General features: G+C 31.2%; 5 protein-coding genes and 1 pseudogene across 6 annotated transcripts; 4 read left to right on the top strand and 2 right to left on the bottom strand.

The window, feature by feature from the left end:
• Positions 1-330: 330 nt before the first annotated feature.
• Positions 331-3,928, bottom strand: LOC108458371 (ATP-dependent Clp protease proteolytic subunit 6, chloroplastic-like). 2 transcript variants are annotated; one of them, XM_017757733.2, is made up of 9 exons: positions 3,671-3,928; positions 3,535-3,596; positions 3,265-3,334; positions 2,481-2,682; positions 2,293-2,358; positions 1,997-2,137; positions 1,158-1,211; positions 905-997; positions 331-640 (listed from the first exon to the last, which is right to left on the bottom strand). In XM_017757733.2, the coding sequence occupies exons 1-9, from the start codon at positions 3,796-3,798 to the stop codon at positions 593-595; spliced, it is 864 nt and encodes a 287-aa protein (XP_017613222.1). In that variant the 5' UTR covers positions 3,799-3,928; the 3' UTR covers positions 331-592. The 2 variants fall into 2 exon arrangements, with proteins under 2 accessions (XP_017613222.1, XP_017613224.1); XM_017757735.2 differs by having other exon boundaries at positions 3,713-3,928.
• A 4,169-nt stretch (positions 3,929-8,097) lies between these two features.
• LOC108458544 (dirigent protein 2-like) lies at positions 8,098-8,848 on the top strand. The gene has a single exon (XM_017757964.2). The coding sequence runs from the start codon at positions 8,139-8,141 to the stop codon at positions 8,727-8,729; it is 591 nt and encodes a 196-aa protein (XP_017613453.1). The 5' UTR covers positions 8,098-8,138; the 3' UTR covers positions 8,730-8,848.
• Positions 8,849-14,147: 5,299 nt separating this feature from the next.
• Positions 14,148-14,642, top strand: LOC108458543 (pterocarpan synthase 1-like; annotated as a pseudogene).
• A 3,748-nt stretch (positions 14,643-18,390) lies between these two features.
• On the top strand, positions 18,391-19,142 carry LOC108458542 (dirigent protein 22-like). Its single transcript, XM_017757963.2, has one exon. The coding sequence runs from the start codon at positions 18,438-18,440 to the stop codon at positions 19,044-19,046; it is 609 nt and encodes a 202-aa protein (XP_017613452.1). The 5' UTR covers positions 18,391-18,437; the 3' UTR covers positions 19,047-19,142.
• A 22,719-nt stretch (positions 19,143-41,861) lies between these two features.
• On the top strand, positions 41,862-43,740 carry LOC108460877 (uncharacterized). Its single transcript, XM_017760567.2, has one exon. It carries the CDS (start codon positions 42,104-42,106, stop codon positions 43,592-43,594), a length of 1,491 nt encoding a protein of 496 aa, XP_017616056.1. The 5' UTR covers positions 41,862-42,103; the 3' UTR covers positions 43,595-43,740.
• Positions 43,741-48,683: 4,943 nt separating this feature from the next.
• LOC108459645 (uncharacterized) lies at positions 48,684-51,136 on the bottom strand. Its single transcript, XM_017759048.2, has 4 exons — positions 50,100-51,136; positions 49,870-49,949; positions 49,365-49,629; positions 48,684-49,249 (listed from the first exon to the last, which is right to left on the bottom strand). The coding sequence occupies exons 1-4, from the start codon at positions 50,836-50,838 to the stop codon at positions 48,984-48,986; spliced, it is 1,350 nt and encodes a 449-aa protein (XP_017614537.1). The 5' UTR covers positions 50,839-51,136; the 3' UTR covers positions 48,684-48,983.
• Positions 51,137-60,948: the final 9,812 nt, after the last annotated feature.

Genomic DNA, 60,948 nt, shown 5'->3' with positions numbered 1-60,948 from the left:
TAGCTTTTAGAAAAAATAAATAGTTTTCTTTAATGAAAATTTTGACTAAAATATTAATTTTTAATGATGTTAGTCTGGTAATCCAAATGAATGGCAGTATATGGGTACTTTATTTTATTTTTCTTACATACCATGTTAGTAAATAATTTAAAATTATAAATAAAAAACATGTTTAAAAATTTAATATTTTAGTCCATATTTCCGTTTAGAAAACAACAATTCAACCTTTTATAAAAGTTGACGGTCAAATTTGATTTCCTTTAAAAGACTGAGAACAAAATTTAACTAAAGAAAGATAATTCATAAAAGATATAAAAGTTTAAGGCTAAATTTTACATTATCCCAAAATTTATCAAAAATCCTTTACTATCAAAATTTGATTCTGTTATCATAGTAGTTCTTTTAGACATACAGAATCATAATTTCAAATAATTAGCATGTAAATTTATAAACACCAATTCACAACATGATTACAATTTGCCAATATAAATGTATATAATTATGAAAGTTAAGTTCTGGAATTCAAGGTTGGCAATGAATTGCAGCATTGCAAGGAGGGGACTTTGTAAAATCGAAATATCGAATTTGAGTTTCAATATTCTGTTTCCAAGACACCATCTATGAGCCCAAATTCCATAGCCTGTGAAAGAACCAGAGGAAGAGAACAGAATGGTTAATCATTTTCTTCAATTTGTTGAAATGGTTTTTAATGTCAATGCCATTTTAAACACAAAGGTAATCACTATTAGGCCTCCCCGAGGGAAACGCAAATTCGGAACTCCCACTCATATGGACCAAGAAGAAAACGAAAGGGGATGGGCATCGGGACAGATGTTTTCAACAAGCATTGATGCCGAGCTCCCGTTACCTCGTGTTTCTAACAAAACAAGAAGGCAAACATTACCTCGGAAACAGATAAGAAGCGGTCCCTCTCTGTATATTGTTGCACTTTTTCAAGAGGTTGGCCGGTGAAAGCCGCGTACATTTTGTCAATTTTCTGCAACAAACGTAGGGGAAAAAAGGCCAAATTAGAAAGCATACGATAGCAAAAGCTGTTATATGAATAGGATTTAGAAAGCACGACAGGGAAATCTATCATTCTTTATTCATTGCTAGCTTACTCGGAAAATTGCAAAATACAAGAAAGAGGAAATTACATGACGAGATTGAACGGCTTCATTTACTTGACGTCTGACATCTTCAACATGACCCTTCAAAACAATGCATGATGAACTGAGTTCGATTAGTACATGAGACAATATTTCATGTTTGTCACACAGAGTTGAAGAACTTAAATGTAATTTCAAGGCGTCTCAAATTTTTACAAAGGTGAATGCATCTTCTACAACAAAACATGCAAATAAATGTCAACAGGTGACAAGCAAAATCAAAGAGGAATCTGGATGTCAAATATGTCTAACTATAAGTGGTTGTCAAATTAGGATGCAATGCTGCAGTTGTCAGTCAAATGTCTCATTGACACAAGAGTACAAGAGAACTCCACAAGAGAAAACAGTCAGATATCCACACGATTTTCATTTTAAGTTGTATAAAGACATCGCAACTACATACTTGTCTAAACATATAAGGACAAGTATTTTTGCTAGTATACAGATTCCTATTTGAAGCTTATATTCATACCCTATTCAAAACCTCAATTGTATTTTTTAAAATATAAACTATAACAAGCACAATTCGATATTTCAATCCGTATCCAACTGGTGCCAGAAGATCCAGATGGGATTTCTCCGCATCCCATCAGTTTTCAAATGCTAACATGTGATTGAATCAAAATCATAGAACCTAAACAAAATTAAATGCTTAAAGTAGATTTTGTCCACAAACATTAAAAACTTCAGTCACAATAGTAACCGTGCCTCTCGAACAAGATAACCAAGATGTGTACTAGCTATTATAAAATTTCTCATCACCCTTTAAAAACTCTTCTTTTCTATATCCAGCCACTAACATTGCAAACCAAGAAGTTAAATCATACCCCACATCCACTTTGCGGTTGGTGTATCATAATACGTGCATTTGGCATCGCATAACGCATTCCCTTCTCTCCACCGGCAAGAAGAAGTGCTCCCTGGCTTGCAGCTACTCCGAAACAAACTGTGCCAACCTTTGGCTTTATCTGAAATAATGACAAATTGATGCTTGCAAAATAAGAAGCTCGAATAAAGCACGCAGCATAGTATTCATCAAAATACGTACTATGATGCCATAACATGCAGTAATAAGGGCAGAAAAAATACAAAACAATGGACCCCAAAATGTTTAAAATCTTACCCAAGACATGCAATCGTAAATTGCCAAGACAGAATATGTACTTCCACCGGGGCAGTTCAAATACACCTGACAAAATATTGGTTAAAGTTATAAACTATACCAGGATCCAAAATTCTCGATTTAAAACCCTACATCCCAAAAGGAAAAACAAAGAATGCAGAGAGAAATAGTAAAAAATATGATCGCACCAGAATATCTGCATTCTCATCAATGGCTGCCAGGGTCACAAGCTGTGTTATAACTCTTTGAGCAACCTGTGAATTGACTGGTTGCCCGATGAATATGATACGATTCCTGAATAACACCGTTGAAAGGTCCAATGGTCCTCCTGGTGTCATTACTGCCGGCATTACAGGTGGGTTACCCTTTCTGGCTTCTATTGCACTATAGCTGTACATTAAAAGTATTATAATGTATATATATCAAATAAAACGGAATTTATGGTATGATTGTCTCGTTCGATAAGTAATGTATGATATCAGTTACGAGGTAGCAAAACCTAAACATTCAATCAAAGGATTTTCCTTCAACATTCAACCTTTCCATCCTAACAACGCAGTAAACATGACACATTCAAACTTAATAACTAAACCGTCAACAAATTTATCCTTTCAAAACCGATGAGTACAAGTCAACAACTAAAAGCTATTATGATGCTGTCTAGTACAATAAGTAATGTATGATATCAATTAGGAGGTAGCAAAACGAAACCTAAGTATTCGATCAAAGGATTTTCCTACAACATTCAACGTTTCCATCCTAGCAACAAGGTATATACGAACACATTCGAACTTCATAACTAAACTGTCAACGAATTTATCCTTTTAAAACCAATGAGTACGAGTCAAAAACTAAGGGTCGTGAGTGGTTAACAGGAGACAAACTTCATACACATCATATGTATATGCATTCATGACATAAGACATAAAGCAGTGATATGAAACTGAAGCAATAAGATAAGAGTAAACAAACCTTAAATCAGAGTCACCGAAACCCTTCTTGTCGATCTTCAAAGGTAGCCCAGAAACTTTACTAGATAACCCTGAATCCACAATTCATTCAATTTATATGTTAACCATACATCACATGTAATTAAAAAAATGAATATAATTAACACAAAATTACATTTATAGCTCGTCAAAACCATTGGCAAAGTTTTAATCGAATCAATGGCGTGAAACTCAAATTAAAAAGTAGCTAAAAAAGGCCAACTAATTGAAATTTCAAGAATCCGAAAGTTACCCATTGTAGAGGAGTCGCCATATGGGGTTGGCAATGCGGAGATTACCAACCTAGTCGAGCTTCTGAAAAATTAAAAGATTTCAAAAGGAAAAAAGAAAGAACAATGAGAGCAAACAACATAAAAACATGTATGTACCTCGAAGAAGGGGACGAAATGGAAGTGGGTCTGGTTATGTACCTCGAAGAAGGGGACGAAATGGAAGTGGGTCTGGTTCGAGAATAGAGTGATAGACTCGAAGAAGATGAAACAGCTGAAGCTACCATTATATAAAAAATTGTATGAACCCAAAGTAGAAAATTTGAGAGCTTTAGAGAAGATTGAGAGAGGAGTTTTTAGGAGGGGATATAGCCAAGGCAAACGAGAACTGCAGGTGACCTTTGTTTTTGGGTTACGTCTAGATCTATGCAGTCCTTCCTTTTATTATTGGGTTGGGCTTGTTATCTTTTGGTTAAAATATGCTGTTAGCCCCTGTACTTTGATAAAATTTTAGATTTAACCTCTATATTAAAAAAGTTAAAAATTAAGTTCTTTTACTCTTTTTTTTATTTATTTAAAAATCTCGGTCAAATGGTTAAAATTGTAAGTATTTTCCATCAAATTTTGTCAATTTAACATATCTGTTAGGTTGCCTTCATGTGACAATGATCGGACTATGAATTTTAAGTTGAATAGTATATTTTCACTTTTTTTTTTATATATGTATTTTTTGTTGAACAATCTCTTTATACGTTTTGATCATGCTTACTCTTTTTTATATAATATTTAGAACTACACATAGCACCTCTCCAACCTATAAATAGGAGGATAATATGTTTCAGCGCACTCGAACTCACATTCTTCTACATTAACAATAATACCCATACCAATTGAGCTAAGACTCAATCGACTTTATATATGTATTTTTAAGTGTTATATTAGTTATCCACAATCACTTATTTGGTCATGGAAAACAATCTTGCAAATTCTATTATAAAATTGTTTCAATGAGATATTGAAACTATATAGTTTTTCAGATTTATTTTGATTTTGTCCTACTTTTAATTTTAAAAACAAATATTGCAAGACTTTGTCTATTAATTTTAATTTAAAAACAAATATTGCAAGACTTTGTCTATTAATTTTACTTGATTAGTATCGATATTATTATCAATACAAAAGTACGTAATTTTTAGTGCGTTGAAATGCATAATACTTCTATTTATAAGCTTTAGAAAAGACAAACGTGATATTTCATAAAGTAATAGCTTAACTTATTCAACATTTTTTCTAGCAAATACTGAACTATTTTAGCATTGATATTATTACAACTATTTTAATACCTAATGTATAAAAATATTGGATTAATATAATCTCTTGTCCTTAGACCTAGCAACTAGGTCCAATTTGATACTTATAATTTTTTTTCACTTTTATATCTGAACTTAATTTGATCCCTAAACTTGAATTATGTTAATATTTGGTGATGTGGCACTTTAAAACTGAGCCACATCATCAAATTTTTACAATTTTCAAGTTCAGGGACCAAAACAGACCTAATTATCAAATTCAAGTACTAAAATGGACCCTAAAAACTATAAGTACCAAAGTGGATCAAGTTGCCAAATTCAAGGGTCAAAGTTTACATTAATTCAAAATTATTTGGTCCATTGCTAGTGTAGTAACGGTAAATATTAAAAATTAATAATGAATTAAAATAGAAAATTGTCAATCATTTAATTTTGTTCATGGAGTTTAAAAAACTCTACTAACAATGAATAATAATGTATTAAATAGGTTTTTTTAACTAGAAAGAAGCTCATTTTTTTTGTATTTTCATATTCGTTTTACGATTCATATTTGGGGTTCGAGACTCCCAACAATGTTTCTTCTAAGAATTTAACCTAAAATTAAATTTTTAATGTCATTTATCCATGAGATAGGTTAAATTACGAATTTATTTAAAGAACCAATGTTGAGAGGAAAAAGATCTCACATTTTTTCAAAGTATAAAATTGTAAATATAAAATTTTTCTTTAGGTACATTTGGATGGCCAAAAATTATATTATGGCTAGTAATATTATGTACATTTTACAATTACATTACATTATTTTAATTTTTAACATTTCACCATCACGTAATTTTACATTCCCTAATAGTGTTAAAATGCTCGATATAAGGTATAATCTCATTACAATTCATTTTTAGAATATCTTAAATTACGAGTATAATTCTATATTTTAAATAAATTTGTTCATTATTTTTATTATTTTAATCAATTTAGTTTTTTGTTCTAAAAAATTAAATTTATTTAAAAACAATTTTTTATTTACGTGAAACAGTAGATGTGATACTTTAAAATTATAATTATTATATTTATTCTAATAATTTATTTTTAGTATATTAATGTGGTTATAATTATAAGCAATAATTGTAACAACTAGATTTTTATCGATGTTGAAAAATATTTAGTTTCAAGTCAAATTTATTAAATCGAATCATCCAAATTTTTTTTATCGAGTAGTTACAAATTGTGAAATTAGAAAATAGAAATTTTAGTAATTAAATTAGAAATAAAAATATTTAGTAATTAATTAAATATAATTAATGTAGTAATTAAATTGATTAAGTTATTATATAAATAGTGCTAGAACTAAATTATGTAGTGATTAAAAACTAGTTGGAGTTAATTTGAATTTGAGCAAATTCTTGAGTGGTAATTGTACCAAGGGCTTATATGCAAATAAACCATGTTTATGTCATAAATAGTGGTTTAAGGAAACAGAAGAAAACCAAAGAAAAAGAACGCAAGAAAAACGTGAAAAAAAAAATCAATAATTTGGGTAAGAAAAATATTGTTGGGCTTGTTGCTGAGATGCCCATAAAGTCATAGTCAATGAGTCAATAAGTGCCACATGGCACCACCATGTCAAGTCATCACTTTTAACGGTATTAGGGTAATGTACCCAAAGGTTGGACCCAACAAAAATATAAGAGACAAATTGAGAGTATATGTATAGTAAAATTTATTAAAGTGGAGGGGTAAAACTTGCCATTATTCCTAATTATAATTATGATTAATGATGCAAAATTTTCATCAATTATTATAATTGTAAAGAATGGACAGTATGAAACTGTAATTTTACAATATCCTTATCTCTTTCAAATAGAAGAGTGACAAATTATATTTTTTTCTCCTGAAAAAAATTTAAATCCAACTAAAAATGCTAAAAGTCAGAATTAAAAATCTGATTTGTAATTTTCTTATTGAAAAGGAATAGGGATGACGTGGAATTGCAATTTCATACAATCCTTTTCATTATTATTTTAGTTGGTTGAGATAATAGTATTTCTATATCTTAAAATTAGAAATGAAGTTAGAAAATTTGTTTAGGACGAAATTAAATTATATATTTTTATGTTAGTAAAATATAATTTCACCATTTTAATAATATATATATTTATAATTTTTAAAGAATTAAATCAAACTTTTATCATTTGAAAAATTAATGTACGACTTTATTATTACTAATTTATAATTTAATGATAGGGCTTGGTCTCTATTTAGAAGGTTACTGTAACGTTATGGATTTTTATACAGTGTTTCACATTTACCATTAAAAACATAATGAAATTTATTAAATAATAATTGAACTTGAGAAATATCATGTTGCAGATTCAGAATTGTTAAAACTACAACATCAAAAGATTATAATCTAATTAAAAGAATTAAATTATGTTTAAAATCATTTTATATTAACTTAACAATTAACCACTTGATTGATTAAAAATTAAATTAAGATTAAGATCAAAAAATTATTTCTTTAAAAATAACACCTAAAGAATTACAAAATATATAATTCCACACTAAATATTATACGAAGGGCGAATAGAAATATGTTTTCGAGGGCTTAAACATTAATTTACCTTATTTGAGAAATGATTGTATAAATAATCCAAAGAAATTTATATAATTTAGGAGGCAATGTCTGGCAGTATTAGAGAGGCAGGTTGGTAGGCTGTAGGCACTAAAAAAAAGGAAAAAAGTTCAAAACGAAACATTAATAATAATTTAAAAATCATAAAAGATTTGGAATAAAAAAATATTTTTATTAAAAATAAAATAATAAAAACCCAAATTTAACAATTTTTATTTTATTTTATTACTGATTCAAAAGAATTTTAATTATTATTTTATAAACTTTTCATAATCTATTTTAACCCTTAAATAAGAAGAAAAACACGCTTTTGTATGCTCGAACTCACATATTCCTATATTGACAATAATATCAATACTAATCGAATTAAGACTCAATTAACAAAAATATTTTTAATTATTAATTATTATATACCATCAATTGAATCACTTAAACCATCTATTTTATGATTCAACGTCAAGTTTAGTTTTAAATTATTTTCTTCTCAAGAATGATGCCAAAATAAAATAATTAATAATCTACACATCAATAACTATATTGAGAAATAAAAGGTGAAAACTCAAATGTCAATGCCTTGGTGGGATACTTTGGGTATTATAAATTGCATCATGTTAAGTGTGCATTTTAAAAATAAATACCGACCCCCTTTGAATTTCAACTCTTGAACTATCATCTATGTGCTAATATCATGGCTTCCTCAATGCTCAAAACCCATAGCTTCATCTTTTTCCTTATTCTCTTCTTCATCAATGTCATCGCCAATCGTTGGTCAGATTATGAGGTTTTCGGCAAGTACATATCTATATCATCATTGGGTCTCAAGCGAGAAAGGTTATCTCACCTTCACTTCTACTTCCACGATGTAGTCTCCGGTAAAAATGCCACTGCAATCCGTGTCACAGCTGAAGCACCCTTGACCAACCGTTCCTCACCATTCATCTTCGGAGATGTATATGTTGTCGATGACCCTTTGATGATCGAGCCCGATATCAACTCAAAAATCGTGGGAAAAGCACAAGGATCTTATGTGGTCGCGTCGCAAGGGGAATTAAGCTTGTTAATGGTACTCAACTTTGCTTTCACGGAAGGTAAATACAATGGTAGCACTCTTAGTGTTTTGGGGCGTAATGAGGTTCTTTCCACAGTGAGAGAGATGCCGATTGTTGGTGGGAACGGTGTTTTCCGATTCGCTCGAGGTTATGCTCAAGTAAGGACTCATTCAATCACTCAAATCCATGCTATTGTGGAGTATAATGTTTTTGTAGTCCATTATTGTTGATGGTTAGCTTAATTTCTCACATATTTTATTGCCTACATTTAGGGTTGAATTTACTATTGTTCATCACATGATTATTTTGTTGTTCATATAATTTTCCTTCACTATTGATAATGGATCTATTAATACCTAATATATCATAGATTTAGACAAAAAAAAGGTATGGGATCAAGTCCAAACAAATACAAACAATTTAGATCAAATGAATTGATTAACCTAAATAACAAGGTCAGTAAAGGGTTATTAGCCTAAACACATAATTGGACTCAAAGGTCACACAAGAAATCTTACCTTATGGAGCACAAACTTTTTTCACAAAGCATTCTCCATTATTTTTGAAGGAGCAAGAAACATTGTTTCCAAAACCGGATTAGTTGGATTGATAAGTGTTTGAGGTACTATTTCAGAATAAGGCGTTGGATTGATTGAACTGATCATTTGAATTGATTTTTATTTTATTTTTAATAATTTATTTAATTAAATTGGTCAAACTAGTCGGATTGATCAAAGCCAAAATCGGTAGTGTAATCAATTTGACCATTTATCCGATTTCAAAATCTTTCCAAGAAGCTTCTCCTTCAACTCAAACTATTAGCACAAAATGAGTGTATAATAATATTTGTTCATCTTTAAAATTGATGATGTGACACTATTTTATTAGTGCCTAAAAATTATATATTTTAGGATCATCCTAATATAAATCATTCCCTTATAATTTTATCTAAATATTTATAAAATAATCTATTATAGGGTAAACTATATTGATAGTCTCCTCAATAGTAATTTTTTCACTTAATTATGAAAAGATAAAAATGATCACCTAACTATTCAACTTTTTATTTTTTGTTCACCAACATTTAAAATATTGAAGAAAAGTTACCTGATAGCTTTTACAATCGGCATACTAGCAACTTTAATTTTCAACATTTATACATTGTGTCAATTTAGTGTTGATTCTAAAAAAATTAACTTTCAACATTTATACATTATGCAATTTGATATTTTTTTGCAGTTTTGCTTTTCTTTGTGACATTAAGGATTAAATTTAAGACAATGAGAAAAAAATAAAATTATTATATTGGATTTTTTGGTGTTTCTATTTTTGGTATATTTTCGATTAAATATAACTAATAAATTTATCTTTATAGCTTTTTCAGTGGAAAGGTCACAGAGAAAAGTAAGACTGCAAAAAAAAAAAAAACAAATTACATGATATGTAAATATTGGAGGTTAAATTTTTTAGAATTAAGACTGAATTGACATAATGTATAAATGTTGAGAGTTAAAATTTCTATTATGCTAATTTTAAAAGTTGTCACATTATCTTTTCATTAGTCCTCTAATAGTTGGTGACCAAAAAAGATGAAATCGACTAGTTGAATGACCATTTTGTAACTTTTTATAATTAGTTGACCAAAAAAGAAAAGTTACTAAAATTAAGTGACTACTAATATATTTACCCTTTATTTTATATAATTTTAACATATTCACCCATTCATACCATGCTCATGTTATTTTTTATATTATTTCCATTGTGATACTTATTATATTTTGTTTGATTTATAACAATGGTTCAAATCATTATATATAGGCTTTATTAGTAAAATGACCCTTAAATTATATTCAATTTTATAGTGGTTCTTAAAGGTTTTTATTTGTCAAAATGACACTAAATTATTAATTCTATCTCATTTTACTCAAAAATATATGGTGTCCGATAAGAATGTACCATGAGTTTCTTATTGGTTGGTATTATTTTGAGTAAACATGAACAAAACTAATAATTTAAATATATTTCTAACAAAAAAATTTGAAGGACCAATGTAAGAATTGAAATATAGTTTAGAGGCTAATTTATTGGTAAAACCTTATATATACAACATAAATACAATGTTAAAAGAATTTGAGATAATGTAACTTTTTGCCCTTAAACTTGATAACTAGGTCTACTTCATACTTGTACTTTTCTTATCCACTTCAGTACTTGAATTTGACAACTAAATTTATTTTGGTCCCTAAACTTGGAAAATATAAAAGCTTGATGATGTGACACTTTGAAATTATGCTACAACATCACTTGAAAATTAAAAGACTTATATAAAATTTAGGTGATGATTTGGTACTATATTAGAGCGTCACATATAGTGTTCTAATAATTAACCCATTCAAATCACTAGTTTTTTATTCAATTAATTTGATCAATTCAACTTCTAGACCAATACTAATTAAATAAATAATTAAAAATTCATAAAAAAATTTAAAAAATTATTGAACTCGTACAACCTACTTAACTATTAGTTTTTGTCCTAGTTTTTAATTTTTACCCGTTTCGAGCAGTTACCAATTCAATTTGTTTAAACTAGTATACTAATCAGTTCTCGGTTCAATCTAGTCATATTTTAATAACACTGACCACGTCATCAAATCTTGATAGAATCTAAGTTCAGGGACCAAAATGAATCTAATTGTCCAGTTCAAGTACAAGTACCAAAATAGACCTATTTGCCAAGTTCAAGGACCAAAAAATATATTTATTATAAATAATATATTCAAAATTTGAACCTAATTTTTTGAAATGATGGGGAGACGTGCTAATCTATACTACTATTGTAACTCCTCATACTCGACCTGATCATTGAGTTCGAGCAATAAGGTGCCACATTCATTGTCAGAGCAACTACAATCAAATTTAAATAAAATTCATATCGTTGGACATATAAATAAAAATATCATAAGCAAATATTACAATAAAAAACCATTCATGCGTCTTATGTGAGCTTATGAAAGAGATCGAATCAGGACTGAATTGTAAAGAATTCAAAATACAGGTTTGATGTCGCGACATGAGGGAGTTCCTTGTTGCGATGTGACATATTATTTTGGTCTTGTTGGGATGATAGGGTTCCTCGTCTCATCCTGGCATTATAAGCCATTTCTCATTGCAAGGACATACGTTTGACGTTGCAACATTACATACTGTTTTTGCAATTTCCCTTTGTTTAGCAACCTGCAATTTTCTGAACTAGTTCCTTAACATATAACCATTATAATCATCTTATATTAGCAACATATTAACATCAGATTATGCAAACTAATGCCTTTTCTAACATTAGGCCAATACCCTATCGCCTATAACCCATTTGCCTAATGCAAGCCATTTAAATCATTTGCATACTTGCCTATTTCACCAAGTTCATATATATATATATATACTTGCACCATTTCATATACTAAATTTGACTCAACCTAGGTACACTCCTTATAACTTTATATAAAACATTATCGAGTCCGAGATTTTAACTAAATGCTGAAGTTGATGCTCTGGGTCTCATTTGGGACCTAACTTGCGTACAAAAAAAACAAACCGCACGCTAAGTGATAAAATTCAGTGGTATTTCTATAAATCAAATCAATATAACATAAATGTTATTCAAATACAAATAATCAATTCAAGTCTATTATTCAACTAATTTGTATACCAATTTGTAACATAGACTTAGTGATAAATTCATTTGGATATTTCATATCACCATTTATAAGCATATACTCATATATATATATTCATCGATTTACATATTTAATTTCATCTCATCAATTCAATCATTTTTGAGTCTATTGGCTCGTAAATACTCAATTAGACCCTAGGACTCATTTTTAGCTAATTCGCATGGTCTTTCACATGCTATCAAATATCACAATTCATACCAAATCAATTCATATTTCATTTCAATCTACCATACAACCTAGCCAAATCATGTTTGTATAATCCAATTAACCTTAGTCGCATTTCAAGACGAATATATGAATTAACCAACCTATATCCTAATTTGGCACCTCAGTGCATCATCCGATAAACTGAAGGAAATACATTGCACACGTAGTGCATCATCGGAAAAGCCGAAACAATTATATTGGCACACACAATGCATCATCGGACAAGCCAAAGCAATTATACTGGCACATACATTGTATCATCGGATGAACCGAATTATAACATGTACATTTAACAGGCAACCGATTTCCAATGTCATTATATGTTCAATTCACAATCTATCAATCTCAATTCATCAATAGTTCACCATTCTAGTACCATATATAAAATATCTCAACCCAATTTCATATTAATTTTATATATCAAATAAGCCATGCAACTTTATATTTTATTCAATTTAATCTTTTATCTCGATATACCATATCAAACATCTCATCTTAACTCATACAAATATTATATACTTACCTCATAAATAAATCATGTAATTTAACATGAATAAGCAATAATTAAAATGAATCGGATCATAGAAATACAAATCAAAAGCTAATGCCACTCGTCGTCGGTTCTCACCTTTCCTTTACCTTTCGATGATCTTATGTCGTATTTAGCTACGAATAATAATTCAATCATAATACAGTATCAAATTCCATATCAAAACACATTCAATTTCAAAATCATACATATTTTGCAATTGATTCAATTCAATCCCTAAAACCGGGAGAAACATAACTTCCAATTTAAAGCTCTAAATTGAAATTTGATTTCAATATTACCCATTAGGGACGTCCTATTTCTCATTCCTACAGTCAATTTTACATTTTATTTAGTTTGGTTCCTAATGCACGAAACTATTAATTAAGCTTTACAATTTAGTCCTTTTTTTCATATCTAAGCTTAAAATCTATCGATTTAACACCTAAAACTTCAAGAAATCAATAATTAAAACTTTCAAAAACTTTAACATTTTTACAAATTGGTACATGGGCTTGAACTGTAAACTTAAAATCTATCGTTTTAATTGTTATTTGTTGAGTTTGAACTGTAAACTTCATAATACTGTGGTGCAACTTTTGTTTTAAGTTTTCATTCTTACGTTTTATAAAGTTAAACTTACTGACGGAATTTAAATAATTAAACGTTCTAGATTTACTTTGGGATAAATGTTTTCGAAAATAAAATTTTGAACGACTTGATTTGTAAAATTTTCCCACGATCACTTCGGCGATCAATGTAGCATCCCGAATTCTGTTTAAACTTCTAGGTCGGGTTTGGGGTGTTACATTAACAGTGATGTTATAACATTTAGATTTTGACATTTAGTTCAAACAATGACCGAAAATATTTATGTTTGGATAATGTCAAAATAAACTAACTGATGATTTATATATCAATAACTATATTGAGAAATAAAAGGTACTCAAAGACGGTAAAAAATAGATACATCAAATGTCAATGCCGTGGTGGGATACTCTTGGTATTATAAATTGCATCATGTTAAGTGTGTATTTTAAAAATAAATACCCCCATTGTTTTTCAACTCTTGAACTATCACTTATGTGCTAATATGGCGTCCTCAAATGCTCAAAATCCATAGCTTCATCATCTTCCTTCTTCTCTTCTTTATCACTGTCATTGCCAAATATTGATCGAATTCTGAGATTTTCGGCAAATATATATCTCCATCATCATTAGGGCTCAAGCGAGAAAAGTTATCCCACCTTCACTTCTATTTTCGCGATGTAGTTTTTGGTAAAAATGCCACTGTGGTCCGTGTCACAACCTCGACCAATCGTTCCTCATCATTGCTTTTCAGTGATGTGATTTTCATTGATGACCTTTTGACGATCGAGCCTGATGTCAACTTGAGAATGGTGGGAAAAACACAAGGAGCTTATGCATTGGTGTCGCTAAACGAATTAAGCTTATTAATGGTGATCAGCTTTGCTTTCACGAAAGGCAAATACAATAGTAGTACTCTCAGTGTTTTGAGGTGCAACGAGATTTTTTCCGCCGTGCGAGAAATGCCAATTGTCGGGGGGAGTGGCCTTTTCCGATTCGCTTGAGGGTATGCTCTGGCGAGGACTCATTCAATCACCCAAATCCGTGCTATTGTGGAGTATGATGTTTTTGTATTCCATTATTGATGATGATTAACTTAATTTCTCTTATAGTTTATTGCCTACATTTGAAGGGTTGAATTTGCTTCATACGCAATAGCTTATCATTTCAAGCATTGCTATTATTGTTGATATAATTTTCTTTCTCGGGTAATAGCCAATATTTCATAGGTTGATACTTACACCTATTAATGGGTGGGGCTATCTTTCGAAGCCTGAAGACCCGTTCGAAATTTGGGAGGGTTTAGGTAAAAATATTAAGCTCGAAAAAAGGGCTTGAATAAAATAAATTAGACCCATTTAAAATATGGGCCGAGATCAAGCTTGAACATTTAAGGCCTGACCTTGGCCCGTTTTTAAGTTTATAATACTTTATATTATGTTATTTTTATATATTATATAATTTATAACACATTAAAAAATAAATCTATACTAAATATATAATACTACTCTAATGTAAAGATTAAAATAATGTTAAGATGATTATATAAAAATTTCAATAAACAAAAATGTATAAAATTATTAAATATTAAAATAATATAATATAAATATATATTTTTAAAAATTTAAAAAATAATATAGGCATACATAAAATGGGTTTATGTTAGTCTTTTGTAAATATGAGTAGATTTGAACAAAATTTTAAACTCATATTTCGGGTCGGGCTGAGCTTGAGCAAGTTTAAAGTATGTTAATATCATCATTAGGCTCGGCCCAAACTCGACTTGGCCCAACCTATGAACACCTCTATTAATACTCTCTATTCATGAGTAAGTATAAAGTATATTAATATCATTCAATCGATTCAACCAATTCAAACTCTTTATGGATTTTGTTGTTTGGGTTTTGATTTGAATTTGTTGAATCGATTAAATGGATCTATTTAATTATATTTTTTCTTTTTAATAATTTATTCTGTAGAACTAATCAAATCAATCGGATCAATGGAACCGAAAATTGTTAGTGTAACTATTGGACCTTGATGTTGTTCTAAAAACCTTTGCAAGAAGCTTCTATAAGTTTCTCCTTTAGCACGAAATGAGTAAAGGGTTTTGATTATAAATTTTCTTGACATCGAAAAGGAAAGAGGAAAAAAAAATTGATTTTAAATTTCATCTTCAAGTTCAATTTTATTTATGGACTCTCATTTACGTAAGTCTAGTTTAATATTTCTACTATACCTCAAGAAATTGGTACGACCAAAACACAGCCCAAATCATAAGCCACAAAGCTTATTTTTCCGACCTGACCTCATCCTATCGGAAAAATTGGCGGGATTACAGTAATGGGACAAAATCAGGGATGAAACGGTGGTCGGTGGCCAGATGTTCCACGACCAAGAGCTGACCACTAGTTCAACACTTAAACCTAGAGTCTAAGCACACAATGCAACCGCCCTGGATCTCCTAAAAAATATTTGAGCGGACCACCAGAAACGAAGGAGAGACAACTAAGAGAAGTGGTAGTTGGCTAGAATAGCAGTGGCGTAGACGTGGGACGAGCACCGCCCTAATGGATAAACGTTGAAGCTCCTTGGCTGGACTAAAAGATGTTGGAGAAGAAGAGGACAAGGAACCTTACTCGCAGGGGGGCGTTGAGATTTCAACGAACCGATGTGTTAACTGTTAAGGGCCCGACAAAGGAAGGAGAGGAAGAGCTCTAGAAGGAAGTTGACCTTAGCCATAAAAAAAAAACAGCCGCTGGTGGTGGTGGCAAACACTCCTCCTCGAGAGCTCAAAATGAGAGAGAAAAGTAAGATAAATACCTGTTTGTGTTCTTTGTTTATATTAATTTTACTTGTTATTTTTTGTATTTCACTTATTGACAAATACCTCATCCTCCATAATTTCAATAATTATTTAATGAAATTTCAATAAATTTTTAATTTATTAATACATAATTTTAATAATTTTAATTTAAATTTAAAATAATAAATTTAAAACTCTAAAACTTAAACGTGGTAGTCACCTAAATTTGCCCCAATTTATTTAGAGGTTTACCATTAAAAATAAATAAACATAGTATCATTTATTTGTCAACCAATTATTGTATTGGCAGGTTAGTATTTCCATATCCTGGGTAGAACTCTACCAATGATTGTGGAGTCATGAATTTAAAAGTTTAAGTTTTGTCGATGGCTAGTTGATATTTATATAATTATAGTTTTTTAGAAGTTGCGAATTAAAATGGTATAATACGGGTAATAATCCTTTTTCCTTTTTAATTTTACTGATTAATCTCTAAAAATTAAAATTGTGGCTTGCTTATGATAAATTAGGATTTTATGTAAAATTAAATTTTTATTGATGGAATGATTTTGGGATATTAATATTTCATGAGATCACTATTATCTTGATTGATTTATACTTTTAAGGAACATTATACGAATCATTCAAGAAATTGAGATTAATTGTCTGTATAATCTTATATTTCTTGAATATAGATTAAAAATTAGCATTTTCTTTAAAAATTATTGTTGCTGGTGTGATTTTGTGCATCTCATATTTGTATTCATCTTATGTTTTACATATTAAATTCTCATTGCATATGAAAATACTTAAGTAACCTTTAATTTTGTTAAGAGAATTGTATTTTATCTTGTAACTATGAGCGAGAATTGCGAAACGAGATTTTCTTTCAATTCAAGTGATAAAAACCGTATGCATAAATCAAATGATTAGAAAATTCATCTTATATAAGTTGTTATTAGTCTAATACTAATGATATAGTTGATTTTTCGAAAATTTTTGAATTTAGGAATTGAATTTATTTAGTTACTATTTAAACAGTTTTGTAATACTTGAACATTTAATCATGTTATACATTAATCAATTAGCTCAATTGACTGGATAAGAAGATTCAACCACTTAAAAAAAACTAAAAATTAGAAGAAAAAATAGGAAACATATATTTATAGTAAACCGAAGATAAAAATGAATTAAAATATTAGGGGCGGAGTCAAGGGGGCAGGTAGGAGCCCGGCCTCCCCTAAAATGGAATTTTTTTTATTTAGACCTTTTATAATTTATAAAATTTTAAATTAGTAATGGTAAAATTACACTTTGGCCCTTAAAATATAAAAATTTGATTTAATCCTTTAAAAATTATAAAGATATAGACTATTAAAATGGTGAAATTATATTTTTACTATCGTAAAAATGCACAATTTAATTCCACCCCTAAAAGATTTTCTGAGTCTGCCACTGTAAAATATAATGGAAAAATAAAAAGTTGTTAAAAACAAAAGGCTAAAATGTTAAATAAGCCTTTCGAAAATAATTAAAAAATCAATTAAACCCCTTGATGAAAAGTACATCCAATTGAGTCTTCTGCATCATGATTTGTATCTAATTAAGTTTCTTAAATTCATTTTTTTTGCCGAAACCTGTGACAAATCATGATTCAAAAAGTTCAATTGAGTATACTTTTTATCGAGAGATTTAATTGATTTTTTTAATTATTTTTGAAAAACTTATTTAACAATCGATTTTTAACTGGTTCTTTTTAATCTCCCATTTTCCTTGTACTAATTGAAATGATTTGATTATTTTCATTGTCTATCATTAATTCAACCAATTTTCAATTCAATCCCAATTTCTTTTCTTTTTCTTTGCATTTGAATTCAAGGATGATGCCAAAGTACAGTAATTAATAATCCAAACATCAATATCAAAAGGTCAAGTAGAGCCAAAATAGAGCATCAAATGTCAATGGCTTGGTGATTTTTGTATTAAAATTTGCATCATGTTAGGTTTGTATTTTAAAGCATAAATACCCCCCCTTCGTCTTGAACTATCTATCTACTAGTGATCCAATCCGACAATGGTGGCATCAGTGCTGAAAACCCAAAGCTTCATCATCTTCCTCATCCTCTTCTTCATCACCATCATCTCCTCCTTCTCAAGACTCACCGTTGCCTATGGATATTCCGAGCTTTTCGGTAAATACATATCTCCATCATCACTGGGGCTCAAGCGAGAAAAGTTATCCCACCTTCACTTCTACTTACACGACGTACTTTCGGGCAAAAACGTCACTGCGATTCGTGTCGTAGACGGAAAACCATCAACCAATAGTTCCTCACAGTTTATCTTCGGAGATGTATATGTCATCGATGACCCTTTGACAATTGAGCCCGACATCAACTCCAAAACGGTGGGAAAAGCACAGGGAACATATACAGTTGCATCGCAAGGTGAATTAAGCTTGTTAATGGTGACTAATTTTGCTTTCACGGAAGGCAAATACAATGGTAGCACCCTCAGTGTTTTGGGGCGAAATGAGGTTCTTTCCGCCGTGCGAGAGATACCGATTGTCGGTGGGAGCGGCGTTTTCCGATTTGCACGTGGCTATGCTCAGGTGAGGACTCAATCAATCAATCAAGCCCGTGCTATTGTGGAGTATAATGTTTTTGTATTCCATTATAGATAATGATCAACCTTAATTTCTTTGCTTACATTTAATAATTTATGATTTTGAGCTTCGTTATATTAATTTACTATGATAATAAAATGTTTTATTTATATATTAGAGGAGTGTAAAAGTTGGACCAAAATGATTAAAGATTGATTTTGAATTTTTGGATTAAGTTTAATCAATTTGGTTTAAAATTAATTTTGAAATTCAGATTAAATTAAAATATTAATTTAGTTTCAGTTATGAAAAACTAAAATTGAATTAATTAAATTAATCGATTTTGAATTCTATATTTATAATTTTAAAATAGAATAAATTATCTAAATAGTCACTTTTGTTTGCCTCAGTTTATATTTTAGTCACTTACGTTATTGTGTTGTAAAATTTTAGTTACTAAGCCATTAATTGACATTAACGATATAACAGTAAGCTGATGCGGTACATTAAATTATCATTTCAAACAAAATTTTTAGGTTAAGCAATTTTATGTTAAATAGTTGACGGGTCCCTATATTTTTTCATTTTGAGTAATTTAATTTTTTTTCTTTTATGTTCTTTTAACTTTCTTTTTTTGTTTTATTTTCCATTCGTTTCTGCTTCTCTCTCTGTTTTCCTCCCTTCTTCATTTCTTTTAACATAGTTTTTCTATTTTTTCCATTTGTTAAAACTAGTCCATAAGCTCGCCTCACTCGAAAAAAATAATTTGTTCAAAAATATAAATGCATAGGCACTAGCTTTAACAAATGGAAAATATAGAAAAACTAGGTTAAAAGAAATGGAGAAGGGAGGAAAATAGAGGGAGAAGCAGAAGAGAATGAAAAATAATGAAAAAAAGTTAAAAAACATAAAAGAAAAAAATAAATTGCCCAAAATAAAAAAAATATGGGGACTAATTTTATAAATTAACCTAAAATTTTTGTTTGAAATATTGATTTAACGTGTTACATCATCTTACCGTTACATAGTTAGGATAAATTGAAATAGGATTTAGATATTATAAAATTTGAACTCAAAATAAATATGAAATAAAACCCAAAAATTTCAATAATCTATTAGTTTAGTGACAAAAGCATTATGTTGTAGATATACGAGTGTGGGTTCGATCCCAAACAACTCCATTTTCCTCCGCAATTATAAAAAAAAAAAACTCAAAAATAATATTTTCAGCTTTAAAAATTTTATTCTCAAGACTATTTACAAGTTAAACCATGAATTTATTAACAATGATTTTAGTTTTTATTAAATTAATTATAGTCCCTCCCCCAATCCCCAATTCTTTTCTCTTTGCATTTTTATATCCTATAAGTTTTGGACTAGCACAAAATGGTCCATGATTAATAGCCATTGATTGGTCCAAGCTGGGGAGGACTAGCCCATTTCAACTTGCCCAAACAAGTCCTAAATGTTTCAACATTTACGTGACAGCGACAGGGCATGGGAAAGGGAAAAAAAATTATAATATTTTTTTATTTATAAAATCTATGAAAAATTAATGAAAGCTTTGGAAGCACTCGTAACATATTATCTGCTGATTGGTGTCTAATGTTGACATATTAAAAAAGGAATTTGACGTCTTCAAAAGTATGTTAAAGTTTCCATCTTGTTTTGGTGCACTTAAGAATGATGTTCATCAATTTCTTGTTAGATTCTACCAACCCACAAGAAGCAAGATTGTGAGATTTAAGTAAATTTGAAGCTTCAGATAAACAGAAGTCGAAAACCGTTAGAACTTTGAACAATACTAACTCCTTCAATTATGTCATTATGCTGATTCTGAACAATACTTGATATAATAAAGATCAAAACTTCTTTTTCTCGATTAACCCATCACTGACACATATTCAAAGATTTTATAATAACTATGAATAAATTAGTAAATAATTTGGACATCATGGAAAACATAGTAGATTGTAACATTTCTGTGGTTGGTGAGTTGTGACCAGTGACTGAGCCACACTGTCATAACAGTAGTCATCAAAGCTGCCTCCGTTGGCTGGTAGTAGCCGCAATACATCTTTATGGCTTAGTGGTTATCACATGGGTTTGCACCTATAAAACTAAAGAATTGACTTTGACTTTTTCACATTATCATATGTATATATTGCAATGAGTAATTAATCGGATTCAACTTTATTATAAAATATTATTTACATGGTTTATTTATACTTATATATTAATAAATTCCACTAATATTGAATTTCATATATTATTGGGTTACTTCAATCTGTTTATCTTTGTTATAAGATCTGTTTAATCAAATGTGGAGAACGTGCAAGTCTATCATCTTTAACAAATATACTAATTTAGTAAGATAATTATCATTTGTTACCTATATACTTTACGACTTAAGTAATATCATGTTATTTATCTAATAAAAATTGTTGAACAGACTAATAAACCAACCAAAGATGGCTATGTGTCGCATTAGATACACCGATATGAACTTTCTCTCACCCATGAGAGGAGGGAATTCACCCTTTCTCAACCAATTCATCTTACTCTTTCAACCCTAATTTCATAACGACATATAATTTTTCGGCTTATAAAGTGAACCGTCTCCAAAATTTAAGATATTTTAATTTACTTAATAAATCATATTTTATAAAATCTGAAATATTTAGTTTTTTTTCTATTTAAATTATTAATTTATAATATGGTTAGCAGACTTTCATGATTGCCACCACTACATGTCCCTTTCTTTAGTTTTGATTAAAGTCAGAAGCTTATACTATTCTCATCTAAAAGTGAATATGTATATTTTATTTGAATTTAAAATTAAAATATTAGTTTAATGGTAAAAAGAGATTCCACAAAAAAATGTTAAAAATAATTTAAAATTTGAGATTATATGTTTAAATTTAGTTTTGGTATTTATATCGAGTTGCTAAAATATATTTTACGAGGTAAAAGTATCATGAAGACTTTCATATTATAGTTAAATTGTATTGTGTCTTTTTACTAAGAAAATAATAAATTGATTCTTTTTATTAAGAAATTCATTTATTTATACCTCTAAAAATTGACATGACTAACGAAATAATAGTAGAGCTGAATGAAATTTTTAACCAATATTAATTTACTTTTTAATCTAATATACATGAATTAATTTATCTATTTAATTATAGAGCGAACAAAATACAATTTAACTCTTAATATATATGTATATATACTACTCAAAATGCAATATTAAATACAAAAAGTTAATAACATCATTCAATCATTTTTACGGTGTATTTATATAATACTCAAAACACATGCTTAAAGATAATTAACTTTAGCCATGTGCTAGCCTTGCTTCAGTTTGAAAAAGTTTAATAGGTATATGTATAGGAAATTTTTTGCATCATTTCAGGAACATGATTATATATTTATAATTAAAAGTTTTAAATTATTTTGTGAAGGTGTGTTTCACACAATTTGTAAACTATTGAAGTGAGAGACCATGGTTAAGGTTGTTCACTTGGTGGAGAGAGAGGACAGTTCATTGTAAATATGTCCACTTCCTTTTCCTCAATCAGAAGAGTCACTTAGGCATAGATCTCTGAGAAGTAATAGGTGTAGCATTTTCATTCTTGGGATAATCTCTAACAAAATGTTCTATAGACCCACAACGAAAACAACCTCAAGTTAACTTCCAACATTGTGTTATATATTTTAGGGAGAGGGGCGATGTAATTGAGTTATATATTTTTATAAAAGCTAAAATGAAATTTCATCATTGTATTGGCTTACATGTTTATCATTTTTAGAAGAACTAAATCAAAATTTTATTATTTGGGGAACAATAATTTTACCATGTATTAACTTATAAGTTTATAGATTTGTGGGGGTTTAAAGCATAAATATTTAGGAGTCCGATTTACAAAAATAGAGTCCTGAAAATGCACTTTTCGACACCTTTGACTGTTAAGTGGTTACAATTCTCCCCCTAATTAAATTCCGTCCTCGAAATTAACCTGAAAAGAGGTGGGGTTACTAAGATCTCATCGTCTCTTCCGATTCTCAAGTCGCATCCTCAACACTATGACTACGTCATAGCACTTTCACTAACAGACTCGTTTATTACGCAACTCTTTCACTTCACATGCAAAAATCTCAACTGGTTTTTTTTCGTATGAAAAATCAGGTTGAATCTTAATATCTTTCCGTCGAAATAACATGAGATGGATTCGATCGATATCTTCTAAGCATTGAAATATGAAAAACATTATGAATTTTCTATAATTCCACAAGTAAAGCTAAACAATACGTAACTGGTCTCACTCTTTCCATGATCTCATACAGTCTAATAAAACAATAACTTAGTTTGCCTTTTGGCCAAATCTCAAAATTTTCATCCAATGCGAAACTTTAAGAAATATTTTATCACCAATATAATATTCAATATCTCGATGTTTCAAATTTGTATATGATTTCTGTCTGTCAAAAATTGTCTTCAATCTATCTCAAATTCTCTTAACAATGTCTTCTGTTTCTTGAATTAATTTCGACCCGATCATTCTTCTTTCACTCAATTCCATCCAACAAATAGTTGATTGACATATACGATTGTATAATGCTCCATACGGATCCATTTGAATACTCGATTGAAAACTATTATTGTATACAAATTCTGCCAAAGGTAAGTAACGCTTCCAACCTGATTCAAAATCAATAACACAAGTACGAAGCATGTCTTCCAAAATTTGAATAACATGTTCAGATTATCCATCAGTTTGCGGGTGAAAAGCTGTGCTAAAATTAAGTCGCCTACCAAGATATTCGTGCAACTGTTTCTACAATCCTGAAGTGAACCATGGATTTCGATAAAAAATTATCAACATAGGGATACCGTGCAATCTCACGATTTATTGAATATAAACTTCAACAAGCTTTTGAAGTGACCAGTCAGTCCTGACAGCAATAAAATGAGCCGATTTCGTAAGTTGATCAACAATCACCTAAATAGCATTTTTCTTACTTCCCGATAAAGGTAACAATGTTACAAAATCTATCATGATACAATCCCATTTCCATTCGGAATAGAAATAGGTTAAAGTAATCCGATGGGAACTCGATGTTCTATCTTAACTTGTTGACAAGTTAAACACTTAGCCACATATTCGACCATAACTTTTTCATTCTTGGCCACCAATAAGATTCTTGCAAATCGCGATACATTTTCGTTCCTCCAGGATACAAAGCAAAAGGACTATCATGAGCTTCGCGAAGTATCAACTCTTTCAATTTAGAAACATCTGGAATGTAAATTCGGTTATGAAATCTCAAACAACCATAATCATCAATACTGAAATTTTCTAATATACCATTCTGAACCATTTCTCTTTTCTTCGCTAACCTGTCATCTTCTAACTGCGCTGACTTGATCCGATCAAACATTACCGGTTTGATTTTTAGTTCAGCCAATAGTCTTCTATCATCATTGATACTAAGTTGAGCAAACATTGCTCGTAATTCAATTGCAGTTTTTCTACTCAATGCATCAACTACAACATTAGCTTTACCAGGGTGGTAATCAATAACACAATCAAAATCTTTTAGAAGTTTTACCTAAAGACGTTGTCTCAAATTTAACTCCTTTTGTGATAATATGTATTTGAAACCCTTATGACTGGTATAAATATAACACTTTTCACTGTACAGATAATATCTCTAAATCTTTAAAGCAAAAACCACGGCAGCTAATTCTAAATCATGTGTTAGATAATTGCGTTCATGTATTTTTAGCTGACGAGACGCATACGCAATCACTTTCCCTTCTTAGATCAAAACACAACCAAGACTGCTCAAGAAAGCATCACCATAAACGAAAAAATCCTTTCTCAATTCTTGTAAAGTCAAAACTGGTGCTTCAGTTAACATCTGCTCAATTTCTCAAAACTTTCTTGACACTGATCATCCCAAACGAACTGAACATTCTTATGTAATAAATTTTTCATCTGCGAGGCTATCTTCGAAAATCTATTTACAAATCTTTGAAAATAACTAACTAGTCTAAGAAAAATACGAACCTCTAACACATTCCTCGGTGCTTTCCACTGAACAATTGCCTCAATCTTTTTCGGATCAACTCTAATTCCACCTGCTGAGATAACATGACCTAAAAATACAACTTTTGATAACCAGAATTCACACTTACTAAGATTTTCGTATAACTGTTTCTCTTGTAACACTTGCAAAAGAATTCTGAGGTGTTGTTCATGCTCGGATTCAGATTTCGAATAAACCAAAATATCATTAATAAATACTACCACAAATTGATCTAAATACGGTTAGAAAATACTATTCATGAGATCCATAAATGCTGTCAAAACATTCGTCAATCCAAAAGGCATCATTAAGAATTCGTAATGACCATATCGTGTACGAAATGTCGTTTTAGATACATCACTTTCTTTCACTTTCAATTAATAGTAACTTGATCTCAAGTCAATCTTGGAAAAGACGGAAGCTCTTTTTAGTTGATCAAATAAGTTATCAATACGAGGTAGAGGATATCTATTCTTAATTACCAATTTATTCAATTGTCGATAATCAATACAAAGCTACATCGAGCCATCTTTCTTTTTGACAAAATGTACTGGAGCTCCTCGAGACGATATACTAGGACATATAAAACCACGATCCAATAAGTCTTGCAATTTTACTTTTAATTCTTTCAATTCTGTAGGTGACATATGGTAGAGGGGCATTGACACTGAAGCCGTACCAGGAAACATTTCAATTATAAACTTAACCTCCAAATTCGGTGATTATCTCGGTAATTCCTCTAGAAACACATCAGGGAATTCACAAACAGTTTGAATTTTACTGTACTGACTATCAACAGAATTTGAATTGATAACATAGGCTAGAAAAGTTTCACAACCTTGATTAAGAAGTTTATTAGCTCGAATTGCTGAAATGATACGAGTTGAACCACTTGTTCGAATACCATTCACCTCAATCATATCACCACTTTCATTCTGAACAACAAACTTATTTTTACAATAGTACAGAATCACCCCGTGCTCTGTAAGCCAATCCATTCTCAAAATCATATCAAAATTGCCAAATGACATTATCAACAAATCAATAGGGAAGGTTATATTCTGTATCATTAACGGACATCTCTTGCACATTTGCACCACTGACACAGATTGTCCCAATGGACTAGACACCACTATCGATACTCTAGATGTCTCAGATTTTAAACTTCTCGACTCAACCAATTTAGTATTAACATATGAATGCGAAGATCCCGGATCTATCAAAGCATAAACATGTTTTGAATGTAATAAAAATATACCTGTTACAACATCATTAGCATCGTGCACAACATAATCACGAGCTTGCGTTTTGGCCTCCAACTATTGAGTAACAACATCATTTCCCCTTCTATTACCACCTTTCGAAAATGAACTACTTCGACTTGACCCGTGACCCTTAGAAGCAGGCATAGATCTCTGAGAAGTAATAGGTGTAGCATTTTCATTCTTGGGATAATCTCTAACAAAATGTTCTATAGACCCACAACGAAAACAACCTCAAGTTAACTTCCAACATTATGTTATATATTTTAGGGAGAGGGGCGATGTAATTGAGTTATATATTTTTATAAAAGCTAAAATGAAATTTCATCATTGTATTGGCTTACATGTTTATCATTTTTAGAAGAACTAAATCAAAATTTTATTATTTGGGGAACAATAATTTTACCATGTATTAACTTATAATTTTTTGCATCATTTCAGGAACATGATTATATATTTATAATTAAAAGTTTTAAATTATTTTGTGAAGGTGTGTTTCACACAATTTGTGAACTATTGAAGTGAGAGAGGACAGTTCATTGTAAATATGTCCACTTCCTTTTCCTCAATCAGAAGAGTCACCTAGGTGCTGCTAGAGTGGTGACTATCATCGGGTGGGTCTTATTGGGAGATTTATTTATATATAACAATTCCTCCTAATAGAAGGAAATGTTATAAAGTAATCTTGCTCGAGATAAAAAAGTAATTTATTGATAAAATATTTGTGTCACGTATTGGTAATAGATCTGAAAAAGTATCTAAAAATTTGTACATGCGACAAGTATTTAGAATTTATCTTAAGTTAAAAATAGATCTACTCATTAGTTGAATTATTTGTTTAGGCTTGAAAATTCGCTCGAAAAATAAAAAAAGTTTGAACAAAAATATAAAGCCTGAAAAAAATGAACTTGAACCAAAAAAATTGTATGGATTTTGATAATTCCTTGAATGTACTTGTGCTTGCATTCGACTTTAAATGTAAGTTCATGTTGGAGTTTAAAGTGACCAACCCAACAATCCTACAAAACAAGTATAAAAAGAATGTGAGATCATTTCAAAGAAGCACAATTCAAAATGCACAAAGGACACCAAAAGAACAACATATGACACTTCAATATAGCAACACACATAATCATGAAAGATACTTTGACATGCATATGATATCTTAATATAACTAAAAATATGTAACATACTTATACACAAGGACGACCTTATTATAAACAAGTCACAAGACATAAACACTTACTCAAATGACGCATGCCAAAACTAGACTCAATTCTTTCAAAACTAAATGCTTAACAAAGGAATAAAAATATGAAAGTTGAGGAAACAATTTTGAGACATATGAAGAAGACATAATTAATATGCAACTAAAACCAACTAAATAAACTAACAACTAATAGCATTAATAACGCCGTACATAATTCTTGATACAGTTTGTAAACCCTCAGAATACTTTTTAGGTTGTATAACCCAAATAGAATGATGACTTTGGATTGTAGCAAGTCTGAAACCAAGTGGATTTATTTTTTGTCCCATAATCCTCCACAACTATATATTAGGATATGTCATATTTGTGTTCTTAATTTATCCCTTTTTTAGCCATCCTAGCCATTTGATGTTTTTTGGTTTTAGGTGCGGCATATATCTGTCAAGTGGTTCAAGTTCAAGATCTTTCAATGCAATAGTTATATGACAAGTGGGTCTTTTTATGAGATAACTCCGTCTTCGAGCTCGAGGTTTTAATCTTTTCAGAGTAGTTCCCTCATTTATTGAGACTTGAGTAATGACTAAACTCGCTTCATTAAAACCTCTATTGTGACGAGCATTTGCTGCTACAGAATAAACCTGTTTTAAAATGGGATAACATACTCGATAAGGCATGAGTTTTAGTATCATAAATGTTTCTTCATAAAAACGTCCATGAATCTGATCAATTATTTTAGACAAAATTAAGACACCATTATATTTTAAAAACAAAAGTTGTAGAAATAATTAAAGAAATTAAAGATGGACAGTTTGGGCCTTTAAAAGTTCACATGCAAACATTGCATGGGCTTTGAACGTTTTCATCTTGCATTTGGGCCATTCGAGCGTGGCCCAATCTTGAGACCTTCAAGACGAATCACATTATGTGACTGGAATCACATCAGGAGCAACTTTTGTTAGAATCATGGACTGTTTACGAATAAATTCAAATTTTGAAAAGTGAAAAAAAATTGTTGTAAAATACATGTTTAAAATTATTACTAGAATAGCTTTAAGCTAAAAAAAATTACGGTTAATATTTGGAATATTGTTATTGTACTTTTTATTTCACAAGAAGTATTAATAATTTATTTTTAAAATATTTATTTTTAAATATTTTACTATATCCCTATAAGACATTGGTCAACCCTTAATTTTACTTGTAGAGTTTAAAAACTTTACTAACAATGTAACAAATATTTTTCAAAACCTTACTATTTATATTTTTATTGTAAACACAATATTAATTTCATAAAAGAATATTTTTGTGATTAAAATTATAATCCAATAACTCAAACAAAAGTTTTTCTTTACAAAAGTAATCTATTACTGTTAAAATTTTTAACTATTGACTGAAATAAATTTTATTATTCTTCGTAATTGAAATTTAATTTTTTTTAATAATTTCATTATAGACTCGATCATATATATTTTTGTTTATGTAATATTTAAAACTATCCATAACCCTTTCCAATCCGTAAATAGAATGATAATGTGTTTCAACGTACTCAAACCCACATTCTCTTATATTAGTAACAATACTTATATCAATTGAATTAAAACTCAATCGATAAAATTTAAAAATCTAAAAACCTAAAAACACATTTTTCAGAGTAATATTTTTTAAAGAAAAAAATGTGCGTATTATTTCACAATAAATTTTTTAGGAATCTACTTTTCTACTAATTCCAACCTTTTTGTGTTCAAAACTTCTTATTCGAAAAAACTGCGAAAAGCAAAGGGGATTTGAAATACGTCAGAATAATGGATCGGGTGCTACGCGGTATCCGCACTTTTTTCTCTTTCCCCGCGATATGTACGCGGCCACTTTCATTGTTCTTTTTTATTAAAAAATAGATTAAAAAAAATAACGTGTAATGGTAAAATATATTATATTGATAAAAAATATAATTTAACTTTTAAGGATTATATTGTCGAGAGAGATAATCATGAATCTCGAATATGGAGTGCAAAACGAATATGAAAAAATAAATTCAAGGCTTATATGTCAAAAAAGCCCTTAAAAAATCAATTAAGTTTATGTATTAATTTTGTCCTCAATTAAGGCCTTGCCGTTAATTAAAATAATCAATTAAACCTCTTTGATAATGATTTCTGTCATTGACCACATTGATTATTAAAATAAATTGAAAAATCGATCAGATGGTAACACGTGCAATTTATGGTTTAATCTAATAGTTTTCCCATAAAATGATTAAAAGCGAGAAAAATTGATATAAAATTATTAAAACTATAAAAAATTATATTAAAAATTATAAAAATATAAATAAAATATAAAAATCTAATAAATATAAAAAAGTTTTATAACACTAATAAAACTTATTTAAAATTTTAAAAATGTATTAGAATTCTTTAAAAATCATAAAAGTTATAAAAAATATTAAATATTAAAACGATATAAAATTATAAAAATAAGAAAAATAATAAAAATTTGAATTGGATTGATTATCCCAAAATCGGCAAGAAAAGCCAATAGACCAGTTAACTTAGGAACTGGGCAGTTGAAACGATTTTTTATTTTTTAATACTTTTATCAAAACAAAATTTTATTATCCAACTATTATCATATGTTAGAATGAAATATTCTAACTAAGGTTTTCAAAACTAGACTGGTGATCGAACCGGTTATGCCATCAATTTGTCAGTTCGTCTAGTTCAATTAAATAATATATTAAAAATAAAATATATATATATATTAAAAAAAAAAAATTATTCAACTGTTCAGTTCCCAGGTCAACCAATCAAATGGCTCTCTCTAGACTGGTACCCTTGTTAGTTTTAGTTTAATCGAAGCAACGATTAATCCAGTCTAGTTTAAGTTTTATGAATTTTTATAATTTTTATAAGTTTATATCAATTTTCATATATATTTTTAATATTAATAATTTTTTATTTTAGAAATTTTTCTATTTTTTATTTTTTTATAATTTTTATGAAATCATTTTACAAAAAATATATTTAAAAGTTGTGCAATAGTAATTAATGTTATTAGATTAGTATATTATAGTCACTTATTTATTAATTATTGTTAAGGGGTAAATGACAAGTTTATGTGACATGTTAATTTTGTCACATATGTTGGTTTACATTATGAGCAAGGTAGTAATTAGTAATATATCGGTGGATACATCATTTTTTATTGAAATCAGTATGTACCAGTAGTACTATCTATTTTTTTTTGTATCATTTTAGATTTATTGATGTTTTAAAAAATATTTAATATATATATAAAATATTTATAAATATCAAATAAATGGCACTGGTTTTCTTTAATAATACGTAAGTTGAGTTTTTTAAAATTATAATTTAAAAGTGAAACTATGTATTAGGAAAAAAACTTTAAAATTTAAATGTTAAACCTTACTTTTTATTGTAGTTTTTTTTATAGGGTAATACATCCTAATTAAGTCTTTAACAAATAGTTAACAACATTTATATTTTTAATATTATTTATGCATCGATCGCTATAATCGATACAAACTGAAATTTTTATCAGTGTGAAAAAATATATTACTTGTTATACTTAGTACTAAAACAATACACATCGGCTAATACGACTAAGATTGGTACGAAACTGACCACCATAGTTATGAGAGTGTTATAAAGAACGGTTGAAGTTATAAAAATGGTATGGATTCCCCTTTAACAACAATTAATAAATGAATTATCATAGTGATTATTACGTAACTTTTGAAAATTAGGTAACAAAAGCGTTAATCTAACCTTAATTTAGTGACTATTTGTATGATTTACCTTAAATTTTAATATCATAAAATTACATATTCATATATAAATATTTTAGTTTAACGTAATTTATGTTACATAAGACCACATAAATAGGTAAAATGCTCAATGATTATGTGGTTAATATTAAAAGGTTAATGTATACTTCGCTCCTTAAATTTGGTAATTATTATTTAATTGGTATCTAAATTATTTTGAACTTAATTGATATTTGAACTTAGAATTAGTCATATAATTTAATATTTTTATTGTAATATCGTTTGAATATAATGATGTGATATTGATAGCTAATATTATAATAAAATATAACAACCCCAGAATATAACATATGACAAACATTAATAAAGAAAATAAAATTAAAAAGATGTTTAAAAATAAATAAATTTACAAAAAGAAATATTAACCTAATACTCAAGTACCAATAAAGGATGGCAAGCAGCAAGCCAACTCAAGACAATGGTGCTTTTAACCCATCTTTCAATCCTCCATGTTTATGCCATCTTAGTATTGACACACATAGACGGCGAGGCTAATAAAAGGACCCTACAAAATATTGTGGGCTATGATGAAGGAATCAGCTAATACCTTTTCTTCTACATAATCATAACGATTGAATTGAGTGAAATTTTTTTAAATTAATTAAGTTTACGAGTTTTATTTTATTAATCTAATTTGATTAAATTTTTTCCCGAATCGATTCGAATTAAATGAAATTCAAGTCAAGTCGAATCGAATCGATGAAATTGTTAGAGTTAAATTAAAAAAATTAAACATCTCAAATTAAAATATTGTTGTAGTATAATTAATTCCATGTTAGAGCTACATAAATTTAAAATCATATGTATTTAAAATTATTTTAAATAAAGAAAAAATAAAAATATTTTAATATGATAAGCTTGAATCATTAATTAACTTTTTAGGTTTCTAAAATTATTACTTTAAAACATTTTAAAATTTTACTTTAGAACATTTTAAAAATTTTAACTTTCTTTATATATATTATAATTTTTAAAAATATAAATTTTGAAATTTTATAAATATTTTGAAATTTAAAATTATTTTGAACTTTTTCTAATTTTTGTTGAGAGAGAGACTAATTTGCTCATTTTCAAAGTTGACAGGAACCAAAAGAGCATTTACACCAATCTGTTATTCGAGTTATTCAAATTGTAAATTTCAACTCGACTTGAAACTCGAATTATTCGAATAATTTGATTCAATTAACTTTAAATTAAAAAAAATTAATTTTTTTTAATTAAATCAAGTTTTCATAACCACTACTTCTACAAGCCAAAGAAAACCAATAATACCTTCTCAGCCAAGTATAAAAGTCAGATATTATCTCCGTATTCATCATCTTCTCCACCTCTTCACAATTACTTTACTTTAACTTCTCTATTACACCTATTACTAAGGATTGAAGAATGCTACAAAGCACAAGTTCCCATGTCCATAAAATTCTTTTTTTTTTTTGCAAGATTTTTAAAAATATAAAATAATTAGAGAATTGATGGAATTAAATTTAATTATATTTTTAATATTGGGGGTTATTTTTCTTTTAACAAAGATAGCTTTGTCCAAGCATATATCAATCGTTTTCTATTCTCTTTGTAGAACCGTCTTGTATCTTCCCTTCTGCTCTCTTGTTTCACTTTTTTTAATGATCTATCAACCCTCCTTTCTTCTTTAATTTGCTCTTGTTTGTTTCTATATTATTTGCTTGGTCGTTTTCTTCATTACTTCTCTAGATTATGGCTATTGATGAGGACATGGAAGTTGGATTGGTGCTACAAGAGGATATCGTGCATGAAATAGAAACTCAGGAGCTCATCACTCATGATTTCATTAATGAAATGATTTACAACATATCTTTGGTTGGTAAGGTAATCTTTTTGAAACCTATTCGTCTTCAACCATTGAAAACGATTGTCCAAAAGGCTTGGAAGGCGAAGGGTATTCGTGAGGTCTATGAGTTGGACCACAACTTTTGCATGTTTGTTTTGGAAGAAATGGTTGATAAAAATATATATTGAAGCGAACTCCCGATAGTCACTTATAGGAAAGCATTTAGTCTTAGAAATTTGCCTTTTGGGGTAGATTTTGAATAGCTTGATGACTGCGCCACGGCGTACAAACATTGAGTAGAGAATTGACACAAAATTATCAGAATTAAAACGGCTTATCTGTAAGCGTGATAGGTTAGTTGTAATATTTTTGTATTACAATGAAAACACGGAGTATTCTGAAGATCGAACTCAAGAGAGTTCAGGTGATAAGGTGACTAACAATGAAGACAAATGCAAATATGAAGTCTAGCTATGTAACACCCCTAACTCATATCTGTCGTCGGAATAGAGTTTAGGAGCATTACCGATCAAACAGGCATAAATTATAAACATTTCATATCATATAATGTTCAAGTCATAAACTAGTCAAACTCATATATATATATTGTCCCTTATTCGAGCCCTCGATGCCCAAAATACGAGTTAGAAACAAGTCGAGACTAATTCGAAATCTCAGAGAATTTTTCGAAAATATTGAAAATTTTCAAAGATGCAAGGTTCACACGGTCTGTGGTCAGGCCATGTGACTCACACGGTCAGGAGACACGCCCATGTCTTAAATTGTGTGGGCATTCGAAATAGGGACACACGGCAGTGTCCTAGCCCGTGTCTGTGCCCGTATAACTCTCTGACTTGGGTCACAAGGCCAAGCTACACGCCCGTGTACCAAACCGTGTGCCCTTTTGAAATGGCCTCACACGCCCGTATGCTAGCTATATGTCTCACACGACCGAGTCACACGCCTGTGTGTCTAGCCGTGTAGATTCAGAATGTACCTTAAACAACAAGTTTACCATTCACTGCAAACTTGGACACCAATTAATTCAAAAATCATTCGTTTAACCAATTCAAAACACAATCAAATACATTCAAATCATGTCAAACCAATCATCCTAGGTGTCTAACCAATGTATCATCATTGGTACCACATTTATATCATCAAAACATATCATCAAAGCATTATTCAATTCCAAATTATAAACATACATAATTTAATCCATTTTGCCTAGTTTATGAACACTTAAACATCAATTTAACATGCCATAATATAACTTCAAACACAAACACATATTCATATGTATATACCAAACCATTATTAAACTTATAACCTCATTTACAATCAAACCACAAAATAACTATTATTTAGACACCTTAGGTACATGCTGACACAAAAGATAGACATTACCACATTTGAGACATTACCACATTTGAGTTCGGGATTGTTGTTAGATGCTGAATTGGTGATCAAAAGTTAAGTACCTAAACTGCGCACAAAAAACAAAACCATATGCTAAGTAAAACTCAGCAGTATTTCTATAATCCGAATATTTAAAGACAAACGATATAATAGGCACGATTAAATTTTAAGCACAATTGAACATTTAAAACCACATTTATTTATACAATAACATTAACAATTCAAAACTCAAAACATAAATACATTATTTTATACCATATTCAATTTTCATTTATTGTTATATAATAGCTTTTCACAATTTGATCCACATATTATTTGAAACAATAACAATATCCAATTCATGAATACATAATTCATGTGTCTCGTTTTCATGTTTCAATTCACTATCCCATTTTCAATTCACATACAATATCATCCACTATCAATCATAGTACCGTTTATTTAATTATCCCTATTAACATGACTCAGACTCGGATGGATACATAGATCCAACCAACACACTAATTTGACACCCAGTGCCTCGTTGGATAAATCTGAAATAATAACTGCGCCCAGCGCTATATAAATTTGACACCCAGTGCCTCATCGACTCGAAGTCGAAGAAATCCCTAAACTCTTTCAATCCTATGGCATGCCATTTATACCCGACTCAGCCCGATACAGTTAATAGGGTTCCAATTCACTTTCCGAATACAACCAATATCCAATTATCATATTTACACAATATCACATTTACACGTATATATATTCATAATATATATTCCAATTCAATTCAATCAATATAAATTCAATAAATTCATCACAATAATTCTCACCTCAACACTTACCATATGCATTAAATGGAATTATAACAATTAACACACTAAGTTCAGATTATAGAGATACAAACTAAGAATTCCGAGCTATTCGATGTCGACTTGATCTTTCCCCTTTTTAGTCGAGGATTTCGGTACTATGTTAGCTACGGAATTAAAACAATTAAAATTTATCAATACAACACAATTCAATTTCATATTGAATATTTCAATTTTGACTCAATATTTACCTAAATTTAAATTTAGTCCCTAAACCAAGACTAACTTTATTTCTTCACAATTAATTTTATATTATACAAATTTCACTTTAGACCAAATTTAACTCCTTATTTTTACTTAAGTTTCTAAATTTTGAAATTTTCATAATTTAGTCCCTATTACTCAAAATTTACAATTTATTCTACAATTGAATCCTTTTTCATTTCTAACTTTCAAATCTATCAATTTAATCCCTAATACTAAAATTTTTCTATATTAACAACATTTAAAAACTCAATAATTGCTAAAATTTTGACATAGATCAGGTAGTACTTAACAGCGGGATTCAAAAAACATAAAAATTGCAAGAAAAATGAACTACATTGACTAACCAATTAAACTTGGAGCTTTGAAACCCCTAGGGCTGTTCGTCTTCTTCTTTCTTCTTTTCTTTCCCTTTTCTTTTCTTTCTTTCCTTTCTGCTTCGTTTTTATCTTTCTTTTCTTTTACTTATTCATTTGTTTTATTATACATTAGTTTATTATTATATTATATATATTTACTTAAATATTAAGTAAAAGACATATTATAATATATATTTTAACTTTAATTTATTAATAACATATATAATAATTTTACACTTATGCCACATTACTAAAAATAATGGCATAATTGCTTATTTAGCCCCTTTAATTATTCTTTAATCTATAATTCAACTTTCACCCTATATGCAATTTAGTCATTATACCTAATTACTCTTAATTCGTGCAAATTCACTTAACCAAAACCTAATTAACTACACAACTAACTTCGTAATAAATATTTAGGAGTCCGATTTACAAAAATAGAGTCTTGAAAATGCACTTTCCGATACCTTTGACTATTAAGTGGTTACAATTCTCCCCCTAATTAAATTTCGTCCTCGAAATTTACCTGAAAAGAGGTGGGGTTACTAAGATCTCATCGTCTCTTCTGATTCTCAAGTCGCATCCTCAACACTATGACTACGTCATAGCACTTTCACTAACAGACTCGTTTATTACGCAACTCTTTCACTTCACATGCAAAAATCTCAACTAGTTCTTTTTCGTATGAAAAATCAAGTTGAATCTTAATATCTTCCCGTCGAAATAACATGAGATGGATTCGATCGATATCTTCTAAGCATTGAAATATGAAAAACATTATGAATTTTCTGTAATTCCACAAGTAAAGCTAAACAATACGTAACTGGTCCCACTCTTTCCATGATCTCATACAGTCTAATAAAACAATAACTTAGTTTGCCTTTTGGCCAAATCTCAAAATTTTCATCCAAGGCGAAACTTTAAGAAATATTTTATCACCAATATAATATTCAATATCTCGATGTTTCAAATTTGTATATGATTTCTGTCTGTCAAAAACTGTCTTCAATCTATCTCAAATTCTCTTAACAATGTCTTCTGTTTCTTGAATTAATTTCGGCCCGATCATTTTTCTTTCACTCAATTCCATCCAACAAATAGTTGATTGACATATACGATTGTATAATGCTCCATACGGATCCATTTGAATACTCGATTGAAAACTATTATTGTATACAAATTCTGCCAAAGGTAAGTAACGCTTCCAACCTGATTCAAAATCAATAACACAAGTACGAAGCATGTCTTCCAAAATTTGAATAACATGTTCAGATTATCCATCAGTTTGCGGGTGAAAAGCTGTGCTAAAATTAAGTCGCCTACCAAGATATTCGTGCAAATGTTTCTACAATCCTGAAGTGAACCATGGATTTCGATAAAAAATTATCAACATAGGGATACCGTGCAATCTCACGATTTATTGAATATAAACTTCAACAAGCTTTTGAAGTGACCAGTCAGTCCTGACAGCAATAAAATGAGCCGATTTCGTAAGTTGATCAACAATCACCTAAATAGCATTTTTCTTACTTCCCGATAAAGGTAACAATGTTACAAAATCTATCATGATACAATCCCATTTCCATTCAGGAATAGAAATAGGTTAAAGTAATCCGATGGGAACCTGATGTTCTATCTTAACTTGTTGACAAGTTAAACACTTAGCCACATATTCGACCATAACTTTTTTCATTCTTGGCCACCAATAAGATTCTTGCAAATCGCGATACATTTTCGTTCCTCCAGGATACAAAGCAAAAGGACTATCATGAGCTTCGCGAAGTATCAACTCTTTCAATTTAGAAACATCTGGAATGTAAATTCGGTTATGAAATCTCAAACAACCATAATCATCAATACTGAAATTTTCTAATATACCATTCTGAACCATTTCTCTTTTCTTCGCTAACCTGTCATCTTCTAACTGCGCTGACTTGATCCGATCAAACATTACCGGTTTGATTTTTAGTTCAGCCAATAGTCTTCTATCATCATTGATACTGAGTTGAGCAAACATTGCTCGTAATTCAATTGCAGTTTTTCTACTCAATGCATCAACTACAACATTAGCTTTACCAGGGTGGTAATCAATAACACAATCAAAATCTTTTAGAAGTTTTACCTAAAGACGTTGTCTCAAATTTAACTCCTTTTGTGATAATATGTATTTGAAACCCTTATGACCGGTATAAATATAACACTTTTCACTGTACAGATAATATCTCTAAATCTTTAAAGCAAAAACCACGGCAGCTAATTCTAAATCATGTGTTAGATAATTGCGTTCATGTATTTTTAGCTGACGAGACGCATACGCAATCACTTTCCCTTCTTAGATCAAAACACAACCAAGACTGCTCAAGAAAGCATCACCATAAACGACAAAATCCTTTCCCAATTCTTGTAAAGTCAAAACTGGTGCTTCAGATAACATCTACTCAATTTCTCAAAACTTTCTTGACACTGATCATCCCAAACGAACTGAACATTCTTATGTAATAAATTTTTCATCTGCGAGGCTATCTTCGAAAATCTATTTACAAATCTTTGAAAATAACTAGCTAGTCTAAGAAAACTACGAACCTCTAACACATTCCTCGGTGCTTTCCACTGAACAATTGCCTCAATCTTTTTCGGATCAACTCTAATTCCATCTGCTGAGATAACATGACCTAAAAATACAACTTTTGATAACCAGAATTCACACTTACTAAGATTTTCGTATAACTGTTTCTCTTGTAACACTTGCAAAAGAATTCTGAGGTGTTGTTCATGCTCGGATTCAGATTTCGAATAAACCAAAATATCATTAATAAATACTACCACAAATTGATCTAAATACGGTTAGAAAATACTATTCATGAGATCCATAAATGCTGTCAAAACATTCGTCAATCCAAAAGGCATCATTAAGAATTCGTAATGACCATATCGTGTACGAAATGTCGTTTTAGATACATCACTTTCTTTCACTTTCAATTAATAGTAACACGATCTCAAGTCAATCTTGGAAAAGACGGAAGCTCTTTTTAGTTGATCAAATAAGTTATCAATACGAGGTAGAGGATATCTATTCTTAATTACCAATTTATTCAATTGTCGATAATCAATACAAAGCTACATCGAGCCATCTTTCTTTTTGACAAAATGTACTGGAGCTCCTCGAGACGATATACTAGGACATATAAAACCACGATCCAATAAGTCTTGCAATTTTACTTTTAATTCTTTCAATTCTGTAGGTGACATATGGTAGAGGGGCATTGACACCGAAGCCGTACCAGGAAACATTTCAATTATAAACTTAACCTCCAAATTCGGTGATTATCTCGGTAATTCCTCTAGAAACACATCAGGGAATTCACAAACAGTTTGAATTTTACTGTACTGACTATCAACAGAATTTGAATTGATAACATAGGCTAGAAAAGTTTCACAACCTTGATTAAGAAGTTTATTAGCTCGAATTCTTTGAAATGATACGAGTTGAACCACTTGTTCGAATACCATTCACCTCAATCATATCACCACTTTCATTCTGAACAACAAACTTATTTTTACAATAGTACAGAATCACCCCGTGCTCTGTAAGCCAATCCATTCTCAAAATCATATCAAAATTGCCAAATGACATTATCAACAAATCAATAGGAAGGTTATATTCGTATCATTAACGGACATCTCTTGCACATCCGCACCATGACGACACGATTGTCCCAATGGACTAGACACCACTATCGATACTTTAGATGTCTCGATTTTAAACTTCCCGACTCAACCAATTTAGTATTAACATATGAATGCGAAGATCCCGGATCTATCAAAGCATAAACATGTTTTGAATGTAATAAAAATATACCTGTTACAACATCATTAGCATCGTGCACAACATAATCACGAGCTTGCGTTTTGGCCTCCAACTATTGAGTAACAACATCATTTCCCTTCTAGCACCACCTTTCGAAAATGAACTACTTCGACTTGACCCGTGACCCTTAGAAGCAGGCATAGATCTCTGAGAAGTAATAGGTGTAGCATTTTCATTCTTGGGATAATCTCTAACAAAATGTTCTATAGACCCACAACGAAAACAACCTCAAGTTAACTTCCAACATTGTGTTATATATTTTAGGGAGAGGGGCGATGTAATTGAGTTATATATTTTTATAAAAGCTAAAATGAAATTTCATCATTGTATTGGCTTACATGTTTATCATTTTTAGAAGAACTAAATCAAAATTTTATTATTTGGGGAACAATAATTTTACCATGTATTAACTTATAAGTTTATAGATTTGTGGGGGTTTAAAGCATAATTATCCTATTTAGGGGGGTTAAAGCATAATTATCCTATTTAGGGGGTTAGGGCCCTTACCTTCACTTTTGTCCATGAATTTAGTAGTAACCCTAAGAAAGCTTTTTGAAAAGGCAAGTCTCTTGGCCATTGAAGGAGGCAGGGAGCATCACACATAGGCCAAGAAGGTTGGCTCTGTTTCAAGCCTATTACCCTGAATTATTGAAGATGCGATCACTTACAACTCTAATGGGAATTACATTAAAAAGGGCAAGAAGGATGAGACTTATTCTTCGAATATTGATTCCAAAAATAAGGAGATTAGTGAAATTTCATTTATTGAAGCCTCTCTCCATAACAAACCATTCTCGTTTGGACCCATTCTAAGCCCTTATTGTCCATTTAAACCTACCCCTTTACATAGCCCATGTGAGCATCAATTCTCTTTTAAGGGTAAAAAAACTAGGCATGAGTTGAAGCCTTTTTAAACGTTTTATTGAATATCACAAGCCTGATGAGTATGGGTTGGGTTTGAAAAAAAATAAAAGTTGGGTTGAACAAATGCCTGCATAGGTTGATTGAAGAAATAAGGCATGAGGTTTGAGACTTTGGAAAGACATCAATCAAGCATCATGTTTCAACCATCAACAAAATCCATGTTCGTCTAAAAATAAATGTTGAGCAAAGTTTTAAAGGATCAATCTTATTTTAGAATTAGGAAAGCTTTATGCAAAAGAAGAATAGTGGGAGCAAGAGTTTCTTGAAATTAAAGAAGGAAATTTGCCTTAAAGCCCACTATGAGAAGTAAAGGGAGGAAAATATACTCAAGTTCTTTAAATAGGAAAGAAACCGATTTGAAGAACATACTCAATTTCTATCTCTTTATTTGGTGTTAAAGAATGCGTCTTTTGAAAAAGTTCTTATGATTAATATTATTGAATCCTTCGATGAGGCTTTTAATCCTAACTAGTTTGCAACTATCTAGTCTTTTTGTTGATAAGGATATGTTATTTATATGTAAATTGATCCTTGTTCTATGTTTTATGTTTTTCTTTAGGCTATTGGATCCTTTTGTTGACAGAAGGGTTACGAGATTCATTGTCGGTGCCACTTCTTTATGATAAGGTTGGCTTCACTTTTGTGATTTAACTTGAATCTTATGGTCCCTTTGATCTTCCATAAATTAACGTGGCAAATTATTTTTTCCTGACATGTTTAAGGAGCTTTTTTTGAACAAACTTTATATGATAAAATTCAAAATAATTATAAATATAATATTTATCCAATTTTTGTATAATTTTTTAGTACATTTTTATATATAAATTTTATTATAAATTAAAATATGTAGTCTTCAAATTTCGGAAAGATAATATTATATGGAGGAGTATGTAAAGTGTAAATGTAATTAAGAGTCGGATTGCCCACGGCGAAAAGGCTGTATTGTGAAGTATGAGTGAGCGTTGATTGTCCAATCACAGCCAAGACATCACTCTCTTATCCCTTCTCTCTCAATCAATACCATCACTCTCTCTTAACTCACCCGACTCACCTTCTTTCCATCCTATCCTCCTCCAACCTCGCCACCTGTCCCTAACCCCACCTTGATACTCTCCACAGCACACAATTTCCATACTCCCCTTGGTCACAATATCTCTCCTCCCTCCCAATTAGGCCCTAACAAACGGCACGACCATTTTTTAGCCTTCTTCTCCATTTCTTCTAATAAACTCCCCAAGACATTTCAAAACGCTTTATTTCTTTGAATTAAAAAAAAAAAAAACAAAGAAAAATGGAGAATTACTCTTATAATTCGTACCCGGATTCCGGCGATTCTTCGCCGCGATCTCGGGAAATCGATTTTGAAAATCCTCCGCCGTGGGAGGATCAATCGCAACAACCGCAGAGTTATAAGGCTAAGTTTATGTGCAGCTACGGTGGCAAGATCCATCCTCGGCCTCATGATAATCAGCTAGCTTACATCGGTGGAGAGACTAAGATCCTGGCCGCTGATCGAAACATCAAATTCTCCGCCATGATCTCTAAGCTCTCCGCTCTCTGCGGCGGTGGCGACGGTGATTTTTCGTTCAAATACCAGCTCCCTGGTGAGGACCTCGATGCACTTATTTCGGTAACTAACGATGATGATCTCGAACACATGATGTTAGAATATGATCGGCTTTATCGAGCCTCGGCCAAGCCAGCTAGAATGCGGCTTTTCGTGTTTCCAGCGACCGGTTCCGTGAATTACGGGAGCGAAGGGGCCAAATTGGACCGTGAGCGGTTCGTGGAGGCTTTAAATTCCGGTACGACTCCGGGAGGCGAGAAAACCGCTGCGATCCCGCAAAGCAATGTGGATTTCTTGTTTGGACTTGAAAAGGGGATGGCTCCACCTCCGCCGGTTAAAATCCGTGATCCCGTGGCGGAACCGGTGATCCAACCACCGCCACCTCCGGTACCGGAAGTCGTTGGGACGGATCATGCTTTGAGTCCAGGTGAAATTCAAAGACAGATACAAGAATTGCAGAGGCTTCAAATTCGGGATCAAGAACATCTACAAGAATTACAGAGGCTTCAAATTCGGGATCAAGAACAGCTCGCTATGTATAGGAAGAAGACTGAAGAAGCTGCTTCTTTCCCTTATACAGGGGAATACTACGCCCAGAAGTTACCTGAAAAACCACAACCGGTGACCGTACAACAGCATGTGCCAGCGACAGCCGGAATCTGGTCGGATAAACAAATTTCAGCCGGGGGTTTCCCAGCAACCGTAACTGCAGCCCCAGGACCACCACCGCCGGCGGATCACCCTGTTTACATGATCCCAGCTCCAGTTCCAGGATCGGCTCCGGCCAACCTCTATCACGCACCTCCACCAGTTCCAGCTCCAGCACCTGCACCTGCATCAGCATCAGCAGCACCACAAATGGTTCGACCAGTAACCGGACAAGCCGGTCAAGGCTACTACACCAACGTGCAGAGAATGCCTCATGAAGTTTACCGGGAGCAACCCGTTTACAACATGGTGGCCCAACCTCAACCTCCGCCCACTCAACACCAGCCGATATCAACGATGGCACAACAGGTGGTAAGGCCGCCGAGCAGCGGTGTAACAGATGCTGGATATGGACACGTGGCAGCGTACGACAGACAGGCTTACTATACTGCACAGGGGGGTGTCGTGCCTTCTCAGTATCAAGGCGTTGGTGTGGCAGTTAGTGGTGACAAAAGAGGCAACGTCGATGGCAAAGTGGTATATAAAGTTTCACAAGGTTCAGTTTAATTTCTAAAATTATGAAAGATTTTACGATATATCTGTTAGTTTTAATTGGTATTATTACGTATTACTATATATATCAAGTATAAATCAAAATCTTAGCACTTAATTTTATTTTATGCTATATGAAATTATGAGTTTGTGTTGAAAAATTATGATTTACATTCTGGGTTAACTTTAAATTCGTTGAATATCTTAAATTAACTGAATCTGAGTATTGGGTTTTCCTTCTTTCTTCCGTTCTTTTTCTTGAGTTAATTGATTAAGGAATATATATATATTTGTCTTTGTCTCTCCTTTGATTCCAGGGACCATTAATGAAGCCTATGTGAACAAATCAAAAGATTCTGGAATTGATTTGAATTATTTAGCGATCTCCATTTTCTTTTGGTAGCATATAAGGTAAGCTAACAGGAAAAAGATTGGAGTTGAAATTTGCAGCTTAGAATCTAAGCATTTTCAAGTTGATTACTTTTATTTGTTTTGACCCCTAGTGAAATTCTCACTTTTACTTGCTTAGTCTCATGTGCACGTTTAAAATTCCCCCAAAACAAACATTGAATGTGAGTATATTTAAAAATTAGGATCATATCATGATCGGATTTTAGTAGTGAATTGGAATACTTTAAAATAATAGAGACAAATAATTAGGTTAAGGTAGAAGGGAAATGGAGAATGGGATTTTGATTTTGTTTGAAAGCAATTATTATTATATTTTGCTTTTATTGTGAACTAAGGTCTCATCTTTCATGTGTTTTAGATAAGAAAGGGGCCCTACTACATGAGATTTTTCAATCAAGTTGGGATTAGAAAATAAGAGAAAATAAAGGGGAATTAAAGCCTTTTTAGGCATGCAATCTTCAAAATTATTGCAGATTAATTATTTTGTTGATAATTCAAATATTTATTCAACACTCGTCTTTTGCCTGACAATATATGTCTACAAATAAATTCCTTCCGTCTACAACTATTTATACTCTAAGTTCTATATTTAAGTTCAAAATTACAAAGTTGAGAGGGTTTAAGTAGAAATATTATATTCAAAAATGTATTGAACAAAATAAAAATAGACCCATTTGAAATGTTTGAGCTTGGCCCAACTCAGCTCGTTTTAAGTTTATAATGTAATTTAAAACACATTTAAAAAATAAATTTATACTAAATATATATTATTACTCTACTATAAATATTAAAATATTGTTAAGATGAATATGTAAAAATTTTAATAAAAAATGTATAAATTTATTAAATATTAAAATAATATAATATAAATATTTTTTAAAAATATTTAAAAATAATATAAGTAGGCTTAAAATGGGATTAAATTAATTTTTGCAAATATGAGTGATTTTAGGTAAAATTTTAAGCTCGGTTTTAATGAGTTAGACTTGGAAAACAATAAAATATGTTAATATCATACTTAGGCTTGATTCGGTCCATAAATACCTCTACTTTCATCTATTCAATTAAATCAATGTATAATTAAATTTTAATTTTAATTTTTTTATTTTGACTCTAATTCATTTTTTTATTATTTAGGTCATAGTTTTTGAAATTTATTTAAATTATTTATTTTAATTGGGTGTTGACATATATTACATAAAAATTAAAAATAATATATATTAAAAATATATAACATAGGCGAAATTTAAATGGAGGTAGGTACAACATTCAATTTAGTTACTTTTTAAATAATGAAATTTTAAGTTAAATATGATTAAACTGTAATTTGATACCTTTAATAAATAATAAAATTATATATTTACCTCTTTAAAATTTACAATTTAATTTCGGTCTCCATAAAAATTTTTAATTCATCTTATTTAATAATAAAATACATATAAATTATTACGTGAGCTATCATGTCAACGTCATTAAAATCATAACATTTAAAACAAAATTAATTAAGAGGAGAACTAAAATAATGAAAAATTAAAACTAAAATAACAAAATAAATAAACATTTTATGAAATCTCCGAGTATATGATTTTACTTAAACTAAAACTTATTTAATAAATTAATTTTTAATAATATATTTTAATAAAAGGATAATCGTTTACCAATTATAATATCCGATAAAGAAAGCTTCTTTCAAAAAATTTTTTTTCTTTACATTACACAAATAGTGTATGAACACTAAGAAAATCCACATACAGGTGTACTGTTCATTTTCCCAGCTACCAAACAAACAAACAATCGTCATGCAATGATTGACCCCACCATCACTCAAAATTTTCTTCTTCTTTTTTCTTTCAATGGAAGCTTAAGAGGGAAAAAACATAAATAAAAAGAATGTCACTTTCTTTGTCAAAATTCAAAATTCCCATTATTATTTATATAAAACAAAAACTATATAATATCACCAAATCTGTGCTAACATGGGACTTGTCCCTGTTTGCTTACATTATCCTGTAGTTGCGGTGGCACAATTTTGTTTGGTGTTTTGTCTTGGGTATTGACTTGTAACATGCCACTTGCTTGATTTAGATACGATGCAAAGAGTATATATATTATATAATAAGAAAGCAAAAATGAATGAATAAATATTAACATTTTGTACTATACGAATAAATTTACGTAAATGTAAAATATCTTAATAATTAATGAAATCTAATTATTAAAAAATTGGAATGTCATTTTCTTATTTATCATACTAATAATGTGAAACATTATTTTCCATCAATCATTATGCGTATAACGTGTTAGACATCTTCTTTTAATAAAATTTTCACATATGTTAGTGGATTCACATGAATAATCAACTGTTTCATTTCACTTCTGATATTTTTGGCAATGCGATTTGTCATTTTATTATTGTTCCTCAAATTATGTCAAAATTTTACGTCCCAATCTTTAAAACACCATTCATATATTAATCTAATTTTGCTGCAATGTCACGAATATAATTTTAAAGTAAGCATTTTCACAAGACTGTTTGCTCCATTGCGAGCATTCACTTTAAAAGGAAAGAGGAAATTCCATTGAAAGTGGGTCAACTTAGAAAATTCATTGAGCCACACTGGTTTTTCAATATCTAGTGAGATCTTATGTAGCGTTTCTCTTGTCAATTTTCTAACGTGAAAATTGAAGGTTTTCTAAAATAGAAAATAGAAAAAAAAAAGTTGAATCAATTTAATCATTGATTCAGTCCATCGACTGGTTGAAATCCACTTGTTAATTGATTTAATTTCATATTTCAAATTAATACTTTGATAAATTCTTGGTCTAATTCTAAAAATAATAGTAAAATTCAATCAAACTTTATTTAATTATAAAAAATAATAGCTCAAATTTGAAAAATAATTCAAACTAGAAAATAACTTAAATTTGCCCGGACATATTTGAGGAGACAGATAGGAGCTTTGTCCCTCAAATAAAAAATTAATAAAGTTATACTTTGACTCAAAATAAAAAAATTCATATTTAAACTCTTCAAAAATAATTAAATAATAAATTAATATATTATAAAATTATCTTTTCATCTTTCAAAAATTTATTATTTAATTCCGCTTTTAAAAAATTTTGTGAATTCGATTTTGTGGATTTAAAATAATATAAAGAAGTAACATAAAATCAACCCAACCAAGAATCAAACCTAAAGTGAATGGTACATTTGTCCATTGTTATGTTACGCATTTAAGGATGATTTAGTCCAATTAATCAGCTTTGGTTAATTCTGACACGAGGCCCAACATGTGATTCAATTTTGTTTCTATTTTCTTCAGTTTTCTTAGGACCCAAACACAACCACATGTTAATTTCAAATGGTTTATGATCCAACCAAGGGACCCCTCAGAATACCAACAAATAATTGAAACCCTCTTCCAGAAAAGTTTTGTTCTCAGAAGGGAGGCCGGAATCACTTGGCTTTGTTAATTGGGAGTCGGTGGACCTCTTAATAGGTCTAGCATTGTGCCTAAGATGATTGTGTTCGATTTTATTAGACTTGATCATAGACTGGGTCATTTATTCGAAAAGTGAGAGAGTTTAATAAAATATATAAGTCCAAAAAATGAGTTTGGACAAAAAATAAAACCTGTTTTTTAAACAAACTGAGTTTTGGATAAGATTTTTTAGCCTAAGCCTAGCTTGACTCAACCCAAATTTGCCTAATTTTGTTCTCTGTTGTTTACTTCTATTCTCATGTTGTTTGTTGTCATTTTTCTATTATATTATTACTCTTTGTTATTGTTTAGATATTATATAACTTTTGTTTTATTATTAGTTTTGCTACTATTTTGGAGGCATTTGCTTGATTAGTTGTAATTATCTTAATGTTATTTAAGTATAATTTTTTTAAATGTATTTTCAATTTGTTGCAAAATATTTATTTTAATGTTTGTAGTGTATTTGATGTATTATATTTTTAAAATTATTTTTATATAAAAAATTAATATGGACAAACTGAGTTGGGCTCGAGTTTTAACCTCTTTGGGTAAAATTTTAAGCTGGGTCCAAACTTAAAAAATGAATCTAAAACTTTTTATTGATCCGATCTGAACTGATCCAATCTTAATTCTACTAAAAGCTCTAACACCTTAACAACCTAAATGTGTTGTTTCATTACTTTTTCCATTGCAATTATTAACAACCTTAGTTAAAAGAAAGAGAATATGAAGAGGAAATTGAGAAAATAGAATAGAAGTAAAATAAAGAAATAAAGAAAAGTAAAAAAAAAAATTCTCACAAGAAATAGTATATGGATGTGTAATTTCGCTTAAAATTTTCATTTGAAATAATACCTTACTGTTATATTGTTGATGAGAATTAACAGTTTAATAAAAACAAAAAAAACTACAAATTAATAATATTAATGACAATATTGTAAAAATTAAACTTCAGCGCCCCAAATGTAATTTAAATAATGTAGTTTACTCTTTTAATTTTCATCCATATCAATACTTAAATTGGAATTTAGGAATGATAATGTTAATGTTTGAAATGTTTAATTGATGTTTATGTTATTATTGTCATTTATTTGTATTTATAATTCATTTAGATATATATATATATATTTTTTATTTTTGGCAATTGAATCAATTGGACCAAAGATTGATAGTTTAATTTCGATCCGATTCTAAAGACATTGTTAAAATTGTTGTATCGAGTTAATCAACACTATTATTATTATTGCAACAATTTAAAAATGGGTGCTTTGTACAATTAAACCTTAAACAAAGAATGATACAACAGAATAGCCTAAAGAAAAGACTCACCACTTGGCCTCATTAAACAGCAAGTGATGATGAAATTTTCTGTTTTTCGCCCCGTTCGATGATGCTATTCGAAACTCTCTATGTTCCTCCGATGCTACATTCCGTATACGCGATCGCCGAACCAGTTGGACATCGATTAAGCTTTAATCGAATGAAAAATACGATGATATCCAAACTCGTCAAATCTTGAGGTAACCGCCACTGCCACTTTCTTGAATTCCTACACTTCTCCTGAGGAACGATCTCCGGTTATACGACCAGTTTCTCCGCAAGGACCGTCTCTGTCTCCAGGCGGACAATCGGGAATAAAGAGCCGGGAAAATAAAGCATAGCAGCACTAGAATCAGCATTGCTAAACATAGTACCATGACGTTTCGGAAACCGTCTTTCAATGCAGGGTCCTTTTGCACGGTCCATGGAACACCACCAACATTCATTCCAAACACTGATATTCACGACAAAAGGCAAATAATTCAATGCAGGCAACCTAAGATCTATTGAAAAATCCGATTCGAGCTCGTAAGGGAAAACACTAGAGACGAGAATCGAAATATTATTACCTCCAGTGATGGTGGATAAAGGAAGGAATATTATGGAAAGGAACGAGAGATAATAGAGTTTTCGGTTGATTTGCTCTGATTGCCAGCTATCTAAACCGGCTTGAATCGCGGTAACACGGTTTGCTAGAAACCCGACATTCTCTTTCAGCCTCCTCAACCGTCCGATCAACTCTTCGAGGGAGTTAATGTCTTCACTTGCAAACCAATGTTTCGAACTACATTTTTCCTTCACTCGAGGAAATACTTGCTCACCATGCGCAATTACCTGCATTTTTTGGAGAATACGTAGGAAGTAAAAACGGTTTAGCCATGACTTCAAGCACAAGTTATCATCGGATTTTCGGTTATCATCGGAATGTAATGGCTATGGTGAAACCAAAGCAATTTCAGCCTATTAAAATGTAGTTTGACAAGTACAGAGTTAAACATTCATACATAAGGGACCTCATTGAGCCTATTAACTATGGCTCTGCATTCGGTAATGGACGTTTCGAATGGAGATTACCTGCAGGAGACGTTGCAAATTGAGATGCATTTTCGGGAATCGTCGATCATCGAGCATCTCTTTCTTTAAAGCAAATCCCCCTGTGATTAAGCAGAGCAATAAGTACTTCGATTCGCAGTTCAAATCGAGCCGATGTTATGCACATATGAACATTGAATATGAGACTCATGCCACTATGCTAGTGTTTATTGCAGATATGTGGAATGATTAAAGAGTTGAACGGAATTTACCTTGATCCAATTCGAGTTCGACTGAGTCCAACTCCATCTCGAGTTGGGTAACAACATCCTGAAGATGATCAACATGAGTGTCGATAACGTGAACCACAAGGTTCGAGACGGATTTCGGAACCGGATTATCCGCCTCCTCAGAGTGATTCATTGTCAATAAGAACTCAAGTACATGTTCTCTAATAACAATGCTACTCCCTTGTTGCCTCTCCCCTCTAGGAGTTTCAATACTAGGGATCTCAGAGAGAAGCGACCGGCCGACCGGCGAGAAACCGAGTCTCGGGACACGTCCTAACGACACGGTAATCACCGAGTTCTCGGTAACCCTTGCAGCTAGCCTAAATGTGAAGTTACTAGAAGGAGGACCAGGTGAATTAACCCTAAAAACAAGGGCTCCATCAACATGTCCACAAAAGGGTCCATTACTAACAAGTGAAAGAATGTCTTGAAGCTTTAATGGTGGACAAAGAACATCAATGAGGTGCTGTGCAGATTGAGAAAGCTTTTGTTTCCCTTTAGGAAGCTCAACATGGTACCAACAAAACTGCTTGCCATTACCTTCGATTAGATCCCATTCTTTGTTGTAATAATTTCCATGACCATCAAATATGTAAGATTTCTGTCTCACCATTCCAGGAAAATGTGTTTTCTGGAAATTGTTTTCCAAGATTGGAACAGTACTGGAATCCATTTCCTCCATTTCCCTATCTCCAGCTGGTTGAATCTGAGCTAAATCCATAACTTTTAGCAGAAAGAAGAAAAACCCAGATCAGATATTAGCAAAAAATGTTGAAAACAATAAAATAAATCAAGATTCGATCGGTTTTTTCAGACATGACAAAACATGTTGGGAAAAGGAAACTTTGTGAAGAAAACAATATGGGATTATTTGATTAAAGGGAAAGGAAGACATGTGGTGTAATTTCTCAGAAGCTTCATGTTTATAATAATTAAATCTTCCAACAACATTTTTTTTAATGATTTTTTTGTAATAAAAAAGAAAGGGAAAAGAGTTCACCCGTAGTAATCACGTTTCTTTGTTCGGTGATGATAAAATATATTATTAATTTTATGTTTTGGTTTTAAAATTATATATCGGAGATTTAGAAATAGATTTAGGTGAGCAGTTAGTTCACTTGGTTTTAGACCAGAAAAGGAAACAGAAGATTCAATTGTTAGAAGCTAAAAAGATTTGGTAGACCAGAAATATTGTTGTACTGAATTGTTTGGTTTTGGTATGTTTTTTTGAGTTTAAAGGAAGATAAGCAAGGTAAAATTACCATAAAGGTCATTGTATTAGGAGTTAGATTACATTTTATCCTTTCTATTAAAAAATTAACAAACATTAGATTAAGAAGCAAATTGGTCTTTCTATGAAAAATTTCATTCATTTCTATTGTTAAGAATTGGTCCCTGTATGTTAGTATAAAGTACATATGACATGCCATGTGTACTTGTCTGATTATTTCGTCAGCCACACTAGTTTTTAATAAAAAGGACCAATTTATTCTTTAATTTAATGTGTAGAGATTAATTTGCTCATTTTTAAATAAAGGGACAAAATGCAATCTAACCTTTAATATAAGAACTCCATGGTACTTTTATAGACATTGTTAATGTTTTAGAACATATATCAATCTGGTCTCAATTCTCAACATGTATTTTGAGTCTTGAACTTTAAATAGTTTAATTCTTAATAATTTTATCTAATTTAACGTAATTTGAGATTTAATTTTTATTTATATTATTATTTAAGCTTTTGATTGAGTTAGTGTCCGAATCAATCGAGTATCAATTCAACCAAAAAATTATGAAAATGTCTTTTGTTAACTTTAATTTTTTTAAATATTTTGATACAACAAAGATAAATTATAAATTCCCCTTAGCCGAATTTTCAAATAATTGATATAAAACTTTTAATATTATTTTCAAAGCGCTTAAAAACTTAAAATTACAAAATGCTTTTGAAAATACAACTTTAGGGGATCTTTACAGGTACAAGTGCATAGAAGTATCGGTAGAACCAAGTCAGTAAGCACACCAAGAATCCTTCTAGAGTTTTGCCGATACTTGGAAGCCCTTCTACTAATACAACTTGAATTGTATTGATACTTGGATGGAGTTCTATTGGTAGAAGTAAGCCAGAGAACATACCAAGTCAAGTATCAGACTTTTATCGATATTTAGGAGTACTTCTACCGATACGATTAAATCAGTGAATAATTTTTGGTCTCCTGCACCTTCTACCAATAAAACTACAAATATAAGTTTAAATCCTTGAGACCCTCATACTTCTATTAATACAAGTGGACTTCTACCGATACACCAAACTTCAACGATCATAATTTTTGAGACTTCTACAGGAACAAGTTTATTTGTACCGATACAAGTTCCTAACTGGAAAAATTCTTAAACAAAAACGGAGAGCAAGAAGTGCCTAGCTGGACACTGATGTTCGACTTTGCTATATTGATGCTGCCTATTTTGAAGTTCTTTTATATTTGTTTTTTAGTTTTAAATTGAAGTTTTTGGGTTGTAAATTTGGAGACCTTAAACTTGTATAATATTTACTTTGGTTGTTGCTTTGTGAGCCTTTTTTTCTATATACTTATTATAATATAATTTTAAATATTTTGATTATTAATGCGATTTTCAATTCTTATACATTAACAATTGATTTTCTTAATTATGTTACTAGTTGAATATGATAGATTAAAGAGGAGTTAATTAAGCGGAGCATTTGTTTCTGTTGTTAAGTATGTTCTCCTATTATGGTTTTGTTTAAAAATTTGTTAAAGAGAGAGATTGTTGAGGCAGTTTTTGAGTAACGCCTGAATTAGAGATAACTAGTTGTGGCACTGCCTACTCAGAAAACTTACAATATTTAAGTTGACAAATTTTGGCCACAAAATTCCTTGAGTTGTGATTCTAGTTAATACTTTAGACAACAACCAGCCCATCTTTGATATCCAAACTTCACATAGCAACATATCTTAAAGATTGTTTTGGATTTGGATCAAAGCAATCAACTTCGCAAGTTTGGTGGATCGGACTGAATGGGGTGAAACTTGGAAGTATATTTGGAGATTCAAGAATTATCTTGAGTTCATTGAAGATATTCTTTTTGGATACTATCTTGCTACTTTCAAGGGAAGATTGATTGTAATTGATGTAGTATGTTAGCAAGTCCTGATTCCTTATATATTGTGGAGACTAATATATATTTTGCATTGAGTGAATGATCAAGTATGACTTGGATAGTGTCCTAAGTTTTCATGAGAAAAACTTAGAGACAGGGGCATAGCTAGGGGGGCTGGCATGGGCCCCGGCCCCCCTAAAATGTAAAATTATATTTTTGGCTTTTAAATTTTTTAAAAATTTTAAATTAGTAAATGTAAAATTACACTTTAGCCCCCCTAAAATTATAAAAATTTGATTTAATCCTTTGCAAATTATAAAGATATAAACAATAGAAAATTAAAATTTCATCCGCCCCCCTAAAAAATTTTTCTGGCTTCGCCTCTGCTTAGAGAAGAATTGTTTAGATCTTAGGTACAAAAGTGAAGAGTCTGATTTGGTGAGTGTTAGAGGTTGTAATAACTTGTTGTACATGTTGCTAAGATAGTAGATTATCTCTCTAGATAAGGCACTGCAAACGTAAGGAAATCAAACTTCATGAACATATTTAGTGTTCATTAATCTTCTGCCTTGTTCAAACTCAGTGCCTTAAGCAATTGGCACTGCTTATAACACTGCTTATTTTCTGCTTGCAAATATCAATTTTGGAGCTAACAACTAGCATCAAAGATACCAGGCGATACATACTAATCACTACCAACTTGTACGTATTGACCAATATCAACTTATACCGATTCATATAGACGAGTACAATTTTTGATATTTTATTTCAACAGTTTACTTTTAATCTTTAGTTATCTTTTTAATTACATGTAAAAATAAAATATAACTATTCTATTAAGTTATACTTTGTGGGAGGCATATCAAATAATCGTGAAGCTCCATATATATTTAATATACTTCTTAAAATACTCCTAAGTTTTACCAAATTCTTAACTAATTAAATTCAAATATATTAGACATAAATTTCACCCAGCATGTGTAGTGGGGCTATTTACTTCTTAAAATAAAAATTTTCTATTTAGACTTTTAAAACTTTAAATTAGTAAAAATAAAATTATATTTTAATTTTCTTAAAAATGATAAAATTTAATTTAATTTTTTAAAACTATAAAGATATAAATTATTAAAATGATGAAATTACAATTTTACTATATTAAAATTATAATTTAATTTCGACTCTCTAAAATAATTTTTTGGTTTCCCCCTACACCCGTTATGAACTTTTAATTTATTCGTTAGTGAAGAAAAAGTTTAGGAATGTTTCACTTTCAATGTAGCCGATCCATGGTCCATAGATCACAACTTTCGTCATTAATCCCAAGAGAGCGTTAGGACTTTGTCAGCCTCGACGACTACAGTAAGTCTGAGTCTTCGCGATTTAAGAACATATTTTATATTAAAAATTATATTTATTTGATATTTAACTTAGGTACTGAAGAGTGGTGATCAGTTAATTGATTCATAAACAAACTTTATTCTGTTTTCTTTTATAATCCATTTTCATATATTTAGTACATAGAATGAAGTCGACCAGGTTTTCACTAACCTTTTGTTTCATAGGCTTAGCTTTGTTCCCTCTTATGTATGTGCAATCTGCACCAACGGCATATAAATTAGCTAACGCTTCAGTTACCGTTGCTTCAAATGCCTCTTTTGTCCCCGCTGGTGGCCCTAATACGGTGGTTTCGAATGCCCCTCCTCCTGTCGGTGCTGATGGCCCGAATACCTTCAAGATCCTAATGAACATCTCACACCAAGCCCTCAAGATCATTTGGCAGTGAGCTCCACTGTAGTCCCTTCTATACTTATCTAGCAAGATCATCGACAAATACCCGCGTTCATTACAGTTGTCCCTTTGTACATAGAAGTCCTTGTCTCGCCTTGTAAGCTACTCTATAGAATTAGGAATAACAAGAAATGCTAAAATAAAAAATGAATACTGAAATTCTGAATTGTTTGTTTATTGAATTTTCTATTCTGTCAGTACACATGTAGGTAGTGTTTATATACTATTAATGAATGACTAACTTCACTAACCTCTGCTAACTAACTTGCTAATAGTATACCAGACTCTATTACTAACTTTGTTAACAACTAACAGCCTACCTATACTTAACATTCACCCAACTTCTCAATAGGGAAGACCCGAAGTGAGGAAAGAAATCGAGTAAACAAAGAGACAGACAATGGTTTTGTAAAGATGTCAGCAACTTCATAACAAGTTGGTACTTCACCAACAATAAGCGAACCATCAACGACCTTCTCACAGACAAAAAACAAATCAAGTTCAACATGTTTGAACTTAGAGTGTAGAATCAGATTGGCAACAACGGCAACGACACTAGAATTGTCACACCAAACAGTAGGAGAATCAGCAGATTGAATTCGTAACTCCTTAAGCAGAGAAACTATCTATGTAATATCATTAGTGGTGTAGCACCCCGTACCCGAGACCGTTGCCGGAGTTGAACACGAGGTGTTAACGGACTTAATTCATTAATTAAACAGCTCATACAATTCATTTTAAAATTTCCAGACAAGCTGGCTAACTGCATCACAGTCGCTTTAAAAATCATATCTCGAGTTACGAAACTCGAAATCCAATTCCGTAAATTTTTCCTGAAACTAGACTCATATATATATCTACTAATTTTTTTTCTAGAATTTTTGGTTGGGCCAATTAGTACAGTTTATTAGTTAAAGTCTCCCCTATTTCAGGGTTCAACTACTCTGATCTCTGTGTATTACAAATCAGATATCTCCCTGTACAGAGCTTCAATGACTATGCCGTTTGTCTCTAATAAAACTAGACTCAATAAGGAATCTGTACATATAAAGAGTGACTTCTAATTATCTTTGTAAAATTTATGGTGAATTTCCAAAGTCAGAACAGGGGATCCAGAAATTGCTCTGGCCCTGTTTCACAAAAATTTAAACATCTCATAAAATATAGCTCATATACCTGTTTCGCTTATTCCATATGAAAATAGACTCATCAAGCTTCGATTCCATAACTTATTCATTATTTAATTACATTTCTACTATTTTTAGTGATTTTTCAAACTCACGTCACTGCTGCTGTCTGAATCTATTTTATAGTAAATTTTACCTATTTCATGGTTTCCATGGATTAGCTAGCAATTTGACATACATAATACCAAATATGATCATGATTAGCCATTCCAATGGCTAATCATTACCAAGCATTTCTATTTCCATACCACTCAATAACCATATCATAAGACCATATATACAAAATGATTATAATGCTATACATGCCATACTCAAAATATACAAGCCATTATGCCAAGATGGTATACGGATAGTGTGAGCGTGCCTCCGACCGTTTCCGATTTCCGAGCTGGCTTGTCAACACTCGTATGCGAAAATGGCTATTTTTACCATTTCGTCCACAACTTGGTATTTTCCCCATTTTAGCCCGAATTTCAGTTTTCCTTGCTAATCGAGCTTGGAAGCTTGAAAAACCCTAGCCATGGTTTCTCCTTGCTATATTCGGCCATGGGGTTGAAGATGAGCAAAATTGGCTTTTAATTTTGTATTTTAATTCATTTTACCCCTAAATGACCAAAATACCCTTACTACTAAACTTTCTAAAAATTCCATCCATGTCCAATTTTTGTCCATAGACTTAGAAATTGGTAAAATTACTCTTTAAGGACCTCTAATTAATAATCTAATTCAATTTTATGCAAAATAATTCTAGAACACAAGTTTTGCAATTTATTCAATTTAGTCCCAAATTTCAAATTAAGCACTTTATGCATAAAATTTCTTCACGAAATTTTCACACAATCATGCAATCATATCATAGACCTTAAAATAATCATAAAATAATTATTTCTATCTCGGATTTTGTGGTCACGAAACCACTATTCCGACTAGGCCCAAAATTAGGATATTACAAGTGGTGGTAGCAATACTTTGATATTCTGCTTCTGCTGTTGATTGAGACATAACTTGTTGCTTTTTGAACTCCATGACATTGGCGTATTGCCAAAGTACACACAAAACCCTGTTGTAGACCGACGATCATCAAAATTCAATCCCAAGTTGGCATCAGCAAAGCCAACAAGAGACAACCTATCGGATGGGCGAAAAATTAAACTATGATCAAGAGTCTCACGTAAATACCGTAAAATTCTTTTTAAAGCCACCAGATGAACTGAAGTGGGTGCATGCATAAACTGACACACACGATTTACTACATACGCAATATTCGGTCGGGTTAAAATTATGTACTGAAGAGCACCAGTAAGGCTTTGATACTTTGTAAGATCAGTAAGACATTCGCTCTCATCTTTAGTCAATGTAGACGAACTGACCATTGAAGTATGAACACTTTTTGCATTGATCAATGAACTCTTATTAAGAAGATCTCTGATGTACTTACGTTGGTATAAGTGTAAACTTCCAGTGGCAGATCTAGTAACTTTAATACCCAAGAAGTAATAAAGATCCCCTATGTTCTTCAGGGAAAACTCACTATGTTAACAACTGAACAAAACTATTTATACTGTCAGTCGCACTTCCAGTAACAATAATATCATTTACATAAACCAAAACATAGAGGACAGATTCAACCGTTACATGAACAAACAATGATGCATCAGACTTGGAAGTGAGAAATCCAATAGAGACAAGAAACTCATTTAACTTTGTAAACCATGCCCTTGGAGCTTGACGCAGCACGTACAAAACTTTTATTAGACGACACACCAACTGTTCTCCATCTGGACCGGTCTGAACATAGCCTAGAGGTTGTTACATGAAGACTTTGTCAATGAAATCACCATTTAAAAAGGCATTATTAACATTAACTTGACGAAGTTGCCAGCCACGAGAAACATCAACCGTCAATATGGTTCGAATCATCACAGGTTGACCACTGGGCTAAACGTCTCTTTAAAATCACACCCAGAAACCTATGAGTATCCTTTCGCCACAAGTCTAGCCTTTCATCGAGCAATTGTACCATTAGGGTTTTTCTTTATCCTAAAAAGCCATTTGCATCCTATCACTTTTCGACCATGGGGCAGAGGAACAAGTTTCCAAGTGGAATTAGCCATAAGCGCATCAAACTTTGCTTGAACGGTATACTTCCATTCTGGATCAGCTAATGCTTCATCAACTGTACGTGGTTCATAGTCAAGAATCTCAGCCGTTAGAGCCTTGGGTTTAAAAACCTTAGCCTTAGATCTAGTTATCATATTATAAGTGTTACCCGTCAGAATAGGTGTAAGAACCGAGGAACGTAGACTCAAAGCAAGTCCCTAAGTAGAATAGCCACCATCATCTGTGGAACTTGAAAGACGAAGATTCCTATAAGTAGTCTCTAATGTGACCGAAGGGCCAAGATCTCTTTAATAGATGGGACGGAAGTAGAGCAAGGCTGAGATGGTATATTATTTATTGTTCCCACCCTTGTGCCAATAGAACATGGAACACTAGCCTTAATTAGAGGAATATACGTGGAAACTGTCGGGCTATTATCAACTGAGACTACAGTAGATGAAGCGAATAAAAATCGACATTCATCAAAAGTAACATGACGTGATACAATGACCTTACCATCTGGTGTGAGATAGTGATACCCTTTTTGTTGGGTGCTATATCCCAAAAATATACAGAGGAACAAGTTTCCAAGTGGAATTAGCCATAAGCGCATCAAACTCTGCTTGAACAACACACTTCCATTCTATATCAGCTAATGCCCCGTCAACTGTACGTGATTCATAGTTAAGAATCTTAGCCGTTAGAGCATTGGGTTTAAAAATCTCAGCCTTAGATCTAGTTATCATATTATGAGTATTACCCGTCAGAATAGGTCTAGGAACTGAGTAATACAGACCCGGAGCAGGTCCCTTAGCAGAACAACCACCATCATCTATGGAACCCGAGAGACAAAGACCCTCATGAGTAGTCTCTAACGTGATCGAAGGGCTAGGATCTCTTGACATAGATAGAACGAAAGTAGAGCAAGGCTGAGATGGTATATTATTTACTGTTCCCACCCTTGTGGCAACAGAACATGGAATACTAGCATTAACTAGAGAAATATACCTAGAAACTGTCGGGCTATTATCAACCGAGACTATAGTAGATGAAGCAAACAAAAATTGTCGTTTATAAAAAATAACATGACGAGACATAATAACCTTACCATATCGTGTGAGACAGTGATACCCTTTATGTTCATTGTTATATCATAAGAATGTGCACGGCTGAGAGCGAAAATCTAGTTTTTGATGTGTAAACGGATGCAGATATAGGAAGCAACAGCATCTAAAAACTTATAAGTTATCATATGTGGGTTCACGACCGTAAAAAACTTGATAAGAAGACTACCCTTTTAAGACTTGAGTAGGTAGATAATTTGTAATATGGATGGCACTATAGAAGGCATAACCCCAGTAACCCATAGGTAGATTAGATTGAGCCAAAATAGTAAGACCAGTCTCAACAATGTATCTATATTTTCTTTCAGCTACTTTGTTCTGTTCTGACGTGTGTGGGTAGGACAAGCTCATGCGACCCAACCTGATTGTCCATAGGGGGTGGCATTGGTGCTAAAACATGTGGCCCACGTGTAGCATTATTTAACCCACCTGTAGCACCATTAGTAATAAAAGAAAAAAGGGTTAGACACCCTAGCTTAGTTATGAAACAGCACATATGAGGCTCCCATCTCAAAGCCATAAGGGCATACCATCAGAGGGACTGCCGAAGGTTCAATGCACCGCCCAAGATGACCGAACGAAGTTGAACCACCACATGCACTAAACGAGACCGGAGCACCATGGGTTGACTACCATCCATACTTTTTGAAAGTGGCATCGCACGAGCTGTAACCAGCACTTCTAGACGGCACAATGACCGGCACTGTATTCCAGGCTAAGTCGCTACCGTAGTCACGATCAAAGCGATAGTAACACTGTTAGGCTAAGTACTGAAACATGCTGCAGATCTGGCATTGAATGCGGCTTCAAAATCCTCTGCCACGGCCACTTGACGATGAACGACCATGTGACACCCCTAATTTGGCCCCAGTCGAAAAGTGGTTTCGGGACCACAAAATCGAGTCTTAAAAATAATTAACCGTCATAGTTGATGCTTATTATTTGTATATATGCATGTGTGAAAATTTCATGTTTAAATTTTGTTAATTGTAAGTGAATTTTATTAAATAGGACTTATGTGAGAAAATTTAGAAATGTGCTAGGCAAATGTAAAGTGGCCTATTAATGCATGTTATGAAAATGATGGGTTTGCATGTCAAATTACCCAAAATTAGAGCTAGTGGCCGGCCATGCTATGGGGTGAAACATGTTGGAAACATGTTGTGTTAGTGTGTTATGTTACAAAGAATAAAATAAGAGGTTAGTAATAAAGTAATGAAAAGAGAGGGGTGATGAAAACAAAGTTGTCTCATCCATGCCCCCCCTTCATTGCCGTGAATTGAAGGAAGAAAACAAAAGAAAAAAAAAATGTTCATCTTCTTCTCCTACCTCTCTCAAGCCGAAACTAACCAAGAAATGGAAGAAAGCACACCTAAGGCATTCGGCCATCTTGTGTGGGGGGAATTAAGGTATGATATCATGTGATTCTTTTGGAATTTTTGTGAAGTTGAGTTTGTTTTGGTGCTCATAACATGAACCATGTGTTAATTTTTGAAGTTGTCTCATCCATG

Source organism: Gossypium arboreum, chromosome 4, assembly GCF_025698485.1.
Source record: "Gossypium arboreum isolate Shixiya-1 chromosome 4, ASM2569848v2, whole genome shotgun sequence".
In the NCBI taxonomy this organism is placed as follows: domain Eukaryota; kingdom Viridiplantae; phylum Streptophyta; class Magnoliopsida; order Malvales; family Malvaceae; genus Gossypium; species Gossypium arboreum.
The sequence above is the reverse complement of the archived record's forward strand: the minus strand, read 5'-3'. Positions and strand labels throughout refer to the sequence as shown.

Coding starts and splice junctions, on each gene's coding strand:
- LOC108458371 (XM_017757733.2), bottom strand. CDS start 3,798: ATGGTAGCTTCAGCTGTTTCATCTTCTTCGAGTCTATCACTCTATTCT. Junction 3,597..3,670: donor ATTTCGTCCCCTTCTTCGAG/GTACATACATGT, acceptor TTAATTTTTCAG/AAGCTCGACTAGGTTGGTAA. Junction 2,359..2,480: donor ATGAGAATGCAGATATTCTG/GTGCGATCATAT, acceptor ATATTTTGTCAG/GTGTATTTGAACTGCCCCGG.
- LOC108458544 (XM_017757964.2), top strand. CDS start 8,139: ATGGCTTCCTCAATGCTCAAAACCCATAGCTTCATCTTTTTCCTTATT.
- LOC108458542 (XM_017757963.2), top strand. CDS start 18,438: ATGGTGGCATCAGTGCTGAAAACCCAAAGCTTCATCATCTTCCTCATC.
- LOC108460877 (XM_017760567.2), top strand. CDS start 42,104: ATGGAGAATTACTCTTATAATTCGTACCCGGATTCCGGCGATTCTTCG.
- LOC108459645 (XM_017759048.2), bottom strand. CDS start 50,838: ATGGATTTAGCTCAGATTCAACCAGCTGGAGATAGGGAAATGGAGGAA. Junction 49,630..49,869: donor ATTTGCAACGTCTCCTGCAG/GTAATCTCCATT, acceptor CAAAAAATGCAG/GTAATTGCGCATGGTGAGCA. Junction 49,250..49,364: donor TTTATCCACCATCACTGGAG/GTAATAATATTT, acceptor CGTGAATATCAG/TGTTTGGAATGAATGTTGGT.